Source organism: Mangifera indica, chromosome 4 (assembly GCF_011075055.1).
Source record: "Mangifera indica cultivar Alphonso chromosome 4, CATAS_Mindica_2.1, whole genome shotgun sequence".
NCBI lineage: Eukaryota > Viridiplantae > Streptophyta > Magnoliopsida > Sapindales > Anacardiaceae > Mangifera > Mangifera indica.
The window spans coordinates 6,112,260-6,184,348 of NC_058140.1; the positions used below are offsets into that span (position 1 = coordinate 6,112,260).

The 72,089-nt window shown below is 34.0% G+C and overlaps 1 protein-coding gene across 1 annotated transcript; it reads left to right on the plus strand.

The window, feature by feature from the left end:
* The first annotated feature begins 23,412 nt into the window (after positions 1–23,412).
* Positions 23,413–25,182, plus strand: LOC123214828 (amino acid transporter AVT1I-like). The gene is made up of 3 exons (XM_044634827.1): positions 23,413–23,546; positions 23,943–24,550; positions 24,621–25,182. Exons 1-3 carry the CDS (start codon positions 23,453–23,455, stop codon positions 25,131–25,133), a joined length of 1,215 nt encoding a protein of 404 aa, XP_044490762.1. The 5' UTR covers positions 23,413–23,452; the 3' UTR covers positions 25,134–25,182.
* Positions 25,183–72,089: the final 46,907 nt, after the last annotated feature.

The window sequence follows — 72,089 nt, forward strand, 5'->3', positions numbered from 1 at the left end:
GTAATGCATGTTGTTGGATCTCTTCGTGCCTTAGCTTAGGACTTGTCCAAGGCAAGGCCTTTTTTTTTTCCTTAACCTGGGTTTTGTCCAATGGTAAGGCTATTTTTGGTCTAATATTATATTATTTACCAAAAAAAAAAACCTTGATCACATTTTATTTCAATGCCATTATAGCCAATACATCTGGAATGGATCAATACAAGTCGGTAATAGAAACTACCTAGTCCAACCATGGAATGATTATGTGAACAAGAATGCTAATAAATGGAAAAAGAACAGTGTGTAGAACATAATAAGCAAGATGAGTTTGGTAGCTATGGTTTATGTAGTATGGATGGAATGCAACAATCAATGTTTTTCCAATAAGGCACTCCTAAAAGAAATGATATTGAGTTGGGTTATCAAAATCTACAGCCATAACGGAGCTGAACTTTCAAATTTAATACACTCAAAAAAGAATAAAAAGGTTACTATGAAGCGGGGTCTTCCAAGATGCACTTTCAAGTAATCTTAAAGATGAAGTCATTTGCATAGGAATAAGGTCTATGTAGAAGTGGTGTATGCCTCTTGCAATAGAGAAATGTGATCTTTCTAACATGTTTGTTCTTCTGCAAGCTGAAGGTGTCATACTTGTTATGCCATAAAAATTTCATTTAAGGAAATGGAGTTTCCAAAGCTTGTCTTTCCCTAAAAAAGCTCATTAGGTATATCCTATAAATTTACTCAGCATGATTGGAAGGCTAAAAAACACGACTGGAATGATTGCACTTGGCATAATTAGAAAGATAAAAAACATGTGTTGTGAACCTCACAAATAAATTATGAGACCTTACATGCAAGCAAAGAAGTTAGGAACCCAGAAAAAGCTAAATTAGATTTCAAATTAAAGAAAACCTTGACCCAATGTCTATAATTGACACAAACCAAAAGTATAAAAACCCTTGACCTAATGATTATGGATAATCATGAACCAAAAGTATAAAAACAATGATCTGATGTCTATAATTGACATGAACCAAAGGTATGAGTTAACGTCATACTCTATAATAGAAAAGGAGAGTGATAAGTCATATTTGAACACCACAAGAAAATATTTTTGATAAATTCATAAGTTTTTAAAAGAACTAAGAAAAAAATCTCATAATTTTATTAAGCCATTGTGTATCATCTATTCAAGGTTACATGATTATTAATAGCCCTAGTTTGAATAGGACAATAACAAATATAATCTCTAGGATAATAACAATTCTAATTTTTAGGATAATAACAATTTCAATCTAAATAAGATAATAATAATCTTAAATAATAATCCTAATGTAATTATAATTTCAAAAGAAAATAAAACAAAGACTCTTAAAATAAATAAAACTCCTAAACAACCAGAAAACTAAAAATAATAAGAAATTGAACTTTAATTGAATTCTCTTGCTTCTTCACATGAATTTTTGCCTAATCAAGTTTTCATTTTATATTTTAACAAGTAAAAACGTCACTAAGGATGTATCATATCATTTCCCATGTGTTCGATGTTTTCTACGTCATTTGCTATTTCATCCTTGATTGTCACATCATGCTTCTTACCTTTAGCTTGTGTTTTTAATGCTATCCTACCACACTCTTGTCATAGTCCTTCATTATTGAATCACATATTTTTGGTCTTCCATGGATCACATTGTTCCCTCTCACTCATGTTTGATTTGTCCTCATGTTATCAAGTTAAAATAAAAGTTCCTCAAATCGTCAAATCGTGATTTGTCCTCAAATCGTCACTTTAGTGGAACTTTTATTTTAGCTTGATGGCATGAGGACAAATCAAAGTGTGCAAACATGTTTTACTCCTCTCCACTCCCTCACATGCTTTACTTCTCTCCAAAAAAAATATCACTCAATCACTCATGTTTGCACACTTTGAATTGTTTTTTTTAAATTTTTTTTCTCCTTTTTTCTTTTTTTCTTTTTTTATTTCGTTTTTTCCCTTTTTTTCTGATTTAGAGTCGGGCTCTGATACCAAACTGATGCGAACCTCACAGATAAACTACAAGACTCTACATACAAGTGAAGAAGTTAGGAACCCAGAAAAGCTAAATCGGATTTCAAATCAAAGAAAACCTTGAGCCAATGCCTATAATTGACACGAACCAAAATTATAAAAACCCCTTGACCCAATGATTATGGATAATCATGAACCAAAAGTATAAAAACAATGACCGATGTCTATAATTGACATGAACCAAAGGTATGAGTTGACGCCACACTCTAGAATAGAAAAAATGAGAGTGATAAGTCATACTTGAATGCCAAAAGAAAATATTTTTGATAAATTCATGAGTTCTCAAAAGAACCAAGAAAAAAGATCTCATAATTTTATTAAGCCATTGTGTATCATCTATTCCAAGGTTATATGATTATTTATAGCCCCAGTCTGAATATGATAATAACAAATATAATCTCTAGAATAATAACAATCCTAATCTTTAGGATAATAACAATTTCAATCTAAATAAGATAATAATAATCTTAATAATAATCCTAATGTAATTATAATTCCTAAAAAAAATAAAACAAAAACTCTTAAAACAAATAAAACTCTTAAACAATTAGAAAACTAGAAATACTAAGAAACTGAACTTCTTTTGAATTCTTTTGCTTCTTTACATAAATTTTTGCCTAATCAAGTTTTCATTTTATATTTTAACAAGTAAAACATCACCAAGGATGTGTCATATCATTTCCCATGTGTTTGAAGCTATTCATGTCATTTGTCATGTCATCCTTGACTACCATATCATGCTTCTTACATTTAGCTTGTGTCTTTAATGTTTTTAATGCTATCTTGTGACACTCTTGTCATAGTCCTTCATTATTGGATCACATATTCTTGGTCTTCCATGGATCACATCAGCATGGTTAGTAAGCTTATGAAGGTCACAACTAGAAGGTTTATGGTACAACTAGACAACTGGAAAGCTGAGAAACACGATTGGAAATTTTTTACTGTCAAGCTAAACTGCATGAAGATCACTCCCTATCATCAAGCTAACATGTTGATCCTATTGAAAAAGCCAATAACCTTAAAGAGGCCATCCATATGAATTAAGTTTGGTAGTTCTCTTAGGCTATGCTTGCTAGAAGATAGAAGGCTATTAATACAAGCTTGAAAATTGGTGACGGATGTGAGATTGATGAAGCTTTAGGTTAGTGTTTTGCTATTGTATATTTTTTATATAACATAGGTTAAGTAATAAAAACCAAAAAGATGTTCTTTATGTTTTGTTTTGCTTAGTTCCACAATTAATACCTATCAATATAAAAGGTCAGTAGATTTAAAGATAGAGAGACTAACTTGATCTTGCTCTGTGTTTACTTTTGTTGACTTTCCCATAATCTAAAGAATGTCTTAAAGGTAAGTTTTATGATGTTTTGTTGGCAATCTTGGTGTTTGTCGTTGAGCTTAGGCTGTCTCAAATCTTTTTGGGTTGATTTTTTGCTCTAATACATACTTAGCAAAAAAAAAAAAGTCAAATACAATTGGCTCTGAGACGTCTATCCTAACAATATCTCACTTGCAATAAGTTAGCCAAATTATCATCAGTATTAGTCTTTACTATCTATATGTCTATCACCTTGTTAAACAATCTCTTGAACAAGGTGTTATCATCTGAGTATGTGTTTAGACTTCTAAAACCATGACTCCTTTATTTGAGCACCCACTCTATTGTTTTCATAATAGAGGTCAATCAGCTTATTAATACTTGAAACCACTCTAAGTTTGATCACAAACTTCGTGATCCATATAACCTGTTTTACCATTTCTAAGAGGATAATATACTTAGACTTGATCATAGAATTAACCACTATACTTTGCTTAGAGCTTTTCTAGCTAACTACACCACTATTCAAACAAAACACAAAGATATGTAATCATCTCAATTAATTTGGAAACTGACGTCATTAATAGACTCTAATAGTGAGTTCAAGTTCCCTTCTATAAACCAAGAATGCATCTTTAGTCCTTCTCAGGTATTTTAGGATGTTTTTGACAGTTATCTAGTGTTTTTAACCTGGATTAGATTGATATCTACTACAAATGCTCAAGGAATATGAGACATCAACCTTCGTACATAACATAGTGTATATGATTAATCCTATAATCGAGACATATAGGATCCTACTCATCTTATCTCTTATAGATTATATACTTGGACACTGTAAAACCCATAGGTAACCCCAAAGGCATTTATGTCTTTTCCTAGTTTTTCTAAATTGGTAGTTAATGATTTCAAGGGTATATGCTCGTGTACGAAATCATGTATAATCATGTATGATTACTAAAAATCAATAAGTGAATTAGATTATGATCACAACGAAACAAGGAGTTGTCTTAATTATGTAACTAGGCATACAACCATATATGGTCTATACATGCTCATGTATCCTGCCTTGAAGATAAAAATAAAACGTGACCAACCCTAATTTTCACATATTCTTTTGTATTCCCAATCACTCAAAAAGTGAAAAAGTGTGAGAGAGACGTCAGTGATCATATAAAGAGTCACTATTAATCATCGGAATCACTATAGCTATGCAAAAGAGATGTTTCCATCGGAATCCAAGTAAGTGGAGTTGTTTCCCTTATTTGGTCATTAAATCTTTGAAGTTATCTAGTATTCACATGATCTAGATTTGTGTAGACATGATTGTGATGATCTGTATGATATACTTGATTTTATATACAATTATGATGAGCCATAAGCATGCCTAGCCTCTTAAGTTTGAATATTATCTGTTTTAAATTGATAGTTCACTAATGTCATTTGATGTGATACGTGTAATTGTTATAAAGCACGATTTCCAATGAATAAACTGTTTAGGAGACTTAGAGACTCTTAGTATTGGCTTGAATATGTGTTTGAATGGCTTTATGCATAATTGGAATAACGTAAAGACCCTAAGGTGCGATTTCCAAATCATGACACACAATCGTATGTGATTCCATACATGCCCATGTGTCATTCTAAAATTTTGAAATATGAAGATCTTATGCTCTTTTTGAAAGGAGAAATGCATGGTCATATGGTAGAGGACATATACCCATGTATTGAATCCAAATACACGAGAGTATGTCCAGGTTAACTCCGATCTACATCAACTCTATACACGACAGTGTATTGAGTGTCACATGCCCGTGTATATGGTTCAAGAGGCACATGTGTAACATCCGAATTCAGGTGTGTCAGTAAACTTCACTTCCAAAATTATCCCTAGAGTTGATTTTATAACTTGTTGTTTAAAGAAATTGCAAAAGAATTATAAAAAACTACTAAATGAGCAGTAATTTTTAAAGGGGGTAAAATGATCATTTTAGAAAGATTTAAGGGACAAAGTGGGAATTAAAATTGAATGGCACACTTGAAATTATATGGTGGTGCTAAGGGTTTTTGGTAATTGGCTAAGGATAAAATAGTAATTTATGGAAACGATTAAGGGCAAAATGGTCCAAAAGACTTATAAACTTATGCCTATTCATCTTCTTCTTCATTTTAGCCGAGAACTCCATGAATTAAACTAAACTTTTCCCTTAAGCAAAACTCACCCAAGAACCTAGCTAAACCACCTAATTTCCAAAGCCTCCAGTTATAAAAAGTGTAGATCTATCAATTCTGGTTAGTTCTAAGATAAAAATTTTAATTTTTAAGATATGTCAAGTTTAGGGTTTTAATGGATGATTATATTTTTGGTTGATTAAAGTTGCTAGGAAGAAGAAAAGAAGGAGGATAAGCTTAAATCACTAAATTAGCAAAGAAAGGTAATAATTTCTTACTTTACATACTTGAAGTAAATTTGAGTTAGGTTATTTAAATAACCTTTACTTATATAAGTGTGTAAAGTATTAGAATTAAGGTGATTTATGTTTAAAAGGATAAAGAAATTCATAAGGATTCATGATGTAATTTTTGGCCATAAGGGCAAAAATGTCATTTTATGTGATATAGGTTAATTTTGCTTAATTATGTGCATGATATGTGTAATAACCCTTATATTAAGCCTACATTGTATATTTTGAAATTAATTCAATGCTTGAGATATGTATAAATGCATGAGGAAATAATATGATGTTTGATAAAGAGTAAAAAGAATAAGGAAAAATAATGAATGGGCATATTTCATATTATGGTTATATATGCATACATGAGGAATCATAGCATATGCATGATTTAGAAAAAAATAAAGAAAGAGGAAAAATATTTTCTAAGTCATGCATGCTTTTAGAAAATGGAAAACAAGTATTTTTGGTTTTATAATGACTCATATGATACAAGAAAGCAGAAAACATACTTAAAATCCTTACACGCGAGTTGTACTATGTGGACAACAAAGAAAATAATCGGTTGTACTGTGTGGACAACCAGCTATATTGTGTGGACAGCAAAAAAAAATATCAGTTGTACTGTGTGGACAGCCAAAGAAAAATATTAGTTGTACTGTATGGACAACAAAGAAAAAAAAAGTAAAATATATGTGTAAGAGAGAATTGTACTTTGTATGGTGACTGCAAGTACTGTCATATGTAGTCTAAACCGATCAATGAAAAACGAGAAAGAATTAGCAAATATTTTATGAAAGTCATTTGCATCAGAATCATGCACGCAAGCCTATATGGCTGATAAAGAGTTGAGAAAAATGTAAGAGCAGAAAATAAAAAAGTCATGACACTCACACATGCATAAATCATAATGAATGAATCATATTTGTATAGTAAGGAAATGAATAAATTGGTGAAAGAAGAAAATTATGATATGTGTTTAATGCATGTTCTGTGTCAATTATTTTATATATGAGTAGCCCAAACACGTTGAGTATGAAAGAGATTAGTACTGGTATGAAATGCTTTAAATGTGAAGTATGATCTTCTTACTGAGCCATGGTCGCTCACTCCGTTTAATTTAATATTTTACAGGTAAAGAGATGCAGCAAAGGTTCCCGGGGAGCACTAATAAGACATGAGGCTAAGGGAGGAAGGCACCATATTTTTGTTGATATATATGTTTTGATGTATATGTGAATATATGCATATATATATATATACTTGATGTAGATATTGGTGGATTTGTATATATATTGTTTCCTATATGTATATATGTGATTGTGTATAGCTATATCTATATATGTATATATATATGACTAGTTATGAAAATTGGTTGTAAAGTTTATGTGGGTGATAATCTTTATGATGGTTACTAATAAGAATTTATTTTATTTATTATGATTATGTGATGAAAATCCAGTCGATTGGTAGGACTGGTTTGTGTAAATTATTAATTGGGAGTGTTACAGGGCATAATTAAAAAAGAGAAAATATTCCCCGGGCCTTCTAAAATAGAGAAACTCTTGCCGTTTTTCTGTAACACACCTATTGGTTAGGAGATGTTACAACACGGGCGTGAGTTAAGAAACACATAACTATGTACTCTTAGACAAAGTCAAAAGACGACTATACCTTTAGGCTATGTGCATAAAAAGGAAGAGTTACATATGAATAATAATAAGTTAATAGAAAATAAAGAATTCAAGAAAGACATAGATGAAGTGTCTGATTGTGTGAATGATGACACAAACTTAGATCGATTTGAATCTGAGTTAAAAAGTTAGCAACTTTAAGGCTAGTGTCACACGACTAGATAGTTACTAGCTATATGTGTAAGTGATGATAATTGTAAGAGTAATAAGGTTGGATACCTATGAGATGCATCATGCACTTAGCGTTAAAGCGCATCCCCACCCATTGAGTTCAAGTGTACATGGTAAGGATGCAACTTTTAGATATTCCTCACGTGATCAGTAGGATGTACCACATATGTGCCCGAGCTAAGGGCCATCTTTGAATAGTTAACTAACAGTTTTGTTTAACTTATGTGATAAGGGAAAGAGTTGCTATTAGAGATTTCCTCGTGTGATTAGGTTGTCCCAATTAGATAGCCCAATAAGTTATTTGGTATATGCAAAAGGAACCATAGTAGTTTTCATTAGAGCATTAGATATGTTGATTTTAGATTGGGCCTACATAACTTTAGTATGACAATAGTTAGGTATCGTAGTATGACAATAGTTAGCTTATAAATGGAACGCGAATTTACTGCTAGATAATTTAATAGCCATGGATGCCAAAAGGTCTCCATTTATTAAGTTTTACTCATGCGTTTCCTTTGTATGTTTTATAGGTAAAGATGAGTAGTGGGGTAGGCATGGATTAGCAGTCCAATAAGTAACTACACAAGGAGAAAGGCTTCTTTTATTCAGTTTATCAGACTTATATTTTTCATACTACTATTATTTTATAATTGTTATTATTATTGTCAATATTTCCAAACATTTGAGGTTTTATAAATATGGATTAATAAAGTGTTTTTATTTCATCAGTTTTTTGCATCTTTATAGTTTTGATCATGCATTAAAGTTTTAATATAGTTCAGTTGTGCACGTCTTTTTTAGTATATTCCTATTAGGGGTATGTATGAGGTTAAAGGTGTTATAAACACATATCTTTTGAAAAATATATACCATAGGACATGGGAAGAAATCCTTCCTTAGATTCTTCTACATAGAATCTAGTTAATTCCTTGTCTATATACATGCTTTGATATAGGCCTAATAGTCTACACTCTTTGTCTCGATAAATTTTAATCCCAAAAATGTAGGTTGTTTTTCCTAGGTCTTTCATAGAGAAACACTTGGATAACCAAGCCTTTCTTGATTGCAATTTTGGTATGTCATTTTTAATAATCAAGATGTCATTTATATACAATATCATAAATACAATTAGGCTCTTACTGACTATTTTATGTACACATAGTTCATATTCGTTTTTTATGATCCAAACTCTCAAATGGCTTTATCAAAATGAATATTCCAGCTCTTTGAAGTTTGCTAAAGTCCATAAATAGACTTTTATAGCTTACATACTTTATTTGCCCATCCTACAAGAATGAAACCATCATGTTGCATCATATAAACATCCTTTACAAGGTTACCATTTAGGAAGGTAGTTTTGACATCCATTTGGAAGATTTCATATTCACAGTATGAAGTTATAGCAAGCATAATCCTAATAGACTTAAGTATAATGATTGGCAAAAAGGTTTCACCATAGTCAATACCATATTTCTGTGTGAAACCTTTGGCAACCAATTGTGCTTTATAGATATGCACATTACTTTCCATGTCAATTTCCCTATTGAAAACCTATTTTCACCTTATAAGTTTTATCCCTTTAGGTGCATCTACCAAAGTCCATACTTGGTTCTAGTATATGTGTCTATTTTAGATTTCATGGCATCCAACCATTTATGAGAATCTGGACTCAAAACAGCCTTATCGTAGGTCTTAGGTTTATTATCACGGATGACTAGTACATATTGTGTTGAGTCAGGAGAAAACTAAATCTTTTTAGCTTGTGATGTACTTCTGTAAAGTTACATAGCTTTTATGTGTGCTGAGGTTGTTCCACCTGAAATAAAGAAACTCCCTCATCATGATTAATCATTTGTGATTGCACATCATCCTGTTTAACATTTGTGGTATCTGATGGTATAAAAAATTCATTGAGTTCCACTCTCCTTCTACTATTTCTCTTGAGAATTTCCTTCTCAAAGAACATATCAGTGCAAGCAATAAAAACCTTTTGCTCCTTCGGGTGATAGAAGCAATATTCCTTAGTGACCTTTGGGTACCCTATAAAGATACACTTTTTAGACTTAGCAGTTAGCTTATTTGAAGTCAATTTCTTGACATAAACGTCACAGCCCCAAATCCTCAAATAGTCTAAATTAGGGTTTTGCCTAGTTTATAACTTATATAAAGTTTTATCCATATATTTAGATAGGACATGGTTCAGTGTATAAATAATAGTTTATAAGGCATGCCCAAAAAGACATAGGTAGATCGGTAAAACTTATCATGGACCTGACCATTTCTATCAAAGTCCTATTCCTTCGCTTAGATACAACATTATGTTATGGTGTACCAGAAGGAGTGAGTTGAGATACTATCCATTTTCCGATACATGTATGTAAATATTTCATACAAGTGAATTAGCAAATATTTTATGAAAGTCATTTGCATTAGAATCATGTATGTAAGTCTATGTGGCTGATAAAGAGTTGACAAAGATATACAATCAGAAAATAGAATGGTCATGGCACTTATACATGCATAAATCATAACGAGGAATCATATTTGTATAGTAAGGAAATGAATAAATGGGTGAAAGAAGAGAATTATGATGTGTTTAATGCGTGTTCCGTGTCAATTATTTTGTATGTGAATACCCTAGACTCGTTGAGTATGAAAGAGATTAGTACTGGTATGAAATGCTTTAAATATTGAGTATGATTTTTTTACTAAGTCGTGGTCACTCACTCCGTTAAATTTAATATTTTACAGGTAAAGAGTTGCAGCAAGGGTTCTTGGGGAGCATTAGTGAGACATGAGGCTAAAGGAGAAAGGCACCACATTTTTGTTGTTTTATATGTTTTTGATGTGTATGTGAATATATGCATAAATATATACTTGATACAAATATTGGTGGATATGTATATATTTTGTTTCTTATATGTATATATATATGGCTAGTCATTGAAATTGGTTATAAAGTTTCTATGGGTGGTAATTTTATGATGGCTATTATTAAGTATTTATTTTGTTAATTGTGATTAAGTTGATGAAAATCCAGTCAGTTGGTAGGACTTGTTTGTGGAAATTGTTAATTAGGAATGTTCAGGGCATAATAATAAAAAAAAAATCCCAAAACCCTCTAAAATAGGGAAACTCTTGTCATTTTTTTGTAACACACTTATTGATTTGGAGAGATTACAAAAGGGGATAAAGGTAGGGTGTGTAAAGTCTATTTAAAAATTATAACCCAAAAGAGATAAATAAATATAAACATCCACAAAGGTTTATTAGTTGTGTACTAGACACCATACATATATGCACCCATGCATATACATATTAATTAAAATTAAATTTTATTTATTGTTATCCTAAGTGTTAAATTACATTTTGATCCCTGAAGTTTTGTAAAATTGTAATTCAATTCCAAAGTGCAAGAAAATCTCAATTCAGTCCACTTTAACAAAATAGGACTAAATTGATATTTTCAAACTTGCTAGACATGCAGGTGAAGTGTCCAGTCATGCATCGGAATTTAACAAAATTCCAATTTATGGTCGGAAAACACAACAATAAGTCATAGGGCACGATTGGAAACCAACCAAAGTGCATGGTTGGCACCATGTAAAGGTCACATCTAGACAAGGGATGTCTAGTTGTGCACCACCACATGGTATTAGGAAGGTGTCCACCTAGCACCTACCATGCGTGGCTTGGTACTAATTGTGCATGGTGGTTTTTCCAGAAGCCAAATTTCTAGTTTTTTTAGTGAAAAAAATAACCCAGAAAATTCTCTAATTCTTAGCAACCCAATCATTGGGGTGAGGGAATACAGCACATAAACCGTACCTACCAACAATCCTCAAATCATAACACAACATGATTCAGGGGCAGTTTCGTGTAACAACACAAACCTATGGCATTCAACCTTTAAAACCTGCATATATCAACAAAACTCAAACAAAAAACAGGAATCATCACTCAATAATTTAATATAGTTTACATTGTACATAATACTCAATAAATCGTGTAACAACACCATTGCAAATCATCTTTACCAATTTTATCCAATTCTGATTAATCTGAATTATATGTAATCAACATATAAAAATTAATCAAACTAACTGTAGGTATAATTTTCATAAAATTATGCTAACCGATATGTCTAATACCATTGTAGGGATTTTCAAGGTATCGATAACTGACAACATAATAGAATTTAAAATTTTAAAAATAAAACAATCTTGAAAACCCCAACTAAGATACCCATTTTAAACATAAAATTCATGAAACATGCAAAAACACTCATAGGATGTTTTAGAATTATACGTACATTGATGGCTCCTTCAAACTTCACATGGCTAGAGAAAGAACGTTATCAAACCTTATGAGAAAACACCTTGGTATCCACGTGGAGCATAAAAGAAATAGGAAATCTAGGTGAAAAGGCTACTAGGGCTCTTGATTAGATGCACTTGTTCACGATAGAAGAAGAGAACATAGAAAACAACTAGGGTTTTGTATATGTTTTATGTTATTTTTAAATGAAAGCAAGCTTTTTATACATGTGTGTATGTGTGTGTGTTTAGAGTTTGAGCACAATTGGAATTTAACACATGTATGAATCTTTTAAAACACTTATGCACAACTCGCACATGTCAAGGCACAATTAACATCTTTAAGACATATGCATGGTTGATATCACCATGTATGTTAATTGGAATGTCCTTTTCTTTATGGTATTTATTAGTACCATGCATGTGCATGGTCGATACCATATTTTACATGGTGTTAATCAGCCTATGCATATGCATGACCAACACCTGCTCCACCAAATTACACGATCAACTTACATGATACATGGTCATGCATTTAGTTAAAGCATGGTCAAATCAAGTCCTCTCAACCCTATTAGGTAAACTTGATCCATTTGTAGTTTTTCTTTAATCCCTAAACACCAAAATTGTCAATAAATAATCTACACCTTTGAGTTTAATTCAACTCCTTTATACGTGTGACCTATAAGCTTTCTATTGAGTTGGTAGTATCCATTCTCAAGTTGAATCTGGACATAGATATGGCATATCAATTTGTGAAACATAATTAGCAAGCTTATGTATTAGAATGAGAAAATACTTTACCCTCTCTTTATAAGTCTTAGTGTTTTAACTTTGTTCATGTAAATAACTTCATTGGAAGTCTTAATACCTTCTTTCTAAACTATCTTCTTTCTTAACCTTTGTTCAACCATCTAGCCCCCCTCCCTATCCTTATCAATGACCTTTCTGGTGACTTTACTAGTCTATAGTGAAACACCTTACTCTTTTTTTTTTTTTCGAATGCTTATTATCCTTTTAGGTTTTGTAGTCTACGTAGGCATATGTTTCCATGGTTTTGGCTGAGCTGAAGTAGTTTTTCTTCTTCTATTTGGTGTTTTCCATCTTCGTGGGTGTTGTCTTATCCTCTTTAGCAAGGGTTGCCTAAGCTCTCCTTGTTCCTTTTTTGTTTTGTTCGCTTTTGGTCTCTTGCTCTTCGATTTAGACTCTATTGGCTATGTGGTTTTGCTCTCCATTTGTTTATAGTCTTCTTAGTCAACTTTAATGGGCTAAGTTTTCTTATATTGCTCTAGCTTGTTCTCTGGTGTTTCTTTCTCTTTAGTGAGCTTTCAAATTCAAAATTCTTCTACTTCTAGATGGTCAGCCTTTCTCTTTCCTATAGTATACTTTTTTTTGCATGTTGTTTTTTTTATTATCTTCCTCTATTTTTGTCCCTCCTATTCGGGTGATGTGCCTTAATTCTTTCTCTCACCTTTGCATGGGTTACACATAGATGTGGATTCGAGCCAAGCCTATTTGAGCTCAATGGTGAGCTCAATTCGAACGATCCCGAAACAAGCCAGAGATTGACAAGCTCAAGCTTACACTCGATCATGATGGGCTAAGAAAACCGAGCTCGAGCCTAAGCTTTAAGCTGAGCAGCTTGACTTGGCTCGTGAGCTGCTATCTCTCATATTGAAACGGTGTCTTTTTTAGTTAAATTAAAAGGAAACGAAAATTGCTGGTTTTTTTCACTTATTTCAACCACATCTCTTTCCAAGTATTTGATTTCCAATTCCATATTACAGTCCTCAATCTTCAGTTCTGGCATCTCTTCTTCGTTGACAAGGATTTCTCACAGTAGATCGGTTTATCAATTCAAGTGTAGTCACATGCCAATAGAAGATTTTGGCGTTGGAACAGAACATTTGTGTCTTCTATTTGTCCAGTGATTGGGAATTCAACGGTGACAAGTTTGGGGACGATAGTGACGACAACGAATCAGGTTTGTGTTTTTCCATTTTTTTACTTTGAATGTGTTAATTTTTGGCTTAAATTAATTGTACTCTAACTTTGGAACTAGGGGTTTTTGTGTTTTTGGCTTGTTATTGTGGATTTCATTTTATGCCTTTGCATTTTGAAATTGGTTTGTTTTAATTTTTTTTTTTTGTTAGAGATATGCTTAGTCTTTCTAGTTATTCGATCTGTTTTGTCTTGTATCTAGTGGCTTTGATCATTAACACAAGGATTGCTTCCATAACATAACTACACAACCCACTCGAATGATCTATCTATATCATACATTAGCAATTAAACTTATCCAATTAGAGTCTATACTTCTTGTAAAAGATTTGTTAGCCATAATAATTTACAATAATCATCATACTGCATGAAATGGAATCAATAGCCATAATTATTGTAAAATTTATTATCATCCAACATATTTAAATGCAGTTTATGCAAGAATATGATATGAAATCATTTAATTTGCTCTAATAGTTCTAATTCCACTAACTTAGTTAATAATTAGTGTTATCTCCACATTACCATGGTGCTAGTAGGTAACAAAACCTACAAGAATCAAGAAAAACTGCACCTTTTTTTCCACTAAAGAAACTGGTTTAATTTCATATTTCTTTAGTCAAATTTTGTATGCAAATTAAATGAAACCAAATATCACCACTTTTATTTATTGATTATGAATTAAAAATAACAATATCGACTGATGATTCAAAGTTTGAAAGTAGGTAACTTCACCATCTTAGATAACAGTTAATTGATTCCTATCAACTACATATAAAAACGATAAAAGCAATACTTGATTTATATGTTTAGAATAAGGTATAGAAATTATGACTGTTGACTTGAAAATCTACTATTGCTCCAAACAAAACTTTATAAATAAATAAATAAATAAATATATATATATATATATATATATATATATATATTTGTTTATTTATTTATTTATACACACAGAAACAATGTCATGATATAGTATTGTTAGCGAAGGCGTGATAACTAATGATGTCGATTTTTATGTCACTTTTTATGCTTGTGAGCTTAAGACTCTTTTTTGCATTGTTAATTGCCAAGTTAGGAATGAGAAGAAAAAATGAAATGAAGATACGCATAAAAAATACTAATAGCAAATTAAATAAAAAATATATGACTATGATTGGTTTGTGTCTTATTCAAAATTATAATACCAATTATGGCAGTAATAATAATTTAAAAAGTGAGAACAAACAAAGGGAAAAGGAGTGGAATTTGGAATGATTACCATCAAATTTAATTTAATCTAACCAAATTTTACAATAATAATGTGGCACAATCTAGAGCATACACTAGAAAAAGTTTAACATGTGCACTTAGTTTTGCTTCATGGTGATCACATATGACATGGGTAATACATACTACTGTTTAGTGAATGTTTAGAGACTAAATAGCTTATACATGCTAACATAGATTTTCACTAAGTTTGAAGATCATAAACTGAAGAAGATGGACAAATCCCAATTGTATTAAGAACTTAAATATGGCATGTGTATTAATATATGAGATTGATTATATGTTTCTAAAAACGAAGTATATGATTTTTATATTCTATATATTGTTATTTTAATTACATTTATAGCTAATTATCTAATTTGATTGTGATGTAGAATATGACATTGAGAAACGTAAAACCATTTGGAGCAAGTTGAGCTTTATCACAAGCATTTACAACTAGCACGATAGTTCCTTCTGCACGTACATCTATTAAGAGAAAATCGGTTCAAATTGAAGCACCTATGCCTACTAAAATGATTGGAATTGATGATATGGATATTGATTTGGCTACAATAGAAGATTTTGATGTCTCATCTTTAGTTGAAGAAGATGAAGCAATTGAATGTACTGAAAGACAAACATAAACACCACCTTCTGTTATTCTATCTAATAAGAAGAGGAAAATATTAGTTATTTGAGAGTGTTTTCTAGAAGATATGTTTGTTATTGGAGATGTTATATTTGCGGTATGCAAGTATTGCAAGAAAAAGTTGAAATTGCAAAAGACCAAGGCTACTTCCTATTTGACATGACATATAGGTCAATGTGTTGATAGGAAAAAAACAATTAGGAAGGATTTAGTTATAGGGGACAAACTATCTTAGGTTTTGAGTGTTCAACCTTAGGGTTACCTATTCTAACTATGGTGAAAACAAAGACAAATTATGAGCATCCCAAGGTCAATTTGAGTTCAATTAATAACGAGTATTGTCACTATAAAATTGTTATGAAATTAATTGTATTAACTAATGCAATGATTATAATGTTGGTGTTTCAGGTTCGAGAAGCTTTGGCTCACATGGTTATGATATTTGAATTGTTGTTTAATATAGTTAAACATCCCGACTTTATTAATTTTTGTCAAGTTCTGTAACCTCTTTTTGAAAAAGTTGGAAGGAAACAAGTAAAAGCTTATTACATTAAGGTTTATCAAGTAGAGTGAATAAGGCTGAAAAAAACTTTTGAGGAGACTAGAAGGATTAGTATTACTACTGATCTTTGGAAGTTTGATCATCAAAATATTGAGTATATGGTAATCACAACATATTAGGTGGACTAGTCGTGGTCTTTAAATAAATGAATTATAAATTTTGTACACCTACCTCTACCTAGAGGAAGAATAGACATTACAACAACAATTTTTGACTGTTTAAAGGGTTAGGGGATTGAAAATAAGGTAAAATCAACTTTGTAATTTGTTTTTAAAAATACACGTATTATTTTATTGCATCAAATTTCATTAATATTTATTAATTTTGTTTATAGGTGGAAACCGTCACAGTAGACAATGTTATTGCAAATGATAGGTGCATTAAAAGATTGAAGGAAGATTTTCAAATGCAGAGACCTTTGTTGTGTGATGAAAACTTTTCCATGTTAGGTGCACTACCCATATTGTAAATTTGTTAGTTCAGGATGCGATGGTTGTAATTAAACCCATCATAGACAATATTCGGGAGAGTGTGAAGTTTATAAAAGCTAGTGAGGGAAGACAAAAAAATTTTACGAAAATTGCTATGTAGTGTCGAATAAAAGAGAGGAAGCTAGTTTTGGATTGTGCTACACGATGGAATAGTACATACAAAATGCTAATGACAACACTATAGTTCAGAGAGGTCTTCCTTCGTTTTATGTTTGTTGAGTTAAGTTATATGTATTGCTCGACAAAGGAAGAGTGGGAGAGATTAGAGGTTACCTGTGACTTTTTGAAAATATTTGATGATATAACAAAATTAATTTCTGGGTCACAGCATACAATGCAGATAGGAATTTTCAAGAAGTGTTTAGGATAAAAGATATCCTTAAAGAGTGAGAATTTGATGAAGATTATGCTATATCAACGATGGTATAAGCAATGTCAGAAAAATTTAACAAATATGAGGGTAAGGTGAATTTTCTCATTGCGATTCCTAGCATTATGGATCCCAGGGAATTAAGTTATAATTGATTGTGTTTAATATAATATATATGTCTATAAAGATAATTTTTCTAACTGATTTGTTTGGCTTATGATAATTTCAGGATAAAGCTTTTTATGATTACTTTGACATTTCCCTTTTTTTATGGTAAAGAAAATGCCCCTATAAAAATAGAAAATATCAAAAGAACGTTAAAAAAATTATACAATGAATACATTAACATGTTATCATCAAGAAATCTATTTAATGCATTTGCACATTCACAAACAAGTATAATCAAGTACATCAGGTACATTAGATCATTGTCATTAATTGAAACTTTATAACAAATCATAAGTTTTAATATTTAATTTTTAGGTATATCATGAAGCTCTTGATATTCTAAGAGTAGACATTATAGTCCTGGATATAGTTGGCTACGTTTGAAGGATTATAAAAAGAAAACATACTCAGAAGAAACCATAAAGTCTGAGTTAGAAATATATCTTGAAGAACGTGGTGTTAAGATATCTGATGATGTCAACTTAGGTGACTTTAATGTACTTCACTGGTGGAAGGACAACCAATATAAGTATAAAATACTTTCACAAATGGTAGTTGATATCTTAATGATTCCTATTACAACAGTGGCCTCTGAGAGCACATTTAGTACAGGTAGTAGAGTGATTGACACATACAGGTCATCCTTATCGCCAGAAACAGTCAATATGCTTATGTGTAGAGCCTATTGGATGAGAACATGTTATAATATTAAGAAACAAGAAAAGGTAGTTAATTACTATAACCTCTCCTAACCAATAGGTGTGTTACAGAAAAACGACAAGAATTCCCCTATTTTAGAGGGCCCAGGGAATATTTTTTCTTTTTAATTATGCCCTGTAACACTCCAAATTAGCAATTCACACAAACCAGTCTTACGAATCGATTATATTTTCATCAACTAAATCACAATTAATAAAATAAGTACATAATAATAACCATCATAAAAATTATCACCCACAGAAACTTTATAACCAATTTCAGTGACTAATCATATATATATATATATATATATATACATATATAGAAATATATATATACAATCACATATATACATATAGGAAACAAAATATATACATATTCACATATACATCAAAACATATAAATCAACAAAATTATGGTGTCTTCCTCCCTCAGCCTCATGTCTCACTAGTGCTCTCTGGGAACCTTTGCTGCAACTCTTTACCTGTAAAATATTAAATTAAACAGAGTGAGCGACCATGGCTTAGTAAGAAAATCATACTCAACACTCAAAGCATTTCATACCAATACTAATATCTTCCATACTCAGTGTGTCTAGGCTATTCACATACAAAATAATTGATATAAAATACACATTAAACACATATCATAATTCTCTTCTTTCACCCATTTATTCATTTCCTTACTATACAAATATGATTTACTCGTTATGATTTATGCATGTATGAGTGTCATGACTTTTCTATTTTCTGATCGTACATCTTTTTCAACTCTTTATCAGCCACATAGGCTTGCATTCATAAAATATTTGCTAATTCTTTTTTTTTTTCAATATTTTCATTGACCAGTCTAGACTACATATGACAGTACTTGCAGTTACCATACAAGGTACAATTCTCTCTTACACTCATATTTCACTATTTTTTTCTTTGTTGTCCACAACAGCTGATATTTTTCTTTGCTGTCCAAAAAGTACAGCTGACTGTCCACACAGTACAACCGATATCTTTATTTGCTGTCCACACAGTACAGCTCGCGTGTAAGAAATTTTAAACATGTTTTCTGTTTTCCTGTATCATATGAGTCATTATAAAACCAAAAGTACTTGTTTTCCATTTTTTGAAAACATACATAACTTAGAAAATGTTTTTCCTCTTTCTTTATTTTTTCTGAAATCATGCATATGTTATGATTCCTCATGTATGCATGTATAACCATAATATGAAATATGTCCATTCATTGTTTTCCCTTATTCTTTTCATTCCTTATCAAACATCATATTATTTTCTCATGCATTTATATATATCTCATGCATCAAATTAATTTCAATATACAATATAGGCTTAATATAAGGGTTATTCCACATATCATGCACATAATTAAGTAAAAATTAATCTACATCACATAAAATGACACTTTTGCCCTTTTGGATAAAATTACATGCTTACCCTATCTATAATATTAAAAATAAATTAAAATATAATCTCCTTTTTCTCTCCTAAACTTTAAAAACTAAAAGTTTTCACCCAACTGAAGTTTTAAAAAATGATAGTTTCCCCCTAAGGTTTGGTTTCCAGATCTCCGACACTAAATCTGACAACATTGTCTGTTGTCTATCCCTCCTGAAGCTTCCTCTCCCTCTGACGGTCTCTCTCCACCTATTTGGACGTTTGTTTGATGTCGTTCTTCTTCTAAAAGATGAAAAACTTCATCGGTGAAAACGAAGCTTTTCGTCTTCTATCGTCTTCCAAGCCTCATTCGACGTCAATTATGTGTCCAAATGGGTAGAGAGAGACTGTCAGAGGGAGAGGAAGCTTCGAGAGGAATAAACGACCGACAACAACGTTGAAGATCTGAAAACCAAACCCTAAAGGGAAACTATCATTTTTTAAAACTTAGGTTGGGGGAAAACTTTTAGTTTTTAAAGTTTAGGGGGGAAAAAGAGATAAAATTTTAAAGGGTTAGGGTTCCATTAAATTTAACTGCTCATGGGTGAGTATTTGGGATTTTCAAAATTAAAATGGGGATATTTGGAAAAACAACAATCCTTGGGTGGGAAATAGTCCTTTGGCCTTTTCAAAATCCTAATTACCAAACACATTCCTTCTAATGTACTCAATGTTATTATGCCTCACCTTGGTCTCAAGAATGGTTATCATCTAAATTTTATTCTTAACTAGAAGAAGCTTTATTTCTTTTTGTTTCAAGGGGGAATTAAGCCCTCTTATGTTACAAGCTACTAGATTAATCATTATAAGGTTTTGTAGGGTTGGAATCCCTCTTTTTCTAGCTAATTTCTTCGTTTGATGTTCGTTTATCCTACTATTGTCCTTTTCATCCACCGTTAATAATTTTCCAAAAGGAATTACTTGTGAAGACTTCATTTCCTCTTCATCTGAATCCTAGTCATGTTCTCATCTTCCACTTTCTTTGATAATTGTGTCCATTGGTTTCGTGTTCTGACCCTTGCTCAAGGTCTTTTCCTCATTCTTAGTCATCTTTACAATCTCATCTTTATTGTAAACTACCACATCTTTCCCTTTGGACTCAAGCTTTAAATCGTTATGCTAAAAAACTAGTGTAACTTTACCTTCTTTCTCATCAAATATTACTTCTTTGATAGGATGGGCTTCTTTGTGCTTTTCTTTTTTTTTTTTAACCTAAGGAATCCTTGTGATAAACCCAAGCAACTCGTAGCCACCTAGACCCATAACTGTGGACTGGGTAAGCAATGTGTATGTTTTATCGTGGTACATCATGTTAGAGTCTCCTACTAATAAGTGTAAGACTCAAACCTTAGTTGTTTGCTAATAAGCTCAAGGCACTCTAACCTTGGCCTTTTGCGAATGACACTTGGCCTTTCACCACTTAGGCCAACCTCTAGAGTCAACTTCTTTGTGCCTTGGCTTATTAACTCTACAACTATTAATTATTGCTTGCTTTTTTCCTTTTCTTGAATTCTTTTTCCTCTCATTTCCTTTAGGCTTTCCCTCTTTCTAACACTTTCCTTCTCTTTCTTACCCATGCTCTATCTATATGTCAGAGCTTTACTGCTAGTCTTCTTCTCTACATTATTTCTACATTCTTCATAGACATGTCCATAGATATTACATTCCATGCATTTTAGAGACCTTTAGCTATATTCAACTCATAGTTCCACACATTCCCTATTTGGTAGAGCCATGTCTATAAATCTAGGAAATTCTTTTCAACATTCATTTCAATGCAAACCTTAGCCTTTAGCCTTCCATAATGGTCGAGTCCAAGTATAGTGGTTCCCCAAGGCTACTTACTAAGTAGTTTAACCTTTTTACACTCCAAAACTCTAGGGGGATGCTAAATATTTTAACCTAAACCGTCACTACCTTGATGTTCTCTGTTTCCATCACCAAGTTGCATGATGACCTTTGAATAAAGAAGGGTTGTCCACCTACCACCCAGGTTCCTTCCTCAACTTTTTTAATCAATCTTCCTCATTTTTTAACTTGAGAATGAACATGCCTTGACCATTTGAAGTAATCTCCTGGAGACTTAGGTTAGTACATATCTTGTTGGTGTATCTTTCACCATCGAGAAAGGAATTCTTCTTCCCAGGAAAAAAACCAACTGCACAACATTCCCATTTCTTAGCTCCATGCTCAACCATTTCTTTTGGAGGTGCTTCAAAAGTCTTGTTTGGCGTCTTCCTTGGCAGAGGAAGGAAGCATTCTAACTTTGAGATTATCTTCTTTCTCTGAAAAAGCTTACTCCAAGGTTTCATTGTCACCACTTGGGTACTACCTTGATTTGAAACCTTAGTCTCCAACTTGTCACGATTATTGCCTCCAAGGGGAGAAAAAGGAAGGCTAGCTGACTCCAAGTACCACGAAAATGGCTAACTCAACATGACAAACCAAACTCTTCCACGTCATAAAGAATAAAAAGGAGCAAAAGGAACAAGCAGAAGATGCAGCATGGACAACAAACTACCACAAACAAAGAGGGAAGAGGAAATGCTTTGGACACAGAGAAAAACAGAAAAAAACTAAGATGCTTGCCACCTACAGTACATAGCGCCCAAAGTCAAACTTAGGAGGGAAATAGAAGTTTTAACTACAATTAAATAGCCGCCAACATGAAGGACAAAAAGGAAGCCACCGAAGGCCAATAAGACTCCCAAAACCCCCAATAACCGTTGAAGAACACCACTCCAAAAGGGGACACAAGAGCAAACCAAAAGGAAGACTTAAAAATAAAACACACAAGAAAACGCAAAGGAAATAATCTGGAAAACTAACGAAAATATGGCTCACTGGAGATCAGTGGGGTCCATAGCCAAGGAGACTAGCACCATAAGGGCCACCAGTCAGACGAAGTGAGGGAATGATGGACGGAGATAAGGACCAAAGGAAATAGACAAAAAGTTCATGATTCTAGAGTGAGGAGAGAGCATAATCTTAGAGAGAGATTTTTTTTTTTTTAAATGGTAATCTGTTTCTTGATGATTCTAAATTATTAGAATCCATCTTTAAGAAGCAAAGCAGTCAAATAATTATCCAATATTTGTTTAAATGCGGTAGACTAATGATTTTTAAAAAAGACAAGACGCCAAGAGTTGGACTGGAGAGCTAATTCAATTCGTGCTTAAAGCTTTGGTGGTTTAATTATTATTAATTCCTTAATTAACTTCAATATTATGTCTTCGCTTTTTCCTTCTGCTCTATGCTTCACAAAATGAACCTGTTTCATATATTAAAGAGATGACAAAAAATGTATATAACTTAATTTCTATCACGCTATAGATGTAAATATCTACATCCGTTCATGCTATATGGTCAACAGAGTTGACTACTTGGCTAGAAATTTTAACTTAAAGAGGTTCATTTACCAAAGCAAAAAAAGTTGCCCGATAACAAGAATCACTACATGTTTTGGAAGGTGGGTATGCATGAAAAAATTGTGAATGAAAATGATGAAAGGAACTATACAGCACCGAGAATTTATTGTGGCATGTGACTCGGCTTCCTTTTGTAACAGATTTGTTATTTTAAGGAATTGGTGAAGACACTTACCTAATACTCTTTGTTGTTGATTGAATGGAAATCTACTCATCTTCACAATCTCCTTTCATTAACCAAGTATCTTAATTTATTTTAAAATACAATTTAAAAAGATACTTCGTGACCCACATATTAGAATATCCTTATTATTTAAGTAGTAGCCATATTTTGGGTAGTTGGCAACAAAAGATAGAAAGCAAGCACAGAAGAGAAAAAAATGGAGGGCCAAAACCAGCTCTCACAGCTACAGCAACTGGACAAAGGCACCACCTTCCTTAGGACTTGTTTCAATGGACTTAATGCCTTATCAGGTTTCTCTGTCTCCCTCAATTTCTTGCATATTAATAAATCTGCACTTCAGGAGGTTACTGTATGTAGAAAATTCTGTTTAAGCTTTTGATAGATTAATCTTTTTTTTTTTTGGTAAGTAAGTCAAATTTAATCTAAAATCTCCCTTTCTATAAAATAGCCTTTGACCAGAGCATCACTCTATCCCAATACCGTTTGTTATACAATTCGGTAGTGCTATGATATGAATTATCGCAATTTAACAAGTAGTGCTATGTTTTACCGTTTACCCATAAAATCTGCAAATATGATTTATCCATTATATGGTTGAAATTTAAGTTCTAACTGACTAACAAACCAAACATCTGCTCTAAGCAGAAGTGGTTAATCTCGAACTCATTTCCACGTTTCTCAATCAGGTGTTGGCATTTTATCAATTCCATACGCACTTTCTCAAGGAGGGTGGCTGAGCTTAATAATTGTTCTTCTTGTAGCAATTCTGTGTTGGTATACAGGGTTACTTCTGCGACGATGTATGGATGCGCATCCACTCATCACATCCTATCCTGATATAGGCAATCTAGCATTTGGATACAAAGGAAGAGCTTTAGTATCCATTTTCATGTATCTTGAGCTGTACTTAGTTGCTGTAGAATTTCTGATACTAGAAGGTGACAATTTAGACAAATTATTTCCCAACATGGAACTCAAAATTGCCGCGCTCAAAATTGGAGGAAGACAAGGATTTGTACTGCTCACTGCCCTCGTAATATTGCCAACAACGTGGTTAAGGAGTTTGGATATGCTGGCGTATGTTTCTTTTGGTGGGGTTCTGGCCTCAGTCATCTTAGCTGCTTGTGTTTTATGGGCTGGCGCTGTTGACGGCGTTGGGTTTAATGAAAGAGGCATACTTTTGGATTTGCAAGGATTGCCAACTGCTATAAGCTTGTTTACTTTCTGTTACTGTGGCCATGCTGTTTTCCCCACTTTGTGCAACTCCATGAAAGATAGAAACCAATTCTCCAAGGTGAACAACCACTTTGTCCTTTCTCGCTCCTTTCTCAAGATAATTTCCCTAATCTTAATTCTCTTTGCAGGTTTTACTTGTGTGCTTTTCTGCAAGTACCATCAACTATGGATCAATGGCCGTTCTGGGATACCTTATGTATGGACAACATTTGAAGTCTCAAGTGACATTAAATCTTCCTCTAAGAAAAATTAGTACCAAAGTGGCAATTTATACCACTCTAATCAATCCCCTCACCAAGTATGCAGTTATAATAACTCCAATCGCAACAGCTCTTGAAGAGACATCTCTTCTACGTGACAGCAAAGCCCTTAGCATTCTAATTAGATCGGTGCTGGTTGTTAGTACAATAATAGTAGCGTTAAGCGTTCCATTTTTTGGCTACGTAATGGCATTCATTGGGGCTTTTCTGAGTGTTACTGTCTCAATATTGCTGCCATGTTTGTGCTACCTTAGGATTAACAAAAGCGCTCAGCGTTTTGGATTAAAATTCTTTGTAATTGTGGGGATATTAGTAATTGGGTCCGTTGTTGGTGTAGTAGGCACCTACACTTCAGTGAAACAAATTGTAAAACATCTCTAAAATCTGAGAGAGTGCATACATTTATGGGATATTAAAATTTTTACCACTATTTTATTCCGTGTATACAAAAATGTCACATATCCTAAAGTTTTCACAAATATACCACAACAGTAATCACCTTCCCCAAAATACCCTTCTTCAATCTTTCATGCACAAATTATTTCTCTTCTTCTCTGCAACGTTTTTCTCTCTTCTTCCTCTTCTTCCAAAGTGATAAAGGAATCACTCTCTCTTCTTCCTCATCTTCAAAAACAAAAGCAGCAAGGAAGATACTGAATTCTTAGATTAAAAATTTTTCAAAGTAAGGATTTAAAAAAAGAAAAGAGCAATCCACAAAAAAACTCAACCACATCCACTGTATATACTTTGGAGGAAATGACGATCGGAGAGACCATGTAGCAGTATTTAACTAGAAAAAGAAAAAAAATTGGCATTTAATGATTTAAGTGAAACAAAAAAAACTGGGCATTTAACTGAAAAAAAAAAGTTGGCGTGAAAGTTGTTGTGTAACGCCAACCCTTAATATATGTATATAAGGGTTGGCGTATATGTATATAATATTATAATATTAATATTAATATTATAATATATAATATTAAATAATATTATTATATTAATATAATATATTATATACTATAATATTATAATATCATAATATAATAATATAATATATTATAATTATATAATTAAATTATAATATTATTATAATATATTATACATATTATAATATTATATAATATTTTATATTATAATATGTTATATATAATATAATATATAATATATTATATAATATAATATAATATTATATTATATATAATAATATATATTAATATTACCAAGGGTTGGAACCCTTGGCGTTAGCGATGCCGCCAACCCTTATATATTATATATAATATTATATATTTTATAATTATATAATTATAATTATATATTATAATATATTACATATAATAAAATATATATAATTATATATTATAATATATTATATATAATAAAATATATATAATTATATATTAATAATATATTTATATATAATAAAATATATATTAATATATTTTATAATATAATATATTATATATATATTATTAATAATATTAATATATTATATAATATAATATATGTATATATTATTTGCCAGGGTTGGCGGCAACGTTTCTGCCAACCCTAACAATATACATATAATATTATTATATATATATATATATATATATATATATATATATATATATATATATATTTTATAATATTATATTTTATATTTTATTTAATATATGTATAAGGGTTAGCATATGTACATATTATTATAATATTAATATTATAATTATAATATAAAATAATAAATAATATTATTATTTAATTGTATATAATATAATATATATAATATGTTATTATGTATTATATATAATCTGAAGAATTTATTCCATGTTTACAAAATTATGGGCTTGCTCTTTTTATTATATATAATATTATAATATATATATATTATATTATAAATATATTATAATATTATAATTTAATTTAATTATATAATTATAATATATTTATATTATATTAATATATTATATAAATATAATAATATTATATATTATAATATTAATATTAATATTAATATTATAATATTCTATATATAATATAATATTATAATAATATATATAATATTTGATTTGCTTTTATATAACAATCTAAAGAGAGAAAGGAAACTATAACAAAATGAAATTTCTGTAAATCATTTCTTCCTTCTCATATTTGTGATTTTCTTTTAAAATTCCTATTCTCATTCTGTTCTCTCTAAATGTAATAAGAAATAATGGATATAGATTAAAGATTCAAATAAAAATATATTATCATATAATTAAATATTATTTTATAACTAATTTAAAATATATTATCAATATTATTTATATTCGTATTTATACTATTATCAATATGTTAAATATTATTAAAATGAAATCTATATAATAGCTAAAGAGGGTTGTTTTTAAAGGTGGATCAAAATTGACTCAAAATCAAATTGACAAAAAATATTATTAGAATTTTGGCAAGTAAATAATATTTTTATATAAGAAGAATAATAAAATTAATAAAACAATTTGATTTATTATTGTCTTTGTTAGCCCATATCGTGTTTCAATAAAACAATGTGTCAAATACACCATACAAACAATAAAAAAATGATATCATTCAAATAATAATAAAATACACCTTTCAATCAATAATAAAATACATCTTTCAAACAATAATAAAATGACATCCAATTCATATGCATGCCCGTCCATCCATGCCTTAATCGAAATCCTCGAAGCCTGCATTGTCACATTCTAATTGAATTGAATAAATACAATCAATTTAGTAAAGTTTGCTAACATATAAATAAACTCGTAAACACTTAATACTTACTGAGGGCCCTTCCTTAGAATATGGTTGTAGCCACGCGCTTTCTTAACCTCCTGGAATGTGTTGATGTGAAATTAAATAGGTGATCTCGGGCAAGGTATTCCATAAACATAAGTAAAAAAATGCCACAGTCTCCGCTTCCAATATCCTGTTTTGGGACATCACGAACACACCTGTATTGTAATGTCAGTGGAAGATCTGGCGATGGAATTCCCTTTGATATATAGAAGTTACTCGCCTTCATTAGGTGTGTAAGTGTCCTAAATGGCATCAATAACTTCTTCACCCTCTCTATGCTATCAGTATACTGGGCAGACTCATATATATACATCCTCCATTCATTTATATCCAATACGCCACACACCCAATGTTGGTTGTCGAAGTTGATCAGAATGAATACCTGTCGACCAATGAAGAGAAATAAGTATCAATAATCAGTTTGACCGTAAACAACTTACAGTTGTACACCACCTTCTTAACACTACTCCATGGCCGAAAGAATTCTTTTGTCCAAAGTGAGATGTCATTGATTTGATCTAGAAAAAACGTAGGTCACTCCATATTTGCACCCAATTGTTTAAACTCACTGTAACATTGTGGGAGAAGTCCAACAAATTGGGTGGAAACAGTTGTCCAGTTACCATCTAGAAACGATTTATGGAGTATACCCATAAAAGCTTCAATATGCTGTGTTCACAGATTAATCACATCATAAGTTGAACGTGATAAATAATAGGAACAAATACAAAGGAAGGGTACATACCGTGTTTTCCAACCATTCCCTTAGTGTTACAATTTGGGTCAACCATGGTTTGGGCATACGGGCGGTCGTTCCAGCTGGTCCCCCGAGGAAGACGCGTTGACTGTCATTATCAGATGCTCGATCGTAACATAATGTGAACTCTGTATAGCACCCAGCCAACTTAGGGTCAAAATCAAGTCTTTCAATTACTGGTTGTTTGTTCTTTTTTTCCTTTTCTGGATTTGTGAATTGACTGACCAACTGTTTCCCTTTTCGCAGTACACGTCCAAAAGCTAACACTTTTTTAGTTGTTGTCGGCTTCTGAGCAGTTGTTGGTTGGTCCTAAACTTGTTGTTGGACTTCCTCGTCTGATGATTCGTCTAACTAGGAAAAAGTTAAAAAATTTATGTTTATCATAACTTTATAATTAAGCAGTTGAAAATAGAAATTAAATAATACAACTAATTGAAAATAAAAATTAAGTATGGTGGATAATAACCTGTACTAATTCGAATGCCTGAACATAAGAACCCTCAAGTTCTATAATTCGATTATTTAATGATTGCATTTTTTCCTGTATCTCCCTTTAAAGCATCGATGTTTGTTGTTGCCATTAGTCTTGCATCTCCTCTCGAAACATCGATGTTTGTTATTGCCATTGATCCTGTAGCTTCCCTCGAAACATCGATGTTTGTTGTTGCCATTGCTCTTGTAACTCCCCTCGAAACATCGATGTTTGTTGTTGCCATAGGTCCTGCAACTCCCCCCGAAATGTCGATTGTTGTTGTTGCCATAAGTCCTGCAACTCCCCCTGAAACGTCGATTGTTGTTGTTGTCATTGGTCCTGCATCTCCCCCCAAAATGTCGATGCTTGTTGTTGCCAATAGGACTGCATATCCTCATGAAACGCTGACGATTGTCACTCCCACTCCGTGCGCATCTTAGCACCGTGTTGGTCCAATTGCTGTTGTATCTTAGAGCTGATGTCTCTTCCATGTTCCATTAATATTTGTTGAAGACAGTCGTATAAAACACCATTGTATGACGTCCCATGGACCGAGTGTCTTACAGGCTCGTTCACTGGATGCTCACGAGAATGGGAGGCGCGAGAAGTAGACCTCTGTAGTAGGGAAGCAGGTACATTAGGTGTGGCCTTACGTGACCCTCAGGAGGATGACACCTGTGGAGGGGATGTACGTCCAATAGGAGACATCCTAGGAATCACGGGTCTGACACCTCGTGATGATGGCATTCGTATAGAAGTAGTTGAAGACATAGAAGACCCTTTGGGGGTTGTCTGAAAGGCAGTAAGACGGTTCGACTGAGTGGCATCATTATTAACTGAATGCATAGATGGTGCATGTTCTCCCATAAACTCCAAAGCTTGAATATACCACTTAGAGTGACGCTCAATCTCGGTTGGATGTAATGGAGTTGTAATCTCCTCTTACAACATGAAAGAAATTTATAACGATTATTGAAATACAAAACGAAATAATAAAATATAAATGAGCAACATACCGGAGAAGCGTCCCAAAGTATCGATATGTCATCCCATGAAGGTAGAACAATTGTTTTCCATTTTAGGATACGGGGGATTCGATCATTTGCTTTCAAACGGATATAAGGCGATAGATTCTGAATCATCTCATAAATCCAATACTACACAATGTACAACAAAAATGATTAGTATTTACAATAGTCATTAAGTATGTAAACTTTATCTATTATATGATACTTACTTGAAAAGCAATCGGGTATCCTAAAAGACTGTAACTGAGAAGTGGGAGCGGACTTGTGTATGGCGGGTAATGTTCAACACAATATTGGTATTTGTTATGTATACCTTTCCGTATCGAGTCGACTGTTATATTCCATGTCAGTGTTCCCCATGGGTATCGACTAAATGCAGCTAAATTGTTTGCTAAATGCAAAAAATGATCAGGTACTTTGGTTCTGTTGTCCGCCCCTAATAATCCTGTAAATGCGCAATACAAGACTGCAAACTTCAGTGCGTCGTCATCATTGTCCCCCCAAACTTCATTATTGAATGCTTGCTCGATCTCCCCATGAGACAACAACCTGTGAATGTTCGGAAAGTATTGCTCTCTTAATCAAGGCGTATCCGTGCAATCAACGTAATTGGACACGTCCATGTCCTCCCCGAAAATCAAACCAGTGACGAGTGCAAACTCAACAAGGCTGAATCGAAATTCAACACCATTTATTCTGAACCACATTTCTCTGTCTGGGTTCCCACGATTGATCATACGTAATAACATTGAATAAAAACGGCACTGAACCGTGGCTCCACTAAATCTAATAAATGTCCAAAACATGTTGTCCGGAAAATGACCCTTTGACTAGATGTTAGTTTATTCCTAATTATAGTCAAAGTGTCCATTTTTGTCCGGAGTGACATGTGCACACGAAATCTGTATGCATTGTGGAATCTGTAAGCCCCCTCTTAATAGTTGATTGCAAATACCTGAAAATTTATATTAATTCCTTAAATTACACTACCGAAGGAAACTGAATTATTATTATTAAATTAACCACCTTGTGATGGATGGGATATTTTAGTGGTATGTTTGTTCTTATAACTAGAGAGCTAAGAAGACATGTCCTAAAAATACAAAAAGCAATAACTTACCAGATTAATATATTACAATTTGTACAGTTTTAACATAACACAATTTCTTCAAATCACTACAATAATCAGATATGCACATACTATATAGGTTGAAAGATATAACCAAAAAATTAATAATAATTAAAAAATTCTAATGTTAAAATATAATTGACAATTATTAAAAAGAAAAAAATTGGGCTTTTGAAGACTGAAACAATATCACTATGACTTGAATCACATATAATTAATTATATGTGATTAACATCAAAATTAATACTTCATAGATTTTATCCATTAAGAGCTAGGATCAACAATTCATCATTAATTATAATGAGATAGATTTATAGGAGCAAACCTAAAACTTGCAAGCAAATTAAATTGCATGCAAATATTTATAATAAAAGAGAGCATTTATGCGCAAGTAAATACAGACCACTAGTGTTTGCAAAGCTTCTGCATCCTCATTTACTACAAATTAGGTTATCATGTTAAAGGTAGGCTATCAATGCATTCACCGACACCATAAAATTAATGCAAAATTCAAGCAGTAACAAGTAGTTCAACTATTCATCTATATTCTATTCTACAATACCTACAGAATTATGTACAAATTATACTCATAAAACAAATCATGTGTAGATCTGCAGGGAAATATTGTCCGATTCACTAGGGTCTTTTTATTAATATAACTTGTTGATGAGAAATCACTAACCAATTTTGAATTTTTATCTCTTATAATTTTTTATCTCTTTATTCTACAATTAAATGTAGAATTATGCTAAACTACATAATCTAACCCACAAAAAATTGCTAAATGTTTTATACATGAAAAAGGACAAAAATTGCTAAATTATGCTAAACTACATAATCCAACCCCAATGAAGAGATAAAAAATCTTTGATCATATTATTAATCTAACCCAAAAATAAAAATATAATAAAAGATATATTATTAAATTTGATAGAACAAAACCTAACTTGTCTTCCTGCCATTACGTTGAAAGTATCGATGTTAGATGAAGTTGTATGTTGGATTTCCTTCTAAACGAGAAAATAACCCTAAACTATATGGACGCCGTTTTTGACATACCTTCGCATGTGCATCGGTGATTTGTCGGATTTGGCCATTATTTCTGATCGACATCATTCAATAATTATGTCGATCGCGAATGTAATGCCTAACGCTTTTTATGGGTTCTGTAATTACCACATAAAGGGTAACATGCGTTCGCAATTCAAAAAAACTAAACATATTGAAGGTCTATTTTGGAGAGCTGCTAAGACATATCGTCTCACGAACTTTCAAGCTGCTATGAGTAGAATTGCTAGAGTCAATCCCGCTGCAGCAGCCTATTTGACCGATATTGGGTATGACAGATAGACACGTGCCCACTTTGGAGGATGGCGGTATAATATTATGATGACCAATATTGTCGAGTCTTTCAATGCTTTGACACGGACTGCTCACGCTTTGCCTATCACTATATTGGTAGAGTTTCTTCGAAGCACGTTGCAACATTGGTTTTTCAATAGACGAAACATGGCTGGTGCGTATGACTAAAATTTATTCAAATGTTTTTGTTTTTTCATCGCATTTATTTTAGTTGTTTTTTTGCAGGTGAGAGATCTCACCCGTTAACACCATGGGTTGAGGACAAGCTTGCTCGACATGTGTTCAAATCTACCAATATGGTTGTTAAACCAATCAACATGTAACAATACGAAGTTCATGATTCACGACAACAAGTTGATGTATTTTCGGCTACCTCTCCAACCCTAGCTTCCAATTCTCTATCAAGTCTCCATTTGGCTCAAGCCACCATTGAGAATGAAGAATTAGCTCCATGCAAGCCCAAAGATTCATTGCTTTTTCCACATTGGCCCAACTTTACTTTTGGGTGCAATTTCATTACTTGCATCCAAGGCCTTAATGAAATGGAAACTTAAATGAGTCCAAGAAGCCAACTCCAAGCCCACTTGAAGCCCAATATGCCATGAAGCCCATTTAGTTGGATTGCAACTAAATGGGAAGCAAGTAACTTTAGTTGGTGGACATAGTTCCACCTTTTAGGGAAAAGTTGTCCCTTTTTGTTGTTTTCTTGAATTAATATAGTATGGCCTTAGTATTGAATGAATGGTTAAGCTTAAATGAAGGGAAAAGCTTCCATGTCAAAATTAATGCTCCATTTTGCCGCCACTTGCTCTTGTATATATGAAAGTGGATTTTCATTTGTAAGCTAGACTTCTTTGCTAATGAAAAATTCAAGTAAAGCTTTGTAGCTTTTCTTTAGTTGCTCTTTCCTTTATCCAATTCATCTTGGAGGAAGAATTGGTGGTGGAAGACCCCAAGGTTGGTGGAAATTTCCTTTATGCCTTGGTTAACTTTCTTGTTACCCCTTGAAATCCAAAGTGTGAATGTGTGTTATATGCCCGGGTACTGTTCACAGTATGTAATTTTGCCATTTTCAGATTTTGCCATCCAACTTTCAAACTAGTTTTGAATGCCTTGTTGATTGAGTTGTGATTGCTATCATATATCATTAGAAAGCTCTTTGAATGCCCTTTCCAATGAACCATAATTTGTATGTTTTGGAAGTCATTTGATTGGTCAAATTGGAAGACAAAATGCTGTTGTGCCATATGAACAATAAATTCCAGATTTTCAGTTTGTGACTTGTTGCATTGCCTTGATGGATATGCACCACAAGTGTTCATCGTGAATCTTCAATATCGAACGTGTGATTGTGGAAAATTTCAACATTCTCAGATTTCGTGTGCACACGTTACAACTATAGCACGGTATAATAACCTATCGGACTGTGTAACCTGGGTCAGTACGTACTACTCTACTGAATATTTATGTAGGGTGTACGAAGAAGATATTAATCCACTGGAGGATCAGTCAACTTGGGCACCATCAAATATGTCTACGATTTATCCTCTAGTGATGGAGCAACGAAGGTCCGGTCGCCCTTCTAATCATTCAAGAAGACCTTCACAGGGAGAGGAAGTTCGACAACAATACTGCAGCCGATGTCATCAACCTGGTCATACTCGTTTGAAATGTCCAAGTCCAGCTCCAGTGCCTGTGGTTAGCTCGTCTCGTACACCTAGTAGCACACGAACCCGAGGTTGTCATACTCACAATGCAAGCCATACGGCCGAATAGGTTATCATATTGAATCTGAGATGGGGTTTTGTACATGTACGCGATGACAATAGATTTTAATGTATTGCATGTTTACTTTTATGTAATTTATCTATTTGGTTTTGTACAAATTTTAATGTATTGCATTTTATTTTATTTTTTTTGTTCAAACTCTTACATGTATGTGCTGACAATGGATCAAAATAGTTGAATAGATTTTAATGTATTGCATGTTTACTAAAATTGAGCTTCTGATGAGGAATGTTGCTTTCTTATTTTCTACTGGTTTTTTTGGTTTTGCAAATCAAAACCATTGTCAATCATCTATCAATCTATGAGATACAGGTTTATTTATAATTTTTCCACTTTGATATTCTACTTTAAAATAATAATCAAATGAAATGCAAACTTATTTGTAAAATTAATTAATATGTGACAAAAGTAAGCATGGTTAAGAGATATGTATATATAGAGAAAGATAATGGCGTCCGGTACTTGTAACCCAAAATTAAGCATGGTTAACAAAAGTAAGCATAGTTAAGCAAACTTTCTAAAATTCAAACCCAAATTCGGTTGACCGAATTTCTGAAGGCCAAAATACATGGCTTCTGGACAATTCGGAAGCTGATTCGGTCGGTCAAATTCGGTCGATCGAATTTATTCACATTTTACCCCCTGAATTTTCAAAAATTGCAATTTGACCCGTAAAACTTTGAAAAGTGACAATTTAACCCATTTTTGAAAAGTGACAATTTATTTTCATGTCCAAATTATGAAGATGTTGAACTCTATGTTGAAATAATCTAATATATTTTATAGTTATTTGTGAAACTTCTAAGACTGATGAAAAATATAATATAATATATTTTATGTCCAAAAAATTATTAATAAATATAATAAAATATATAATATATATAAAAAATAATATTATATATATATTGCCAGGGTTGGTAGGCAAATAATATATACATATATTATATATATAATATATAAATATTATTAATAATATATATAATATATTATAAATAATTATATATATATAATTATATAATATAATTATAATATTCTAATTAAAAATATAATATAAATAATATAATATATTATATTATATAATTATAATTATATAATTATATTACAGTATAATATATTAAATATAATAATAATATAATATATTATTATAATATATAATAATATAATATATAATAATATATAAAAAATATTTTAATATTATTATTATATTATAATAAAATAATATATTAGATATATTATTATAATATTATAATATAATTATAATATATAAATTAATATAATAATATAATAATATAATAATATATATAATATAAATATAATATATTATATATTAATATATAATATAATTATAATTAAATAATTAAATAATATATTACATAATATATAATATATATATATATATATATATATATATATATATATATATATATATATATAAAATAAACGCCAACCCTGGCAAAAATATATATTATATTATATTATATAATATATTAATATTATTAAAAATATATATAATATTATAATAATATAATATATTATAATATATATATAATAATATATATATATATAATTATAATATATAAAATTAATATAATAATATAATAATATAAATAATATAAATATAATATAATAATATATAATATAATTATAATTAAATAATTATATAATTATATAATATATTACATAATATATAATATATATATTGTCATGGACATCCAATGAGAATGTAACAAGTATCTATCTCAACCATACTACAAAGGATCTCAAATTTGTAGGTTTTCCTTTAAGATAAAGGTAGCCTATATTGTTCATTTATTCTCATACTCAAACCATTCTTAATCCAACTAATACCATATAGAGTGGGACGAGGCTCAATTTCTTTTTTCTTTTTAGTATATATTAACATCGCTGAAGTGAGAACAAAACAACCTAATCTTGACTTGATGAGATTGGCTTCAAGCTAGCGAAATCTATACAACTAAGATCCAAATTTAAGCAATAATGAAACATACCTTTTCCCATAGGACAACCCCCTAGGTGAAAAGGATTACAAAACTAAAACCAAAATAAACAAAAGAACACCTCCTTGAATGATTATCTAAACTAATTCAAAGATGGGAATCAAAAGAGTCTAAAACCCAAAAAACAAACACTGAACCTCCAAAAATACATAAGACTAGCTGGAAGAGAGTAATCATAAACAAGAAAGGTTCCACTAGGAGAAAACACAAGCAATCAATTTGGCAACACATAAAGATGACGCATCAAGCCAAAACAAAACCGTCTGCAATCTCTTGTGTCTCCACTCAAGGCATGCAACTAAAGCAAGACCGAAACCACAAGACAAAAACCATAACACAATAGATTGTCCTCTATTTCATTCTAACTCTTGAGATAACTCCTATGGTAACCCCAATTCCAAATAATGGCATCATCATCAACTTTAAATTTGATTTCCTTCATGGAAAGAGCTCTTCTCTTACCATAGACTTATTTCTTAAGATCAAATCTTAAGTATCCCTTTCAACTTGAGTAAAAATTTTGTTATTGTGTTCTCTCCATATGAAGTAAATTGTTGCCTTAAAACTAAGTTTAGCCAATATGTGCTTCAATTTACAATCTATCCAACTTGAGCTCACCAAGCCAACATAGTCATTCCATGGCACCACATGATACTTAAGATTGCTCTAGCTTAGTAATTACCTTCAAATTCTTCTAGTAATCAAGAGAAGAAGAGATGACCTAAACTTTCCATAGGTCTCTTACAAAATGCACACATAAGAATATTGATTAAACCAAGCTACATTAACTTATCCTTAGTGAACTTTCTTCCCTTTACCATAAGCCAAAGAATGAAAACATGTTTGAGTATATGACATTTGAACCAATTGATATTATACCACCCAACTTGTTGTTTTCTTGATCTAAGAATGCACCAAGTCAATTGAGTGCTAAAATCTCCATAAGACTTTACCTCATCATTACCACCCTTCAAAATAAAATTGATACTTTTTTTTTTCCATAATCTCCCAAGAGTTTGCACTCGGCCATAACCAGTTTCCATCTCAAATTATATCTTCCACTTTAGTCGTAACTCCATAAGCTGCCAAGAGTTTACACTCGTCCATAACCAGTTTCCATCTCAAATTATATCTTCCACTTTAGCCGTAACTCCCAACTCAAAATCATAAATAATATGTTTACCATATGTATCCACTACAAAGCTAAGAGGATGCCATTTGTCATACCAAAGACTAATTTTCTTTCCACCACCAACTACATAGTTAATGTACAATTTAGCCTTATCTCTAAGTTTCAAGATACTTCTCCAAGTCCATGAGCAAATTTGAAGAGTGTGCATATTCCATAAGAACTTATCCTTTAGATAGTGCCAAGAAACCTATTGTACCCAAATGGAATCCTTTTTCATGCAAGTTATGTTCCACAAATGTCTCATCCTTGTAGCCTTGTTCCATTCCTTTGTTCACATCAAACCAAGCCCTCCTTTTTGTTTAGAGATGCAAACATTTTTTTTTGGTAAGTAAAATTATGATGTATCTCTAGCCACTTCTGATACAACCCTTGCTAATCGATCTAACAAGAACTATAACAATCTCTTGGAATCTTGCCTAAAGATCTATCTAGCATAAACCAAAAGAATTATAACCCTCTTGTTATCTAACAACAAGGAACTCTAATTATCAAAGAAAGAATTCAAAACTTTCTCAAGAAATGAATTCAAAGAAAACTCTCACAAGAACTTTGGAGAAATTCGAAATTTTGGATTAAAATCAAGTTCCCATAATCTTGAGTTTAATACATATATATATGTTGCTTCTAACCCTAAAAAACGAAATAAATCCTTTAAAAAAAAGGAAAATAACAACTCATGACAACTAAGCACTCTCCTAATTAAACTAGGATTCCTAGTTAAACTAGGATAACAATTAGATAATAACTAAACAAGCTTTCCTAATTAAACTAGGATAACAACTAGATAATAACTAATCACAAAAGGGCTAGTTGAATTGATGTGATTTGGGCTTCCATATGCATATTTGACTAAGCCCAACATGTGCTCCTTGCTGCCCTTAGACCAATTCATGTATTTGGGCTCCTTGTGTTAAAGTAAGCTCTTTTAATTCTTCAAATTGAATTAAATGCATAAGCCTTGAACTACACTCCATGCTTGTCATGTCGTTGATCATGAGTTCCCTTTTGACTTCACTTGGACTCTTTCCCATAAGCTCCAAATGGCTTTGAACAAGCCCAATGATTGCCGCTTTCATCTTCTTGGCTCTTGCTCGTGTAATTGGGCCTCCGTCATAGCTCAATGGATCCAACTTCTTCGTGTTTGTTGAAGTAGAATTTGAACCTCCATCGTTATGCTTCCCCATGTGCGAATTTGGTGAAGTTATCCCTTGATCATTCGCATCATTCCCCCCTTCCTCAAAAGGATTCGACCTCGAATCTCCACCTGCATAATCAAAAGGAAGAAGGTCAGAAACATTAAAGGTTGCACTAACATTATACTCACCAGGGAGATCTAATTTATATGCATTGTCATTAATCCTTGCAACAACTTGAAAAGGTCCATCTCCTTGTGGGTGAAGTTTAGATCGCCTTTGCAAAGGGAACCGTTCTTTGCGCAAATGTAGCCAAACCCAATCGCTAGGCTCAAAAACCAACTTCTTACGCCCTTGATTCCTTTGGTTCACCACTTGTTGGTTCCTTTTATCTATGTTTTGCCTCACTTTCTCATGGAAATTGCGCACAAATTCTGCCTTCTTAGCACCATCAAAATTAACACGCTCTTCCAAAGGTAAAGGAGATAAATCTAATAGTGTTAAAGGATTAAAACCATACACAATTTCAAAAGGTGAATAATGCGTGGATGAATGCACAACCCTATTATATGCAAACTCTACATGGAGTAAACTTTCATCCCAAGACTTCACATTCTTTTTGATGATAGCACGCAATAATTGCCCTAAAGTTCTATTCACAACTTCAGTTTGACCATCAGTTTGTGGATGACAAGTAGTACTAAATAACAACTTAGTTCCTAATTTCGCCCACAAGGTCTTCCAAAAGTAGGACAAAAATTTTGCATCCCTATCACTAACAATAGTTCTTGGCATACCATGCAAACATACTACCTCTTTAAAGAACAAATCAGCAACATATGAAGCATCATCAGTTTTATGACATGGAATAAAGTGTGCCATCTTAGAAAACCGATCAACTACCACATAGATGTTGGCATTACCACGTCTAGTCCTAGGTAGTCCAAGTACAAAATCCATAGAAACATCTACCCAAGGTGAATGTGGGACAGGCAATGGCGTGTACAAACCATGTGGATGCACTTTAGACTTAGCTTGCAAACATGTGATACAATTAGTGCAATACTTAGAAACATCAGATTTCATGTTAGGCCAAAAAAAATGCTCTTGTAAAATATCTAAAGTTTTAGCTATGCCAAAGTGACCCATCAAACCTCCTTCGTGTGCCTCACGAATTAACATCAAACACAAAGAACACTTAGGCACACAAAGCTTATTCAAACGAAACAAGTAGTCATTATGCTTATAAAATTTTTCAAAGGCAGCTTTCTCACATGCATTATACATATTGCTAAAATCATGATCATGTGCATACAACTCTTTAATATGCTCAAAACCAAGCAATTTAGCATCTAAAGTAGTAAGAAGTGCATACCTTCTAGACAATGCATCAGCCACAACGTTTTCCTTACCTTGCTTATATTTGATGACGTATAGGAAGGATTCAAGAAATTCACTCCACTTTGCATGTCACTTATTGAGTTTGTTTTGACCTTTCAAATACTTCAAACTTTCATGGTCGGTATGGATGACGAACTCTTTAGGCACAAGGTAGTGTTGCCACGTCTCTAATGCCCTCACTAATGCATACATTTCCTTGTCATATGTTAAGTAGTTCAATGCTGCGCCATTCAATTATTCACCAAAGTATGCAATTGGCTTGCCCTCTTGCAAAAGAACAGCACCAATTCCCACTCCCGAAGCATCACATTCAATCTCAAAAGTTTTATCAAAGTTAGGCAAAGCAAGAATAGGAGCAGAAATTAACTTAGATTTAAGCATATTAAACGCACTATCTTGTTCATCACCCCACTTAAAACCAACATTCCTTTTAATAACTTCTGTCAAAGGGGCGGCTATGCTAGAGAAATCACGCACAAAACGCCTATAGAAACTAGCTAAGCCATGAAAACTTCGAACATCCCCAACGTTTTTAGGTGTAGGCCAAGATTCAATAGCCTTAACCTTTTCATTATCAACCTCAATACCATGCTCGCTAACAACATAACCTAAAAATGTAACCTTAGGCACACAAAACATACATTTAGCAAGCTTAGCATGCAACTTTTGTGCACGTAAAACACAAAAAACAGATCTCACATGCAAAATGTGGTCTTTAAGTGATTTGCCATACACAAGTATATCATCAAAATAGACAACAACGAATTTGCCAATAAATTCAAGCAAAATATGGTTCATCAAGCGCATGAACATACTAGGAGCATTAGTTAACCCAAAAGGCATCACTAACCACTCATATAAACCATATTTTGTTTTAAAGGCAGTTTTCCATTCATCTCCTTCTTTCATTCTAATTTGATGATAACCATTAAATCAATTTTAAAGAATATACGTGCACCATGCAATTCATCTAACATATCATCTAAACGAGGAATAGGATGGCGATACTTTATAGTGATTTTGTTGATGGCACGACAATCAACACACATACGCCATGATCCATCCTTTTTTGGCACCAATAGAACAGGAATGGTACATGGGCTCATGCTTTCTTTAATCAACCCTTTTGATAACAACTCATCCACTTGACGTTGTAACTCTTTTGTTTCTTTGGGATTGCTCCTATAAGCTGGGCGATTTGGAATTTGTGCTCCAAGAATGAAGTCAATTTGATGTTCTATCCCCCTCAATGGCGACAAACCATCAGGCATGGATTCGGGAAACAAATCTTCAAATTCCTAAAACAAAGCTTGAAAAGAACTAGGGAGAGAAGAGAGAATTGAGTTAGATTCAAAAGATAAACACGCATCCTTGAATACCAATAGTATTAAAGGCTGCCTTGTTAAATAAGCCTTTCGAACCTCACTCCCTCTTGCATAAAAATTGCCTTTTACCTCTTTTTTTGCCACTCTTTGCACACTATTCTCTCCTTTTGCATGCGCACTCTCATGAATTTTTTTCTCACCGCGCATCCTCTCTACTTGCTCTCCTTTTTCCTCTCTATTTGCACACCTCTCTTGGCTTTTCTCACAGCTCTCCTTTTGCTTGTGCATCTTTTCTTTTCCATGTGTACTCTCACATTCACTCAAAGTTTTTTGATCTTCGTATACTTCTTTAGGCGTCATAGGTAACAAGTTGACATGTCTACCATTCATGTTGAATGAATATCGGTTAGAATACCCATCATGTATAACATGCCTATCATATTGCCAAGGGCATCCCAATAATATGTGACTAGCATGCATAGGTACTACATCACATAAAACCTCATCATGATAACGCCCAATAGAGAATGAAATTAATGCTTGCCTCGTGACCTTAATATCCCCACTATTATTTAACCATTGCAACCTATAAGGTCTAGGATGTTTAGTTGTTTTCAACCCCACTTTATTAACTAAACCAGCATTAACAACATTAGTACAACTACCACCATCAATAATCATACTACACAATTTATTATCTATCATGCATCTAGTATAAAAGATATTTTCGCGTTGTACCTCATCCTCCTTAGCTTGCATGTTTAGAGCACGCCTTGCAACCAACGTGAAAATTGGTCCTTTAGGGGCTGGTTCATCGCCCTCTTCTTCTGAAACATCCTCCAATGGTGGTATATCACTCAAGTCATCATCATCCTCGCTCCCATCTTCACTCACCACCTCCCCATTGCGTAAGGTCATCACCTTTGCATTTGGACATTGTGCAGCTCTATGTCCGTATCCCAAGCACCTAAAGCATTGTATATCACGTGATTTACCCTTGGATTTGTCATCCTTTGGTTGCATTTTTGGTGTAGTGAGCTCTTTATTTTTGCTTTGATCAGATCTGCCCTTATTTGTATTTGTATCACCTCCCTTGTTCCCTTTCCAATTCGGCTTCCATGATGTTGGGGTCGAAATAGCCTTGGTTTTTTATCTTAGTTGTTTTTCAATCTTGGTTGCCATGTGTACCATATCCTCAAAATCTACATAATGATGCAACTCAACAAGGTTAGCAATATCACGGTTCAAACCTGAAAGAAAACGTGTCATAGTAGCTTCCCTATCCTCCTCAATGTTGGCTCGAATCATGGCCATCTCCATCTCTTGGTGATATTCTTCAACACTATTGGATCCTTGATTCAACCTTTGTAATCGATTGTACAGCTCCCTATAGTAGTGTTGTGGTACAAATCGCTTCCTCATGATTGTTTTCATCTCAAACCATGAAGAAACAAGACCTTCTCCGCTTCTGCGCCTAGTCGAGGTAAATTGATCCCACCATACACTAGCATAGTCGGTGAATTCAACGGCTGCCAATTTCATCTTCTTCTCTTCGGTGTAGTTATGGCACTCAAATACACGCTCTACCTTCTTCTCCCACTCTAAATATGCCTCTGGATCACTTTTACCACGGAAAGCTGGAATCTTCATTTTGATTGAACCTAAATTCCCATCTTTTGATTTGCCTTTGTTGGAACGTGTAGATCCTTCTTCTTCAATCTCCCATTTTAAATCATCAAAGAGGCTACGTTTTGTGTCTCTTATCTTGCCATGGCTAGGGGTACCTTGTTCCAACCTTTCCAACCTTTCTTGGACATTACGGTTTTCACTCCTCATGTCCTCTTGTTGTAACATCATCTTTTGTAACATTCCTTGTATTGCTTCTAAGGTAACTTTTGCCTTAGGGTCCATGATGTAAACCTGCAAGAAAAACGTTAGAAAACACCTATTCTAACACTCCCTCACGTGTTTTCGCTCAAATGTGTTTGCAATACTCTAATACGCTCACCAAAACAATCACACACAGAATTTCCCCTTAGAGTTCTTATTTGAGTTGACCTTTACTACTCACTTTCTAAAGAGAATTACAAATTAAAGTCCCTCGACAATTAGAGCTAACAAAAAAAAATTAAATTATGGCCTTTGAATTTTTTTTTTTTGCCTTTCTTTTTTTTTTCGTTTTTTTTTTTTTTTTTTTTTTTTCTTTTTTTTTTGGATGACTAATTAACACTAAAACTCTTAGCTAAACAGATCTGGAAGCCTTCGAACACCTCTTGAAGCTTGGATCATGATATGTGATTTTGGTGATACTTGATGCAAATCGGCAAGGAATGGAACTTTGGTGCTTTTGCGGCTCCTCTTGATTTGATGTTGCCCAAACCACTTGTATGAAGAATTTTGATGTTGAATTTGCTACTGCCAAATCACTTGATGATGAATAATGCAATTTTTTTTTTTTTATATTGATGCACGAACACAAGACTAAAGGTTACGTAGCTTATACTAGACCCAATGCTCTGATACCAAACTGATACAACCCTTGCTAATCGATCTAACAAGAACTATAACAATCTCTTGGAATCTTGCCCAAAGATCTATCTAGCATAAACCAAAAGAATTAGAACCCTCTTGTTATCTAACAACAAGGAACTCTAATTATCAAAGAAAGAATTCAAAACTTTCTCAAGAAATGAATTCAAAGAAAACTCTCACAAGAACTTTGGAGAAATTCAGAATTTTGGATTAAAATCAAGTTCCCATAATCTTGAGTTTAATACATATATATATGTTGCTTCTAACCCTAAAAAACGAAATAAATCCTTTAAAAAAAAGGAAAATAACAACTCATGACAACTAAGCACTCTCCTAATTAAACTAGGATAACAATTAGATAATAACTAAACAAGCTTTCCTAATTAAACTAGGATAGCAACTAGATAATAACTAATCACAAAAGGGCTAGTTGAATTGATGTGACTTGGGCTTCCATATGCATATTTGACTAAGCCCAACATGTGCTCCTTGCTGCCCTTAGACCAATTCATGTATTTGGGCTCCTTGTGTTAAAGTAAGCTCTTTTAATTCTTCAAATTGAATTAAATGCACAAGCCTTGAACTACACTCCATGCTTGTCATGTCGTTGACCATGAGTTCCCTTTTGACTTCACTTGGACTCTTTCCCATAAGCTCCAAATGGCTTTGAACAAGCCCAATGATTGCCGCTTTCATCTTCTTGGCTCTTGCTCGTGTAATTGGGCCTCTGTCATAACTCAATGGATCCAACTTCTTCGTGTTTGTTGAAGTAGAATTTGAACCTCCATCGTTATGCTTCCCCATGTGCGAATTTGGTGAAGTTATCCCTTGATCATTCGCATCAACTTCAACATTTTTAGCCTCCAAGTTCTTAGCCATGCACCACTTAGCCCAAGCTAATGAAAGGAATGAGGGAAAAGCTCCATGCAAGTCTAAAGAACCTTTGCTATCTCCAATTTGGCCTAACTTTACTTTTGGGTGCACTCTCATTACTTGCATCCAAGGCCTTAATGAAATGGAAGCTTAAATGAGTCTAAGAAGCCAACTACAAGCCCACTTTGAAGCCCAAGTAAATGAGGCAGCCACTCATCACTTAAATTGGAGCCCAAGATGCCATGAAGCCCATTTAGTTTATTTGCAACTAAAAAGGAAGCAAGTAACTTTAGTTGGTGGACACAGTTCCACTTTTTAGGGAAAAGTTATTCCCTTTTGTTATTTTCTTCATTAATATGGTATGACCTTAGTTTATTTGATTGGCTAAGCTTAAATAAAGGGCATAGCTTACTTGTCTAATTAAGGCTCATTTTGCCGCCACTTCCTCTTGTATATAAGAGTGGTTTTTTCACTTATAAACTTTAAACTCCTTTGATAGTGAAGTTTTCAAGCAAAGCTTTGTAGCTTTTCTTTCTTTGTTTGTTTCTTTATCCAATTCATCTTAGAGGAAGAATTGGTGGTGGAAAATCCCAAGGTTGGTGGAACTTTCCTTTATGCCTTGGTTAATTTTCTTATTATCCTTAAAATCCAAAGTGTAAAGGTGTGAATGTGTGTTGTATGCCTCGGATATTGTTCACAGTGTATGATTTTGCAATTTCCAGTTTTTGCTAGCAATTTTGTGACAAGTTTTGAATGCCTTGTTGATTGAGTTGTGATTGCTATTATATACCATTAGAAAGCTCTTTGAATGCCTTTTTCATTGATATATAATTTGTATGATTTGGAGGTCATTTGGTTGGTTAAAATTGAAAGACAAATTGCTGTTGTGCCATATAAACAGTAATTTCCAGAATTGAGTTTATGTTGTTGCATTGTCTTGATGGAAATGCACCATTTGGCATCAGAGCCTAGGTTGTTTGTGTGATTTGTTGATTGATTTCTACCTCTCGAAGCTACTGTTGACTGTTGGAATTTACTGTTCACTATAAAGTTACTGTTCACATAACCTTAATTTGCCTAAAACACAAACCTTTCTTAACCCAAACACTTACCAATACTCCCCACAACCCTTAAACACTTATAATCATTAGCCTTTACCTACTAGCCATTACCAAAAATGTCCTATAAAAGAACTTCATCCTTATCCTCCTCACCTCCTCATCCTTGGGAATTTTTCCACATGGCACTAAAAGAAGAGGTCAAAGGAGAACTTAAGGCCATTACGGACCAAATGAATCAAATGATGCAAATGATGAGAGACTTAACCCTCACTCAAACTCGGGCACCCTTATCACAACCCCAAACTTCAACACAAAGCCAAATACCCCCTCCTCCACCTCACCCAACCTAACTACATCAACCAAGAAGACATATTAGACCTTCCCCTCCTCCTAGACATCATAGGGAGGAATTGATGCTTTATGATTATTCAAGTGAGGAAGAGCAAGAGAGGCCACCTAGGAGAGAAAATGATGATGATAGGGGTTTAAAGATTGAAATTTTAGAATTCGAAGCGAGCATGAGCCTGGATGATTTTGTTGATCGGTTACATGATATAAAGAGAGTTTTTGAATATAAGGGCTATTCGGATGAAAAGAAATGTAAGCTTGCCATCTTGAAATTCAAGGATTATGTATCCTTGTGGTGGGAAAATCTTAAGAAGCAAAGGGAAAGGGATAATAAAGAGAGAGTGAGATCTTGGGAGAAACTAAAGAAGATTATGAAGAGAAGATTCCTCCCGAACAACCATAAACAAGATCTTTACCTCAAACTACAGACCCTTAAGCAAGGAAGTGATGGAGTAGAGCATTACATAAGGGAGTTTGAGGAGCTATTAATGAGGAGTGAGCTGTCGAAAGTGAAAGAGCAAACCATTGCAAGATTTATTGGTGGCTTAAACCAAGACATTGCTCATATGGTAGAGTTGCAACCATATTGCACTTTTGAAGATGTTTGTAAGTTGGCTATTAAGGTGGAAAAGCAAAAGACGGCCATAAAGTCTACAGTTGCCAAGCCATTTACCAAGGGGACTTTATTTTCCACAAGTCCTCCTTTCAACAAGGGAACCACCTTTCAAAAAGGTTCCCCATCCAACTATAAGACTACCGAAACCACTTCCAGGAAGAAAGGGAAAGAGAAGGTGGTAGAACCTAGCAAGAACAAACTAAAGATAGGAAAACTTGATCTCTCCAATAAAAAATGCTTCAAATGCCTAGGCTATGGACACTTTTAAGCTGAATGCCTAAATAGAAGAGCTTTGTCATTGATGGAGATTCAAGCTATTGAAGAATCTCTTCAAGAAGATGAAGAAAATATAAATTATAGCCATGAAGATGGAGCTACCAATGAAGAAGAAGAAGAAGAGGTCATGCAAAGGGTTGATAAATGAGAGATGTTAGTCATTAGAAGAGCGTTGCATTCCAAGTCTTTTCCACATAAGGAACAAAGGCTCCAAATTTTCCAATCAAGATGCACCATTGGAGGCAAGGTGTGTTCTTTAATTATAGATAGTAGAAGTTGTGCAAATGTGGCTTCATCTACATTAGTGGAGAAACTTGGATTGTCTACCATACCTCATCCTCAACCATATAAGCTCTAATGATTGAGCAATGGGACCAGCCTTCAAGTAGCCAAACAAGTACTTGTTTCCTTCTCCATTGGCAAACATTACCAAGATGAGATTGTATGTGATGTAGTTCCCATGGATGCATGCCATTTGTTGCTAGGGAGACCTTGGCAATTTGATAGAGAAGTAACTCATAATGGTAAAAAAAACACTTATTCCTTCAAATTCAAGGGGACGACCATTACTTTGCTGCCTCTTAGTCCCCAAGAAGCTAATAAGGCTATCAAAAGGAAAGAAGCTAGAAGGAAAAGTATGTATATGAATGGGCAGCAAGTAGAAAAGGCTCTTTTGAGTTTGCAACTTGTCTTTGCATTACTTATACTTGAAGGGGAGATCAAACACGAAAAGAACAAAGCTCATCCCTTAGTTAAACCTCTCTTAGCTAAATTTGAAGATGTGTTCCCACTAGAGCTTCTATCCGACCTCATTCCTATAAGAGGCATCGAACATCAAATTGACTTGGTTCCAGGTGCACCATTGCCTAATAAGCTAGCCTATAGATGCAATCCAATGGAGACTAAAGAGTTGCAAAGGCAAGTGGAAGAATTGATTGAAAAAGGCTTTGTAAGGCCTAACATGAGTCCATGTTCCATTCTAGCCCTACTTGTTCCAAAGAAAGATGGCTCATATAGGATGTGTGTGGATAGTAGAGCCATTAACAATATAACCATCAAGTATAGGTATCCCATCCCTAAACTTGATGACATGCTTGATGAGTTACATGGTGCTTGTGTCTTCTCCAAAATTGATCTAAGGAGTGGCTACCATCAAATAAGGATGAAAGAAGAAGATGAATGGAAGACAACTTTCAAGACTAAGGGAGGTTTATATGACTGGTTGGTTATGCCTTTTGGCCTTTCAAATGCTCCAAGCACCTTCATGAGACTTATTAATGAGGTACTCAAACTTTTCATTGGCTCTTTTGTTGTTGTGTGTTTTGATGACATATTAGTGTATAGCAAAACTTGTGATGATCATGTCTTGCACTTGAGGAGTGTCTTTGATGTATTGAGAAAGAATAAGTTGTATGCAAAGGAAGAGAAGTGTGAATTCTTTGTAAACCAAGTTGTGTTCCTTGGATATGTAGTTTCCAAAGATAGCATCCAAGTAGATCAATCCAAGGAAGAAGCCATTAAGACTTGGCCCCAACCAAAGACTCTTACTGAAGTAAAGAGCTTCCATGGCCTTGCTTTTTTCTATAGGCGTTTTGTGCCTAATTTTAGCACTCTAATGGCTCCCATCACTGAATGCATAAAGAAGAATGGGTTTAAATGGTCCATGGCAGCCTCCAAAGCATTTGAAGAGATTAAAAAGAGGTTATGTGAAGCCCCCATCTTAGCTTTACCTAACTTTGATAAAGTATTTGAAGTGGAGTGTGATGCTAGTGGAGTTGGCATTGGGGCAGTTCTCACTCAAGCTAAAAGACCCATAGCTTATTTTAGTAAGAAGCTTAATGATACAAAGAGGAGATATTTTACCTATGATAAAGAATTTTATGCTATTGTTAGGGCCTTAGATCATTGGAGTCATTACTTAAGCCCTAAGCAATTTGTTGTCCATTCAGATCATCAAGCTTTGAAGTTTCTTTGTAACCAAAAAAAGATAAGTGCAAAGCATGCTAAATGGGTAGAATTCCTTCAATCTTTTTCTTTTGTTTCTTCCTATAAGCAATGAGCTTCTAATGTAGTTACTGATGCACTCTCAAGGAGACATTATCTATTATCCATACTTGATGCACGGGTCCTTGGGTTTCAATTCATGAAAGATTATTATCATGAAGATGAAGAGCTTGAAAAGATCTTGAAGAAGTGTTCAATGGGTGCCTATGAAGACTACCATGTCCAAGATGGTTTCCTCTTCAAAGGAACCAAATTATGCATACCTAAGGGTTCTTTTAGAGAGCTTCTCATTAAGGAGACACATGGTGGTGGATTGGTAGGTCATTTTGGCATAAATAAAACCTTGGAGATACTTAAGAACATTTCTATTGGCCTAAGATGGTTAGTGATGTCCAAGCCATTGTAACAAGGTGTGGCACTTGTCAAAGGTCCAAATCTCATTTCAAAGCTGGTCCTTACATGCCTTTGCTGGTTCTGGAGCAGCCTTGAGAAAATCTAAGCATGGATTTTTTGGTAGCTCTTCCTAGAACTCAAAGAGGGAAGGATGCAATAATGGTGGTGGTTGATAGGTTTTCCAAAATAGTTCACTTCCTACCATGCACCAAGACTGAAAATGTAAGCAAAGTGGCTAACTTATTCTTCAAAGAAATGGTGAGACTTTATAGAATCCCTAGAACCATAGTTTCAGATAGGGATACCAAATTCTTAAACCATTTTTGGAGGACTTTGTGAAGTAAATTGGCCACTAAACTTATGTTTAACACCTCTCATCACCTACAAACGGATGGCCAAACTGAAGCAACAAATAGAACCTTGGGAGTCATTTTGAGAACCATGGTCAATAAACACTTTAGAGATTGGGATTTGAACCTTGCCCAAACTGAATTTACATATAATAGGAGTCCGAGCATTACAACCGGACACTCTCCATTTGAGGTAGTGTATGGTCTCAATCCTTTAACTCCTTTGGATCTAACTTTTTTGCCTCTTGGTGTACAAATTCATAAGGAAGCCAAGGAGAAAGCTACTACCATGAAGAAACTCCATGAATCTATCAAATTTCAGATCATGAAAACCAATGAAGCTCACAAGAAGAAGGTCAACAAGCATAGGAAGCCATCCATTTTCAAACCTGGGGACTTGGTTTGGGTGTATTTGAGAAAAGAGAGATTTCCAAGCAAAAGGAGGAGTAAGCTAGCTCCAAGGGCTGATGGACCATTTGAAGTGCTTGAGAGGGTGAATGATAATGCATACAAGGTGAATCTTCCAGATGAAATGGGAGGAGTCTCAGCCAACTTCAATGTTAGAGATCTTTCATCATACATGAAGGATGGTCACCTTGAGGACTTAAGGGAAAGTCTTTCCCAACCTCGGGGGGATGATGTATCTTCAGCCACTTCAACATTTTTAGCCCCCAAGTTCTTAGCCATGCACCACTCAACCCAAGCTAATGAAGGGAATGAGGGAAAAGCTCTATGCAAGTCCAAAGAACCTTTACCATCTCCAATTTGGCCCAACTTTACTTTTGGGTGCACTCTTATTACTTGCATCCAAGGCCTTAATGAAATAGAAGCTTAAATAAGTCCAAGAAGCCAACTAAAAGCCCACTTTGAAGCCCAAGTAGATGAGGCAGCCACTCATCACTTAAATTGGAGCCCAAGATGCCATGAAGCTCATTTAGTTGAATTGCAACTAAAAATGAAGCAAGTAACTTTAATTGGTGGACATAGTTCCACTTTTTAGTGAAAAGTTGTTCCTTTTTGTTATTTTCTTCGTTAATATGGTATGGCCTTAGTTTATTTGATTGGCTAAGTTTAAATGAAGGGCATAGCCTACTTGTCTAATTAATGCTCATTTTGCCGTCACTTCCTCTTGTATATAAGAGTGGCTTTTTCACTTGTAAACTTTAGACTCCTTTGATAGTAAAGTTTTCAAGCAAAGCTTTGTAGCTTTTCTTTCTTTGTTTGTTCCTTTATCCAATTCATCTTAGAGGAAGAATTGATGGTGGAAGATCCCAATGTTGGTGGAATTTTCCTTTATCTCTTGGTTAATTTTCTTGTTACCCTTGAAATCCAAAATGTGAAGGTGTGAATGTGTGTTGCATGCCTCGGATACTGTTCATAATGTATGATTTTGCAATTTCTAGTTTTTGCTAGCAAACTTTGAGATAAGTTTTGAATGCCTTGTTGATTGAGTTGTGATTGCTATTATATACTATTAGAAAGTTCTTTGAATGCCTTTTCCATTGATATATAATTTGTATGATTTGAAGGTCATTTGATTGGTTAAAATTGAAAGACAAATTGCTACTGTGCTATATGAACAGTAATTTCCAGAATTGAGTTTTTGTGTTATTGCATTGTCTTGATGGAAATGCACCAAATTATATACCAAAAGAGAGAATAAACAAAAAAGGCTTTCCTAGGAAGTCCTTAGGTAAAGCCAAGGAAGCATACAATAACAAAGTCAAGGATACAAGAATATAATGACTCGTACCCCTAAGCTAACCCAAGACAGGAAGGAAAAACAACTATCTTAGGACAATCTCTAGGTAAAGCTAAGCAACTAAAGAGAATCCAAGTAATACAACTCCAAATACAACAAAAAAAGCAAAGATATGAATTCATCAAGAAAATCTATCTTGTTTCCTTGAAGATACATCTCAAAAACCTCCACCTAATGGCAAGTTCCTCATTTTTGTTGGTTTTTTTTATGTTGCTTATAAGAGTTGCTATTTCCCTTAGTACTTCCTTTATCTTGACTTTAACTCTTTCAATGGTCATACTATTTCTTCCAAAGCATTAGTTATTTCTTTCCATAAAAAATAAGGTACACCAAGGCACTAAAGCTCAACTTGCTTAAAGTGTTTTACAAGCTCTCCTCCCTCCAATGCCTTACACAATAGTGAATATACTCTAACCAAGGCTGCAACCTATAATTTCTTTTGCTAATCTCCAAAGTGCTAACCCAAATGTCCCAACTAAACTCACAAGAGAAGAAATGTGGTCTAAGTCCTCCCTTTCTCTATTGCACAAGTAGCACTTGTCATCAACCAAGGAGATAAACTTGGCATTCTTATCCTTGGTCATGAATCTACTTTGATGGCAAGCCAAGTTAAAAAGGCATGTCTAGGAAAATATTTTTGAACCAAACCAACTTGCTTCAATTCACCTCCTCCCTCCTATTGCAAATTTCATCCCACGTAGATCTTATGAAGAACCTCCCACAAGGACTTGGTAACCACCACATCATATCCATTCCTCCACCCGGGTGTCATGGGAGCTTTGATGTCTAAGAGCTATAAAGACTTTGAAACTGACCATCTCCATTGGTTATTTGCAATCACTTCCTTAAGTTTGGCATTCAAAGCAAGCCTGGAGTCATACACCACCGTATTACCATGCTTTTCCACTAAAAGGCCATGAAGGTGCCCATGATCATCCATAAGAAAGTGTTATCACCATCACCTATAATAATTTTATACCTAGGCTTCACTTCATCTTTTAGCTTCAAAAAGTTTCCTCTAAGCCCAAGAACTTTCATTTCCTAGTTTGATCTCCTATAAGCTCTAATTTCTAAGCTTGTTCCTCTTGATCCAATCTACCTACAATGTGTCATTGGAAGGAGTAATAATGTTTCAAATATGCTTCATCATGGCTGTTTTATTTTAATCTTTGTTTCTCATCAACCCAAAATCCTCATCTTCTCTTGGCAAGCACACTTCCTCCCAAGCTACCTTAGCCTTCCTATTGCCCATATTAACACTATCACAAAGAAAAGCCCTTAGGCAAACATCAATCTCCTTGTGCACTTTAGAATGGAGTATTAAGAAAAAAGACTAATATATTTGTATGCTACAAAAAAATAGTCTTGATAAGGATAAGTCTCTTGGCATAAGACAAGAATCAACTTCTCTAAGATGTAACCTTACTCATAATCTTTTCAACAAGAGGCTTACAATCATAGGTATTAAGCTTTCTTAAACACAAAGAGACTCCAAGATATTTGAAAGGAATGTCTCCTTCTTTATACCCAAGAATGCTAAGAGGCTACCATTTCACTTCATGGTTAACGCCAGAAAAGTACATGTTACTCTTAGAGGGATTGGCTTGCAATTCGAACCAAGAGTAGAAAGCATCAAGTGTAGTTGTGATAAGGCGAACTGAATCTTTATCTACCCTACAAAAGAGAATAAGGTCATCTGTAAAGCATAAATGAGTAATGTTGTTCACCTTACATCTCTAATGTTGCCCAAAATTTAGATTGTCCTAGAGTTTGGCAAGAGAGCAAGATAAAGCCTCCATGGAAATGACAAAGAGGTAAAGGGATATTAGTTCTTGTTGCCTAAACCTTAAAGACTTAAAGAAGCCCATAAGCGGTAACACCTACAGGTAAGCCTAAAGACATTTCAGTCTTTTTTCTAGTTTTAAATATGGTGATTTCTTTAGATTTTAGTAGTGCATGCCTATGTATGAAGATATATATGATCGTGTATGGTCAATAGAAAATAAATAAGTGGATTAGATCATGATTATGGCAAAACAAGAGGTTGCCTTAGTTGTGCAACTTGACGCACAGTTGTGTATGGTCCATACATACCTATGTATTGCTTCCAGAAATTAAAATAAAAATGCAATAACGCTAACTCTTTGGCATTATTTTCATAGCCACAAAAAACAGAGAGTTTGAGAAAGAGGAGGGGTATTTTTGTTACCTATGAAACAACCAGTGGTCACCAAAATCACCGTTACTATAGAAAGGAGGCCTTATCACCTTAGTCCAAGTAAGTGGAGCAGTTTTCCTTTATTTTTTAATCATGAAATCTTTGAAGTCCTCGAGTGTTAACAAGATCTAGAGTTCTATAGACCCAAGTATGATGATTTGTATGATGTACCTAATCTTGTATCCCATTATGATTCACCAAATGCTTACCTAGTCTTTTAAGTGTATGATAATTTTGTGTTTGGAGTTGATAGTTTGTTAATGTTATTGATTTAATGTGTACATGGGTTATAAAAGATGTTTTCAAAAAGTACACTGCCTAGGCAACTGAGAGATTTTTTGTATTGGCTTGAATATTTGTGTGACTAAAACAACATAGAAACCTTAGGGTGTAATTTCTTGATAGTGGCACACAGTCATGTGTGGTTCCATACACACCTATGTGTCATTTCAAAATTTTGAAAGTCTGAAGATCTCATACTCGTTATAAGGGGAAAAGTACACGATTGTGTGGTATGGGACACACGCCCATGTATGGCTTTTCAAAAGTGAACAATATGAGCCAAAGGACATGTGGCTATACACATGGGTCCAAGTACATGAGAGTGTGTCCAGGTTAACTCCTTATGTGTATTTACTCTATACATGACTGTGTGTTGAGTGTCACACACCCGTGTATATGGTTAAAGAGGTACACAAGCATAGGTTGAGAAGCACATGAGTGTATACCCCTAGACAAAGGCAAAAGATAATTATAACCTTAAGCTATGTGCAAAAGAGGGGTAAGAGTTATATGAGTAGAATAATGTGCTAATATAGGATAAAGAATTCAAGAGAGACATAGATGAAGTGCTCGACTATGTGAACGACAACACAAACTCAAATAAAGTTGAATCCAAATCAAAAAGTCAACAACCTTAAGGCTAGTGTCATATAACTAGATAGTCATCAGCTATGTGTGTAAGCGATGATATTTGTAAAAGTAATAAGGTTGGATACCAGTGAGATACATCATGCACTTGGTGCTAAGGTGCATAGCCACCCAGTTTAGTTCAGGTGTATATAGTAAGGATGTGACTTTTAGATATTCCTCATGTGATCAGCAAGATAAACCACATATATACCCAAGGTAGGGGTCATCTTTGGATGGTTAGCCAACAATTCTGATCAGTCTAATGGTAACGGAAGGAGCTGCTATAAGAGATTTCCCTATATGATCAAGGTGTCCTAGTTAGACAACTCAATAGGTCATTTGGCATGTACGTGAGGCCTTTTAACAACTTTCACTAAGGTATTAAATATGTCGATTTCAACTTAGGTCTCTGTCGTTTTCATAGATGATCCATGTCAAGGCACCAAATTGTCATAGTGTGACAATAATTAGCTTACAAATGGAATACAAGTTTTATTGTTACATAGTTTAATAGCCATGGATGTTGAAAGGTCTCCCTTTTTTTTAGTTTAATCACGCATTTCCTTTTGTATGTTTTATAGGTAGAGGTAAGTAGCAGGGCAAATGGGGATCCAACGATTTAGCAAGTAGCATACCTGGGATGACATGCATAAAAGGACATGTGGCTATACACGTGGATCCAAGTACTTGGGGAGGTGTCCAGTTTAACTCCTTGTGTGCATCTACTTTATACATAACCATGTACTAAGTGTCACATGCTCACGTATATGGTTAAAGAGGCACATAGACATAGGTTGAGAAGCACACGGTTGTGTACCTTTAGACAAAGTCAAAAGATAATTATATCCCTAGGCTATATGCAAAAAAAGGGTGAGAGTTATATGAGTAGAATAATGAGCTAATATATTAGATAATTCAAAAGAGACATAGATAAGGTGTCTAACTATGCGGACGATAGCATAAACTCAGATAGAGTTAAATCTGAGTAGAAAAGTTAACAACCTTAAGGCTAGTGTCACACAATTAAATAGTCATTAACCATGCTTGTAAGTGATAATATTTGTGAAAGTAATAGGGTTGGATACCTATGAGATGCATCATGCACTTGGTATCAAGGTGCATAGCCACTCAGTTTAGTTCAAGTATGCATGGTAAGGATGTGGCTTTTAGATATTTTTTATGTGATTAGCGAGATGCACCACATATATACCTGAGATAAGGGTCATCTTTAGATGGTTAATTAGCAGTTTCAATTAGCTTATATGGTAAAGAAAAACACTACAATAAGAGATTTCTCCATGTGATTAGGGTGTCCTAGTTATATAGCCTAAAAAAGTGTTTGACATGTGTGTGAGGCACCTTAGTAGCTTTCACTAAGGTATCAGATATGTCAATTCCAGCTTAGGTCTCTGCCATTTTCATGGATGATCCATATTAAGGCACCAAGGTGTCATAGTGTGACAATAGTTAGCCAAAAATGACGTAAAAACTTAACATCTCTGTCACTAACAATGGTTATTAACAGACCATGCAAGCGAACCACTTCCTTAAAGAACAAATTAGCAAAATGTGTTACATCATTTGTTTAAGAACATGCAATAAAATGAGCCATTTTACTAAACCTATCAACAACTACAAATATGTTGTCCTTACCACTTTGAGACCTTGGTAATCCTAGGACAAAATCCATAGAAATATCAGTCCAAGGTTGGTTAGGTATGGGTAAAGGGGTATACAAGCCGTGCGGTTTGGCCTTAGATTTTGCTTGCTTACATGTAATGCACTTATCACAAACAGATTGCACATCATGCTTCATATTAGGCCAATAAAAATGCTCACGCAATATATCTAGAGTTTTTTGCACACTAAAGTGACCCATCGACCCACCCCCGTGAGTTTTCCTAACAAGCAACTCACAATGGAACAAATAAGCACACACAATTTATCTCTCCTAAACAGAAATCCTTCATGCCTATAAAAATCACCAAACGCACACTTAGCACATGCATTCCATACTTGGCCAAAATCAGAATCATTAGTATATAAGTCCTTAAGTAATTCAAAACCAAGTAACTTAGTTTGCAAAGAAGTAAGTAATGCGTACCTCCTAGACAATGCATCGACAACAACATTTTCCTTTCCATGTTTGTACTTGATCACATAAGGAAACGTTTCGATGAACTCCAGCCACTTAGCATGTCCTATGTTAAGCTTACCTTGGGATTTCAAGAACTTTAAGCTCTCATGATCAGAATGAATAAGGAATTCCCTTGGCCACAAATAATGTTGCCATGTCTAAAGAGCTCTTACCAATGCATAAAGTTCCTAGTCATAAGTGGGATAATTCAAGGCTACCCCACTTAGCTTTTCACTAAAGTAGGCAATTGGTTTGGAATCTTGCATCAAACCTGATGCATATTCGACTACCTCTTCACTTTCAGCCTCCAAACCTACCCCAAGCCTACTTACCACACAAGAAGCTAAAAAGCATGAATTTCCAACAATACACCAGCCTAAGGATGTCAACCTTCTTCATTTTTGGCCCAAAACCACTTTTGGGTATAATCTCATTACATGCACCCAAGGTCTAAGTAAATAGTTTGCTCCAATTGATTCAAAAGTATAACTTTTGAAGCCCACTATTGGCTCAGACGTCCAAGACTCCTTTTTGAAGCCCAAAGAACTCAAAGTATGCCTTTAGTTGGTTTTGAACTAGAAGAGAAGATAGTTGCCTTAGTTAGGAAACAAGTTTCCTACATTCTACTTGTAATTTGATTGCCTTATTCTATACCAATTGTGTACGTCCATAGCTTGAAAGAAAGTTCTTTGTGTTGTGATTATGATGAAATGAATTCGATTGGATTTGGAGTTGATTTGGTCAGTTAAACTGCAAGAACAAAAAAACTGCTCATATCGCATGAACAGCAAAAATAGTTTTTGGTTTTTGGTTTCTTGTTGCATGTTTGGATGAATATGCACCAAAAATAGCCCCTATTCCTATTCCAGATGCGTCACATTCTACCTCAAAAATTTTATCAAAGTTAGGCAAACATAACAAAGGTGCATTAGTAAGCTTTTCTTTCAAGGTGTTGAAAGCCCGATCATGCACATCTTCCCACTTAAAAACAACATTCTTTTTAACAAGTTCATTCAAAGGTGCAACAATAAAAATAAAATTCTTAACAAACCTTCGATAAAAACTTGCTAAACCATGAAAACTTCTTACCTCGTTCGTGTTCTTAGGTGTAGGCCAGTCCCTTATCACCTTTACCTTCTCTTCATCCACACTAATACCTTGTGAACTAACAACATAACCAAGAAATACAACGAATTCCATGCAAAATGTACACTTTTTGAGATTAGCATACAATCAGTTCTCCCTTAACACACTAAAAACAACATGCAAGTATTTCACATGTTCATCCAAATTCTTGCTATAAACTAAAATATCATCAAAATAAACTACTATAAATTTACCTATGAAAGCACGTAAGACATGATTCATTAACCACATGAATGTACTAGGTGTATTAGTTAAACCAAAAGGCATTACTAACCACTTATACAATCCATATTTAGTTTTAAATGCAGTCTTCCATTCAACTCCCTCTTTCATAAGAATTTGATAGTTGCCATTTTTTAAATCAATTTTTGAAAACACACATAAACCATGCAACTGATCAAGCATACCATCTAATCTAAGGATATGATGTCTATACTTTACCGTGATCTTATTGATGACTCGACAATCCACGTACATGTGCCATGTTCCATCTTTCTTTGGGACTAGAATGACAGGAACCAAGCATGGGCTAAGACTCTCTCCAACAAATTCCTTTTCCACTAACTCATCCACTTGCTTTTGTATCTCCTTTGTCTCCTCAGGATTAGTTCTATAGGCAGGTCGATTTGGTATGATAGCCCTAGGTATGAAGTCGATTTGATGCTCAATACCTCTTAAAGGAGGTAATCCATGGGGAATCTCTTTGGGAAACAAGTCTTCAAACTCCTGCAATAACAAAACAACCACACTAGGCAAAAAGGAGTTAAGGTCATTAGTAAGAAAATAAACATCTTTGTATATAAGTACAAGTAGTTGCTACCTTGCTGATCCATATTTGACCACCTCTTCACTTTCGGCCTCCAAACCTACCCCCAGCCTACTTAGCACTCAAGAAGCTAAAGAGCATGAATTTCTAGCAATGCACCAGCCTAAGGATGTCAACCTTCTTCATTTTTGGCTCAAAACCACTTTTGGGTATAATCTCATTACATGCACCCAAGGTCTAAGTGAATAATTTGCTCCAATTAATCCAAAAGTGCAACTTTTGAAGTCCATTAATGGCCCAAACGTCCAAGCATCATTTTGAGAAGCCCAAAGAGCCCAAAATTAGGTTTTAGTTACATTGGAACTAATTTAGAATTTAGTTGTTTTAGTTAGGAAATATCATTCCTAGAGTTAAGGAAAAAGCAACTAACTTTTGTCGTTAGTTAATTACTATGTATGGGCTTGGTTTAGAATGAATGGCTTAGCTTAATTTATGCCATTTTAGTTGACTTTTGTGAGAGAAATTGTATCATTGCCATCCATGCCTCCTATATAAAGGGGTGGATCTTCATTTGTAAAAGTTTTTGGGTTTTGCTCTTGAATGAAAATTTGAAGAAAGCTTTTTGGCTTTTTTTTCTCATTTCCTTTATCCAATCATTCTTGGTAGAAGATTGGTGGTGGAAGACCCCAAGGTTGGTGGAACTTTCTTTTATGCCTTTGTTAATTTTCTTGTTACCCTTGAAATCCAAAGTGTGAAGATTTGAATGTGTGTTGTATGCCTCGGGTACTATTCACAGTGTGTGATTTTGCAATTTCTAGTTTTTGTCAGCAAACTTTGAAGCTAGTTTTGAATGTCTTGTTGATTGAGTTGTGGTTGACATTATATACCGTTAGAAAGCTCTTTGAATGCTTTTTCCAATGATATATAATCTGCATGATTTGGAGATCATTTGATTGGATAAAATTGAAGACAATTTGTTGTTATGCCAAATGAATAGTAACTTCCAGAATTGAGTTTGTGTGTTGTTGCATTGTCTTGATAGAAATACACCACTTGCGATCATAGCACTCTTAACCTCACTTTTTCCAGCAAACGCACTCGCTTTCTTACTTTTCTCTCCTTTTTGCATACCTTTCTCTTTAGTTTTTCTCTCGGCGTCACTCTTTTCACTTGAACTTTTCCTCTCGGCCTCACTTCCTCTCTTTTCTTTTGACCTCTCACTCTCTTTCTTTTTCTTTTCCTCTTGTTCTCTTATTTGTTCTTCTCTAATTTTGCACTCTTTTGCTATCTTAATCTGATCTTCATATGCTTCAAAAGGTTTGAGAGGAGTCAATATAATAACTCAATTATTAAATTCAAAAGAGTATCTATTCTTGTAGCCATCATGAGTAACCTTCTTATCAAACTGCCATGGTCAGCCAAAAAGTATATGACCAGCATGCATTGGTGCCATATCACAAAGAGCCTCATCCTTGTACTCGCCGATAGAGAAGACAACTAAAACTTGCTTGGTTACTCTAATTTCTCCACACTCATTCAACCATTGCAACTTATACTGCTTAGAATGCTTGAAGGTTTCCAGATTGAGCTTATCTACCAACAAAGTACTAGCAACATTAGTACAACTTCCACTATCAATAATCATGCTACATACCTTGTCTTTAATGTGGCATCTTGTATGGAAAATGTGCTCACGTTACTCCTCATCATTATTATCCTTAAGTTGAATATTTAGTGCACGTCTTGCATGATACGAATGATCAAGTGATAACTTCACCAAATTCACCAAATTCACACATGGGGAAGCATAACGATGGAGGTTTGAATTCTACTTCAACAAACACGAAGAATTTGGATCCATTGAGCTATGATGGAGGCCTAATTACACGAGCAAGAGCCAAGAAGATGAAAGCGGCAATCATTGGGCTAGTTCAAAGTCATTTGGAGCTTATGGGGAAGAGTTTGAGCGAAGTCAAAGGTCAAGTCATGGGCAACGACATGACAAGCATGAAGTTTAGTTCAAGACTTGTGCATTTAATTCAATTTGAAGAATTACAAGAGCTTACTTTAACACAAGGAGTCCAAATACATGAATTGGTCTAAGGGCAGCAAGAAGCACGTGTTGGGCATTATTCTTAAGGCTAAATTTCATGCTTAGCCGAATATGCATATGGAAGCCCAAGTCACATCAATTTGGCTAGCCCTTTTGTGATTAGTTATTATCTAGTCGGTATCCTAGTTTAATTAGGAAAACTTGTTTAGTTATTATCTAATTGTTATTCTAGTTTAATTAGGAAGGATATTTAATTGGTATCTAGTTTAATTAGGAAAACTTGTTTAGTTATTATCTAATTGTTATCCTAATTTAATTAGGAGAGTACTTAGTTGTCATGAGTTGTTATTATCCTTTTTTTTAAAGGATTTATTTTGTTTTTTTTTTAGGGTTAGAAGCAACATATATATGTATTAAACTCAAGATTATGGCAGCCTTGATTCTAATCAAAAATTTCAAATTTCTCCAAAGTTCTTGTGAGAGTTTTCTTTGAATACACTTCTTGAGAAAGTTGTGAATTCTTTCTTTGATAATTAGAGTTCCTTGTTGTTAGATAACAAGAGGGTTTTAATTCTTTTGGTTTATGCAAGATAGATCTTTGGGCAAGATTCCAATAGATTGTTATAGTTCTTGTTAGATCGATCAGCAAGGGTTATATCATTGCAACCAACATATCTCCATGAATAGGTTCTTCAACATCAACATCAGAACAATCCTCTAATGGTAGCATGTCATTATCACTTGAACTAACACTTTCTATGTCACCATTCTCTAACACAATCATAGCTCTTTTATTTGGACATTGAGATGCGATACGTCCATGCCTTTGACACATAAAGCACTTAATATCATGAGATTTAGAAGAAGATTTGGTCTCGATTTTACCTTTTGAAACAACAACCGAATCTTTTGGCTTTGCATCTCTCTTTAGCCTTGAGGCTGATTTGGTGTCTTTCCAAGTTGTCTTCCATGTAGAACTAGAGGCTGAACCAAATTTGGATCTTTTGGTCTTGATTTGTTTCTCCACCTTGATAGCCTTGTGTAATAGCTTCTCCATCTCCAAATAGTGTTGCAAACCCACCACATCGGCAATCTCCTTGTTCAAGCCACCAATAAACCTTGCCATGGTAGCCGCTCAGTCTTCCTCTATATTAGCTCTAATCATAGCTATCTCCACCTCCTTGTAATAGTCCTCCACACTCATGGACCCTTGAACCAGCCCTTGCAACTTCCTATGCAAGTCTCTGTAGTAGTGGCTGGTATAAATCTCTTATGCATTACCAACTTCATCTCTTCCCATGAATGAATTGGCCTCTCACCATTCCTCCACCTATTTATCACTAATTGGTCCCACCAAATACTTGCATAATCTGTGAATTCCACGGTTGCCAGCTTTACTTTCTTCTCCTTGGAATAATTATGGCAATCGAATACATGCTCAACCTTTCTTTCCCACTCCAAATAAAGCTCGGGATCATTCTTTCCTTGAAATGCTAGAATTTTCATTTTTATGCTGCCTAAATTGCTATCTCTTTTGGAAAGAACCTTCTTGCCTTTTCTTGAGCCTAATTCTTCATAATCCGATTCTTTCTCTTCCTTTTCTTCAATCACACGTCTCCTAGAAGATTTGGATTTGCTAGGTGATTGCAAATCATCTAGCCTTGCATTTATTAGCTTAAATTGCCCAGTAACAACCTTCATCCAAAACTTTATGTCCGTATTGTGTTGTTCTCCTTCACTACTTAAGTTTACAACCTACAAAGCACATTAGTAATTAAAAGAAATCTGTCCCTCACACACTCCCTCACATGTTTGCACTCAAACCAGATTGTTATCACTCATGTTTTCTCTGTTCTCAATGATGATCTCACCATTCTCTCTTTTTTTTTTCCCACTTAAGTTAGCCCCCTTTATGTTCTTAAAAGAATCAACATCAACAAATCACAAGGAGCAATCAATTAGATGGTGGCAAGGACCTAAAGAGCAGAGCAAAATGAAGTAAAAATAATTTTATATATGCACAATTGAACCGGAATAGGCTAACAAGAATTCCTTATTTGATGATGATTAGGACTAATTAATGTAGTAGGACAACTATTATATAATTTAAGGAAAGAATTCCTAAAGTAAAAGGAATATACAGCTTGTTTTGAATTAGTCAACTAGCCAAATCCAAAAAAAGAAAGAAAGAATTCAAATAGGAATGTGAAACTTATAATTTTAAGATATCCTCTTGATGCTTGAAATGAATTAAAGTCAAAGTGCAATTGTACCAATAAATGGCAAGAATCAAGATACACTGCTCAACTCAAACACAACTTCTTCTTCTTTTTTTTTTTTCTTTTTTTAAATTATCTAATCAAATCAAACACATACAAAATTAATACGACTTCAAGATCAAGAAGCTGATTAGCACAGACAAGAAGAACTAAGCAAAAACGAACACAAGGAATGAATAAGGCACAAAGAAAAGTACTAAACAAACATAGATAAAAGAGATGTAAACCTGTTTTTAGAACCAAGGCTCTGATACCAAATGATAAAGAACCTGCTAGATGACCAACGCTAGGAACCCTTGAATCAATCCGTTATGCACACCCCAAAAAACCTAGAAAACAAGTTGGATCAATCAAATTAGAACCCTAAGGAAACTAAGTCCTTAAAACCCCAATCTTAAGACGCCACAAAGGTTGATCACTCCTTTGATAAGTCAAGATGATGTATTCTTCCAAGAACACAAGGGAACAAAGCAAAGTTTGTTGAAATTACCTCAAAATTATTAATGATATGTCTATTTTCGTTTTTCATAGTTATAGCCTTTATATAGGCATGTAATCATCATAATCCTAGGCATAAAAATCAAAGTAAAAACCCTGGCTAATAAATCAAGACATGAGCCAATCTACAAGCCCAAATAAACCCAAGAAGTTAAGTTTTTTATATATGTATTTAGCCTTAACTTAAAATCTAACAAAGCAGAGCACCTAATCATTTTATTTAAGCCTTTCTTTAGCTTGGGCCATACGGCCCGAAATTATATCATAGACTCCAAGCTTTATTCTTCAAGTTCTAAGCTTTGTCCATTATCTTGCACATTAAGATAAGTGATTATCCTTGGTGTAGCATTGGAAACTTCTAGAACAACCTCTTTGTCATGCATTTCCATGATTAAGCCTTGTAAAGCCTCTTTCATCGTCTTTGTCCTTGCTCTAGTCATTGGACCACCGATTCCTTGCAAAGGATCTTGGGAATACTTGTTTTGTTGTACTTGATCAACACCTTGATCTCTATCAGGAAGTATCTTCTTGGGCATTGGGTCTTGCGTCAAATCATTAAGATTCGCATCAGATCTCCTTCCAAATGAACCTATTGAAATCACACTCAAAGAAAAGTTGGTCTATACTTTTCACATCATAGTTACAAAGCACACAAGTATCATGGGAAGCAATGCCAAGCCTCACAAGTTTGTCTCTTGTAATAAATTACCTTTGATTGCCAACCAAGTAATGAAATAATAGGATTTTTTTCTCATAAGACTAGGGACATTCAATCTCTAATCATGGAGTTAGATCCATGGTGAAGGAAAAAGCCCTTTCTATGTTGAGTGTGGTAGTTAAGAAAGAGGAGATATTCATTGTTTGGACTTAGAGCTTGACTTGGGACATTGCTTAGCCTAGTTGATTTGATGCTTCTCAATTTTGGCTCTTTGTGGTGGTGGTTCTTTACCACTAGAGCTTGTTTCTTGGGTGTTTCTTTGCTTTTTGAGTACACTTGCTGCCTGTATTTTTGTATTTGTATTCTTTTGGATCTTTTTTAGTCGTATCTTGAAAAGCTCTTATTATTATTATTTTTCTGATAATTAAACTTTTTTAAAGACCAAAAAGAAACTTACCATGAGACAAGCCTTCGGGTTAAGGTGAGAAATGCCTTACCATGGACAAACCCTTACCTAAGGCCAAAACAACTAAGAAGAAACGAAAACAACCCCAAATACAATCAAAATAAAGAAACTTCAATATTCGAGCATAGTAAGTAGAAGAAGGGAAACCCAAAATAGCCCAAGCAAATCCACAACAAAGAGAAGAGTGCCTCAGTAAAATACCACAAGGAAACCCAAATCAACTTTTAAAGATACAATTAGAAAGCTTCCAATTTATGACCAGTCTTTCATTCTCCTTGGTCTACGAGAAATTGCTAAGAAGAGAAGCTCTTTCTCTAACCAGTTCCTTGATGTTGGCAATGATTTTCTCCTTACTCATACTAGGTTTACTAAAGCAAAGATTATTTCTTTGGATCCAAATGAAGTAAATCAATGCACAAAGACTAAGTTTGCTAAAAATGTTGTTCAAATCATCATTTCTCTATCTCTTAGCTGAGTTTGTAATAAAGGCATTCCAAGGTTGAGGCACATAGACTAGGTTGCAAAGGTTTATGGTACATTTTCATCAAACTAATGCAACAACACACAACACAAATCCTGGAATCATTGTTCATATGGTTGGGCAGTTTTTTTCTTCTTCACATTTTACAACTCAAATGATCTTTGAATCACACCAAAATTATATCAATGTAAAGAGGACTTAAAGAACTTTCTATCAAGCTATGATAGCAATCAAAACGAGTGACAAAATTAGTGGCAAATCTGTAATTATCTTACAACTCTCTACCATGCAATTTCAATACATACACATGCATTCAAATTTGGATTTTTAAGGAAAATAAAAACATTAACCAAGGCATAAAGGAAATTCCACCAACCTTGGGGTCTTCCACCAAGGAGGAATTGGATAAAAGAAAATGAAGAAAAAAGCCAACAAGCTTTAACTTCAATTTTTATATATATTCAAGTGTCTAAACTCTTACAAGAGCATGGCCACCCTTTATATAGGGAAGAAGTGGCGGCAAAAGAGACTTTCCAATACAAAATCTATTAATCTTTTTTATACAAAAATCTTTTGAATTAAGCTAGGAACCATGTCTCCTAGCTTTGCAACTAAGTTTCCATCTAGTTCTAAGCCAACTAAATACACAAGTTTGAGTTTAAATGGGCTTCAAAATAGTCTTGGTGATATGATCCATGGAAGAGCAAGAACAAGTGATCCAATAATGAAGGACTATGACAAGAATGTGGTAGGCTGGATAGCATCAAAAACATTGAAGACATAAGTTAAAGGTAAGAAGTATGATGTGGCAATAAAGGATGACTTAGCAAATGACGTGGAGAACATCAAACACATGGGAAATGTATGGCACATCCTTGGTGACATTTTTACTTGACAAAATAAGAAATGGAAATTTGATTTGGCAAAAATTCATGTGAAGAAAGCAAGAGAATTCAATTGAAGTTCAGTTTCCTAGTATTTTTTAGTTTTCTAATTATTTAGGAGTTTTATTTGTTTTAAGAGTCTTTGTTTTATTTTATTTAGGAATTATAATTACCTTAGGATTATTATTTAAAATTATTATTATCTTATTTAGATTGAAATTATTATTATTTTATTCAGACTAGGGCTAAAAATAATCATGTAACCTTGGGATAGTTGATATACAATGGCTTAATAAAATTGTGAGATCTTTTATCTTAGTTCTTTTGAGAACTCATGAATTTATTACGAATATTTTCTTATGACATTCAAATACAACTTATCACTTTCTTTCTTTTTCTATTCTAGAGTATGGTGTCAACTTATACCTTTGGTTCATGTCAATTATATATATCGAGTCATTGTTTTTATACTTTTGGTTCATGATTATCCAAAATCATTGGGTCAAGGGTTTTTATACTTTCGGTTCGTGTCAATTATAGGCATTGGGCCAAAGTTTTCTTATATTTTAAATTTGATTTAGCTTTTCTAGGTTCTTAGCTTCCTTGCTTGCATGTAGGGTCTCATAGTTCATCTGTAAGGATTGCATCACTTAGGTAGATCGGGCTTGGAAAGACACCATGTGAAGCTTATTTTAGGCCAAAAGAGCAAATTACTTAAGGGATTCCTGAGTCCAACTAATGAGGTTGATGCGAATGATCAAAGGATAACTTCACCAAATTCACACATAGGGAAGCATAACGATGGAGGTTCAGATTCTACTTCAACAAACACGAAGAATTTGGATCCATTAAGCTATGACAAAGGCCCAATTACACGAGCAAGAGCCAAGAAGATGAAAGCGGCAATCATTGGGCTCGTTCAAAGTCATTTGAAGCTTATGGGGAAGAGTCTGAGTGAAGTCAAAGGTCAACTCATGGGCAATGACATGACAAGCATGGAGTTTAGTTCAAGACTTGTGCATTTAATTCAATTTGAAGAATTAAAAGAGCTTACTTTAACACAAGGAGTCCAAATACATGAATTGGTCTAAGGGCAGCAAGGAGCATGTGTTAGGCATTATTCCTAAGGCCAAATTTCATACTTAGCCGAATATGCATATGGAAGCCCAAGTCACATCAATTTGGCTAGCCCTTTTGTGATTTGGTGCATTTCCATCAAGATAATGCAACAACACACAAACTCAAATCTGGAAATTATTGTTCATATGGTACAGTAGCACTTTGTCTTTTAATTTTAACCAATCAAACAACCTCTAAATCACACAAATTATAGATCATTGGAAAGGGCATTCAAAGAGCTTTCTAATGGTATATGATAGCAATCACAACTCAATCAACAAGGCATTCAAAACTTGTCTCAAAGTTTGCTAGCAAAATCTAAAAATGGCAAAATCATACACTGTGAACAATATCCGAGGCATACAACACACAATCACACTTTGGATTTCAAGGGTAACAAGAAAGTTAACCAAGGCATAAAGGAAAATTCCACCAACCTTGGGATCTTCCACCACCAATTCTTCCTCCAAGATGAATTGGATAAAGGAACAAGCAAAATAAAGAAATCTACAAAACTTTGCTTGAGAATTTCATTATCAAAGAAGTCTTAACTTTTTACAAGTGAAAATCCACTTCATATACAAGAGCAAGTGGCGGCAAAAATTGGGCATTAATTTGACATGGAAGTTTTGCCCTTCATTTAAGCTTAGCCATTCATTTAAACTAAGGCCATACCACATTAATGAAGAAACTAACAAAAGGGAACAACTTTTCCTTAAAAGGTAGAACTATGTCCACCAACTAAAGTTACTTGCTTCCTTTTTAGTTGCAATTCAACTAAATGGGCTTCATGGCATCTTGGGCTCCAATTTAAGTGATGGATGGTTGCCTCATCTACTTGGGCTTCAAAGTGGGCTTGTAGTTGGCTTCTTGGACTCATTTAAGCTTCCATCTCATTAAGACCTTGGATGCAAGTAATGAGAGTACACCCAAAAGTAAAGTTGGGCCAAATTGGAGATGACAAAGGTTCTTTAGACTTGCATGGAGCTTTTCCCTCATTCTCAATGGTGGCTGGAGCTAAATGAAGATTTGATAGAGACTTGGAAGCTAAAGTTGGAGAAGTGGCCGAAAATACATCATGATTAGTTATTATCTAGTCGGTATCCTAGTTTAATTAGGAAAGCTTGTTTATTTATTATCTACTTGTTATCCTAGTTTAATTAGGAAGGATATTTAATTGTTATCCTAATTTAATTAGAAGAGTACTTAGTTGTCATGAGTTGTTATTATCCTTTTTTTCGAAAGGATTTATTTCGTTTTTTTAGTGTTAGAAGCAACAGATATATATGTATTAAACTCAAGATTTTGGGCAACCTTGATTCTAATAAAAAATTTTGAATTTCTCCAAAGTTCTTGTGAGAGTTTTCTTTGAATTCACTTCTTGAGAAAGTTGTGAATTCTTTCTTTGATAATTAGAGTTCCTTGTTGTTAGATAACAAGAGAGTTTTAATTCTTTTGGTTTATGCTAGATAGATCTTTGGGCAAGATTCCAATAGATTGTTATAGTTCTTGTTAGATCGATCAGCAAGGGTTATATCAGTTTGGTATCAAAGCACTAGGTCTAGTATAAGCTACGTAGCCTTTAATTTTGTGTTCGTGCATAAATATAAAAAAAAAAATTTGTATTTTTCATCATCAAGTGATTCGACAACAGAAAATTCAACATCAAAATTCTTCATACAAGTGGTTCAGCAACATCAAATCAAGAGAAGCCGCAAATGCACCAAAGTTCCATTCCTTGCCAATTTGCATCAAGTATCACCAAAATCACATATCATGAATTCAAGCTACAAGAGGTGTTTGAAGACTTCCAGATCTGTTTAGCTAGAGTTTTAATGTTAATCAATCAAAAAAAAAAAAAAGGAGAGAAGTCAAATTTAGTTATGGCTGAATTTACCACGGTAAAAGGCCATAATTCAATTTTTTTTGTTAGTTCTAATTATCAGGGGACCATAATTTGTAATTCTCTTTAGAAAGTGAGTAGTAAAGGTTAACTCAAATAAGAACTCTAAGGGGAAATTCTACGTGTGATTGTTTTGGTGAGTGTATTAGAGTGTTACAAACACATTCGAGCGAAATAGGTGAGGGAGTGTTAGAATAGGTGTTTTCTAACGTTTTCTTGCAGGTTTACATCATGGACCCTAAGGAGAAAGTTACCTTAGAAGCAATACAAGGAATGTTACAGAAGATGATGGCACAACAAGAGGACATGAGGAGTGAAACCATTATGTCCAGGAGAGGTTGGAACAAGGTACCCCTAGCCGTGTCAAGACAAAAGACACAAAACACAACCTCTTTGATGATTTAGAAGGGGAGGTTGAAGAAGAAGGATCTACACATTCCAACAAAGGCAAATCAAAAGATGGGAATTTGGGATCAATCAAAATGAAGATTCTAGCTTTCCATGGTAAAAGTGATCCAGAGACATATTTAGAGTGGGAGAAGAAGGTAGAGCATGTATTTGAGTGCCATAACTATACCGAAGAGAAGAAGGTGAAATTGGCAGTCGTCAAATTCATCGACTATGCTAGTGTATGGTGGGATCAATTTAACTTTACTAGGCACAAAAGTAGAGAAGGTCCTATTTCTTCGTGGTTTGAGATGAAAACCATCATGAGGAAGAGATTTGTACCACAATACTACTATAGGGAACTGTACAATCGATTACAAAGGTTGAATCAAGGATCCAATAGTGTTGAAGAATATCATTAAGAGATGGAGATGGCCATGATTAGAGCTAACATTGAGGAGGATAGGGAAGCTACTATGGCATGTTTTCTTTCAGGTTTGAATCGTGATATTGCTAAACTTGTTGAGTTGCATCATTATGTAGATTTGGAGGATATGGTACACATGGCAACCAAGATTGAAAAACAATTAAAAACGAAAACCAAGGCTATTTCAACGCCAACATCATGGAAGTTGAACTAGAAAGGGAACAAGAGAGGTGATACGAATACAAATAAGGACAGATCTGATCAAACCAAAAATAAAGAACTCACTACATCACCTTTGAATCATGTGATATACAATGCTTTAGGTGCTTGGGATACAGACATAGAGCTGCACAATGTCCAAATGCAAAGGTGATGACCCTACGCAATGGGGAGGTAGTGAGTGAAGATGGGAGTGAGGATGATGATGACTTGAGTGAAATGCCACCATTGGAGGATGTTTCAAAAGAAGAGGGCAATGAACCAGCCCCTAAAGGACCGATTTTCATGTTGGTTGCAAGGCGTGCTCTAAACATACAAGCTAAGGAGGATGAGGTACGATGCGAAAATATCTTTTATACCAGATGCGTGATAGATAATAAATTGTGTAGTATGACTATTGATGGTGGTAGTTGCACTAACGTTGTTAATGGTGGTTTAGTTGATAAAGTGGGGTTGAAAACAACTAAACATCCTAGACCTTATAGGTTGCAATGGTTGAATAATAGTGGGGATATTAAGGTCACGAGGCAAGCATTAATTTCATTCTCTATTGGGCATTATCATGATGAGATTTTATGTGATGTAGTACCTATGCATGCTAGTCACATATTATTGGGACACCCTTGGCAATATGATAGGCGTGTTATACATGATGGATTTTCTAAACGATATTCATTCAACATGAATGGTAGGCCTGTCAACTTGTTACCTATGACGCCAAAAGAAGTATACGAAGATAAAAAAACTTTGAGTGAATATGAGAGTGCACGTGGAAAAGAAAAGATGCACAAGCAAAAGGAGAGTTGTGAGAAAAGCCAAGAGAGGTGTGCAAATAGAGAGGAAAAAGGAGAGAAAATAGAGAGGATGCGCAATGAGAAAAAAATTCATGAGAGTGCGCATGCACAAGGAGAGAATACTGTGCAAAGAGTGGCAAAAAAAGAGGTAAAAGGCAATTTTTATGTAAGAAGGAGTGAGGTTTGAAAGCCTTATTTAACAAGGCAACCTTTGATACTATTGGTATTCAAGGATGTGTGTTTATCTTTTGAATCTAACCCAATTTTCTCTTCTCTCTCTAGTTCTTTTCAAGCTTTGTTACAGGAATTTGAAGATTTGTTTCTCGAATCCATGCCTGATGGTTTGCCTCTATTGAGGGGGATAGAACATCAAATTGACTTCATTCTTGGAGCACAAATTCCAAATTGACCAGCTTATAGGAGCAATCCCGAAGAAACAAAAGAGTTATAATGTCATACACGCCATTTTACACAGCATACATGCCATTGTCTATCCCACATTCACCTTAGGTAGATGTTTATATGGATTTTGTACTTGGACTACCTAAGACTAGACGTGGTAATGATAGCATCTATGTGGTAGTTGATTGGTTTTCTAAGATGGCACACTTTATTCCATGTCACAAAACTGATGATGCTTCACATGTTGCTAATTTGTTCTTTAAAGAGGTAGTATGTTTCCAAGGTATGCCAAGAACTATTGTTAGTGATAGGGATGCAAAATTTTTGTCTTACTTTTGGAAGACCTTGTTGGCGAAATTAGGAACTAAGTTGTTATTTAGTACTACCTATTATCCACAAACTGATGGTCAAACTGAATTTGTGAATAGAACTTTAGTGCAATTATTACGTGTTGTCATAAAAAAGAATGTGAAGTCTTGGGATGAAAGTTTACCCCATGTAGAGTTTTCATATAATAGGGTTATGCATTCATCCATGCACTATTCACCTTTTGAAATTGTGTATGGTTTTAATCTTTAACACCATTAGATTTATATCCTTCACCTTTGGAAGAGCATGTTAATTTCGATGGTGCTAAGAAAGCAGAATTTGTGCGCAATTTCCATGAGAAAGTGAGGCAAAACATAGATAAAAGGAACCAACAAGTGGCGAACCAAAGGAATCAAAGGCGTAAGAAGTTGGTTTTTGAGCCTGGCGATTGGGTTTGGCTGCATTTGCACAAAGAATGGTTTCCTCTGTGAAGGCGATCTAAACTTCACCCACAAGGAGATGGACCTTTTCAAGTTGTTGCAAGGATCAATGACAATGCATATAAATTATATCTCCCTGGTGAGTATAATGTTAGTACAACCTTTAATGTTTTTGACCTTCTTCCTTTTGATTATGCAGGTAGAGATTCGAGGTTGAATCCTTTCA

Excerpts from the sequence above, each read along its gene's own strand:
- LOC123214828 (XM_044634827.1), top strand. The coding sequence starts at position 23,453 with ATGGAGGGCCAAAACCAGCTCTCACAGCTACAGCAACTGGACAAAGGC. Across the intron at positions 23,547-23,942 it reads TGGACTTAATGCCTTATCAG|GTGTTGGCATTTTATCAATT; the intron begins GTTTCTCTGTCT and ends TTTCTCAATCAG. Across the intron at positions 24,551-24,620 it reads ATAGAAACCAATTCTCCAAG|GTTTTACTTGTGTGCTTTTC; the intron begins GTGAACAACCAC and ends TTCTCTTTGCAG.